At 26.3% G+C, this 68325-nt stretch overlaps 3 protein-coding genes and 2 non-coding genes across 5 annotated transcripts; all 5 read left to right on the forward strand.

Moving 5' to 3' along the window:
- Positions 1 to 1971: 1971 nt before the first annotated feature.
- Positions 1972 to 4623, forward strand: LOC145836682 (ficolin-1-like). Its single transcript, XM_082944465.1, has 5 exons — positions 1972 to 1998; positions 2482 to 2584; positions 3336 to 3432; positions 4141 to 4228; positions 4471 to 4623. Exons 1-5 carry the CDS (start codon positions 1972 to 1974, stop codon positions 4621 to 4623), a joined length of 468 nt encoding a protein of 155 aa, XP_082800591.1.
- Positions 4624 to 22833: 18210 nt separating this feature from the next.
- Positions 22834 to 23840, forward strand: LOC145835739 (cyanocobalamin reductase / alkylcobalamin dealkylase-like). The gene has a single exon (XM_082943447.1). The coding sequence runs from the start codon at positions 22841 to 22843 to the stop codon at positions 23561 to 23563; it is 723 nt and encodes a 240-aa protein (XP_082799573.1). The 5' UTR covers positions 22834 to 22840; the 3' UTR covers positions 23564 to 23840.
- Positions 23841 to 25163: 1323 nt separating this feature from the next.
- On the forward strand, positions 25164 to 51802 carry LOC145835737 (lon protease homolog, mitochondrial-like). The gene is made up of 19 exons (XM_082943446.1): positions 25164 to 25424; positions 25718 to 25863; positions 28873 to 29081; positions 30143 to 30284; positions 30366 to 30458; positions 31368 to 31472; positions 32937 to 33096; positions 34539 to 34683; positions 35400 to 35487; positions 36287 to 36463; positions 37369 to 37512; positions 38445 to 38567; positions 40797 to 40913; positions 43566 to 43706; positions 46884 to 47064; positions 47224 to 47314; positions 47380 to 47503; positions 51095 to 51259; positions 51343 to 51802. The coding sequence occupies exons 1-19, from the start codon at positions 25175 to 25177 to the stop codon at positions 51493 to 51495; spliced, it is 2754 nt and encodes a 917-aa protein (XP_082799572.1). The 5' UTR covers positions 25164 to 25174; the 3' UTR covers positions 51496 to 51802.
- On the forward strand, positions 39095 to 39258 carry LOC145837335 (U1 spliceosomal RNA). The gene has a single exon (XR_014369971.1). It is a non-coding gene; the product is annotated as a U1 spliceosomal RNA (small nuclear RNA).
- LOC145837364 (U1 spliceosomal RNA) lies at positions 39815 to 39979 on the forward strand. The gene has a single exon (XR_014369998.1). It is a non-coding gene; the product is annotated as a U1 spliceosomal RNA (small nuclear RNA).
- Positions 51803 to 68325: the final 16523 nt, after the last annotated feature.

The following is a 68325-nucleotide window of genomic DNA, read 5'->3' on the forward strand; positions in this document are numbered from 1 at the left end:
ATTTGTGATTAACTTACAAAACGAGACAAACGTCAAAGATTTTTACTGTTCAAAGTTTTTGAACGCGATTAATTAAACGGAATATTTAATTATGAAAATTTAACGCCTAAAAAAATAGCTATATCATAATAGATTTTTTTTTGTATCACTACTTAATCTTATTAATAAGTTGTGATATCTAAAAATCAAGACAAATAATTTAGGTATTTTTCTTTAAAATTAATCAAAAGCTATTTGGGGTTATTTCTGGAAAACTATACAAATATTGGATACTTTATCTCATCTTTGGTTGAAATTGTAAAAAAGCATTTGAAATCTACGAATATCTATTTGGAATATCTGTAAAACAGTTTAAGTATTTTTAATATAGATAGCTCAATATTATGTTATTTTAATCGAATGTATTTTTTTTACAAACTAAAACCTTGAATTTTAGTTAACTGATATCGGCTATATTATTTATAGTTTTAATTTTTTGTATTTTAGTTGTACTTATCAATAGTTTAAAAAAAAATTATGTTTTAGATTTTACAAAAAAAAAATGAAACACTTAAGTACAGTTTTAGCACTGGTTGCTTTTATACAAAGTAAGTTTATTTTAATAATTCTATGTTTAGTTTGTAACTAATTTTGATAACAAGATTTAGCAAAGTATTTTTAATTAATTTTGATTTGAAATATAAAATAAGACTGTTTTTTACAACTAAATAAACTTTTGGTTAATGTAAAACATTTTACATATATATTTTTTTTAATCTTAAGTTAAAGTAACCTTAACAATGCTAGCTTATATGTGATTTTAAAACAAAAAACAATATATGGCTTTCAACTTTTATTTAAGACTGTAATGATATTTATTCCTTTTAAAACTATACTAAACATATAAAGTATTTTAGTTCGTAAAAACAAAAAAAAAGTACTAAACTATTTTAAAAAATTGACTAAAACCACTGTTTTTAATAAGTTTATATTCAATTTTGGTAATTTATAAATTTATCTGATAAGAATGAAAAGCATGACAGTTTAAAAAAGTCTTAAATACGAAAATACTTTCTAGTAGAGTATAAAAAAAGTAAATAATGTTATTGAAACTGTATAAAAAAATTATAAAAATTTCACATCTAATACTTTTATTAAATAGACTTGTGTTTATCTAGTTTTTATTTTTACTAAAATAAAGCTTAATGTGTGACAGTATTAATAAAGAAATCTATTTATTAACATTACAATGGTAGGTTGTAGCCTATTGTTGTAGCTTTTATTGCAAAATTAAATTAACATATTTAAAAAAAAATATTTTGTACATCAAAAAAATTAAGTTTTTACACATAGATAAGAATCGAAAAAAAATTAAAACATAGACAAAGAAGTTTATCATATAGAATTAAAATATTAGTTTGTAAAAGTAAATACCATATTAGTTTTATTTCATTATAACCTCACAAAACATTATAAACTTAATATATTAACCTTATTATAACCTCTGGAATGGTTTGTGTCATGAAATGACAAAAAAAAATTTGAGTCAATATTTTAATAAAACATTTATGTTAGGAACACATTAATTAAAGAAAATTGAAAAATTAACACAAAAAAATTACTATTGACGCTTGAAAAAAAAGGTAAACTTAAACAGTCCATACTATGAACTTTGAGACATATCAACAAACAAAAACCAGGTTGAATTTTTTTTTAATCATTAACTTTTGAACTGTTTTACACAAATAGTAACCTTAAATCAAGCTCAGTTTAAGTTATGTACTAAAGAAAAATACCTACGACTTTTATGTTAGGCAGTAACGGAATTATTCAAATAGAAGTTATCTATTTTTCTCACCTAACAGCAATTGTATCCCTTCAAAAAGTTAAGAAGACTGCCTTTCAATAAAACAAGAAAATGCAAGCTCACAATCAGGTGTTTACGAAATTAATCCTGATTTTCAGCAATCTGGAGTGAAAGTAAGATGCAATATGGAAACGGAACAAGGCGGCTGGATTGTCAGTTGAAACTTTAATGTTTGATTCAACATTTATATACTAACTAATATTGAGCTTAGCAACATTTTAAATATTGTGTTAATTTATACTAAACTTTTTTATTTAAGCATTTTAAATGTAACAATATTTCGAAATTTCTCTTAGAATAGATTTGATTAATTACAGCAAAGTATTTTTTAATAACTCAATTATACACTAAAATGTTAACCTGCTTCCATTATATCTATAACTAACGATTAAATAAAAAACTAACTTTAAATTGTTTGTCAATATAAGATCTAATTAAAACTTAAACATTTTATTTAGTTATTATACTTGTATTGTCTGACGAAAAAAAAGTATCGTAATAATCACAACAATAGAAGGTAACAATAACAAAAAATGCTAGTTAAGTTTACTCATGTAAAAGTCTTAACAGTTAACTTGAAATAAATACTACGAACCTTAACTATACAAGTTTTTATTAAATTCTTTGATGTGTAGTTTCAGGTGATGCTCAAGAGATTTGACGGGTCGTTGGACTTCAAGAAAAACTGGGAGGCGTATGAGAGAGGGTTTGGAAATTTTGAATCTGAGTTTTGGTTGGGTTAGTACAAGAAAATTCAACATGTAAAATTAATTTGTTTTGAAATAACGTTTGGTTGTTACCATAATCGAACTGGCAAATACATTAGCTTTCAAGTAATTTTTATACCGTTAAAAACTTTTTTCAAAAATTAGTTTAGATTTAAAAATAGGATTTATAACAACTCTAAGTACAATTGTAAATTTTATAAATTTAAAAATATATTTAATAAAATATACCAATCAACTTATTAAGTGTTTTTGAATCATAAAAACATAAAAATTAAAATATAAGCATGTCATAAAACTAATTGCTTAATAATAAACATATCTAGCTTAAAATAACTATCAATTTAGTTATTGATTGACAATAAAATTTTAATATATAATTTGCCTTAAATTTAAAATATGTTTAAATTCTATTAACTTATAGTTCTTATTTTTAAATGTTTTCTATATCAATATATAATCAGGTTTTTTAAATTATTATTTGTTTTTATGTTATTACAAACTATACTTATTAACTTGATTTTTTATACTAATAAAATAAGTAAACTTATAGAAGATGTATAAATATACTGTATTGCGACTAAATCCTTATTTTTTAGCTGATACAATACTATTCTTTATTTTAAACAAAATAAATAACCTAAACAGTTATGAACTAAGTTAATTTATAAACTGCACATTAAATTAAAGAAAAAAAACAATGTAAACTTCAAATAACTTGTTAAATTAAATTATTATAAGTAAAAATATTTCGTTCTTCTCAGGATTACAGCTGGTTTATAACCTAACTAAAGAGGGATCATTTGAATTACGTTTTGATATGTCAGATTTTTCAGGCAATCAAGCGTTCATAACGTACAAGTTAGTATTTCAAATTAAGCCTTTAATTTATTAAGACATTACTAAAATATAGAACAGTTATAAAGGATTTTAATTCGTTTAGTATATTGAAAATATTAAAAAGTGTTTTATTATTCTAAAAATAGCGCTTGTAGCCAAAATCTTTAAAGATTGGAAAAAAAGATGTAAAATAAAATTGAAACTCTAGTTTTATTATAAAAACTTTGATGTTTACTTTATAACAATATTTGTCATGAACTAACGTATTTCTTACTTTAAAAACGTTTAAACAAAAAAATTAAGAACTTAATTATAAAATAAATCTTGTACTTACTACAAAATAAAAACGAATATTTTACCGTCATTTAATATTATTGTTCTTCAAAATGACTTAACTACAGTTTTATTCGATTTTCTACATTCAAACGTCTTCTGTAGATAATTTCATTTTTTTGCAGTAATTTTTTGATTAAACTTGTTTTTAGAACACTAAATTGTATCAAAATATCTACAGTAAAAATACATTTTCAAATACTCATTTTATAGTTTATAAATAGAAATTATTTGTGCAAGTTATTTTATTACGTTTTTTTTTTGTTTATAAAATTTAAATTTATATATCAGCAGATCATGCCTTTTTTATCTCATATATTTGATTTAATTTATTTAGAAATTTATGATTTTTGTTCTGTTATATTAAAACAATGAAACTGATTGATATAAACACAGAGAATTCAGCATTGGAAGTTCAGAAGAAAAGTATAAACTAAATTTTGCACGTGGATCAGGAACTGGTAATGCAGGTAAATTAATATATGTATATACTTTTTTTTTGATTATATAACCTAGAAACGGTCGTCTAAACTCTTACTATTGTTTTTATACATTCAAATAAGTATTCAGATCCAAATATATTTGTCGAGCACTATCAACCAGAGCTTTTCATAAAATCTTTAATACATATATATTTATATAGATTAATTTATACTTTAGTCTATAAATCAAAAACAAAGTAGTAACAATCAGAAATAGAAACTGTTTTAACTTCAAACGTAAAAGGCTATTGTTGAAAACACGTTAATTTGGGACTCTTTGAGTTCCAACAGAGGCATGAAATTTAGCACTTACGAGCAAGATAACGACAGCAGAAATGTTAATTGTGCAGTGAAGTTCGGCGGATCTGGTACAACACTTGCACTTCACAGACAATAACCGGGGTGTATAATAATGGAAATTTATTGCAACAAATGAAGTGGTGGACGTTTCGCCGGCACAACGCGATAAAATCAGTAAAAATGATGTTTCGCCGAACGTTAGGTAATAACTTTGAAATAAATACCACACTGATAAAAAAGAAAAACTAATTTGCTGTAGTATTATTTACATATGATTTTTAAAGAAAGTTTTTTCATTGAGTCTGATTTGTATACTGAGGTTACTTAATGTTAATAGTGTAGAACTTTTTTACGCCTTAAGCAGGAGTTGAAGTTATAATCTCAAATGTAAACAAAAATAGTAACATTTAAAACGTTTTTTTGCAGTACTTTTGTTGTTAGAATTAGAACTACATGAACATTTAAAATTTCGTTTAATAAGAGAATAATTTACCGAAGAAAAGTAACATATTAGTTTTAAAGCTTCAACAAATATTTTTTAAGAATCTGTTGAATTTGCTTAAACTACACAGAGGCAGTTACACCAAATTTGGATGAAATGCCCTTTTAAAACTAAGAAGAAAGTAGTCACATAAAGCTAATTGCTTCAACAAAAATAGATGCAATAGAAGTTTTTTCTGCCAATAACTCACTTTTTTAGGAAACAGAAACAGTTTAAATTAAGCATTGACTTATTAAACAATGAATTAATAAATTAGTTGCAAAACTTATTTTGTTGTTTTGTTTTACTTGACTATTTTAATTTTAAAATAAAGAGAAAGTAACTGACTTATGATTTATTATTTCTTTTTTTAATATTTTAAAAAGATATGGACAAACTAATCAAAAAATAAATTAACTTTTGACTACATTTTTGTAGACTACAATACAAGCAGACATGTAAAAAGTTCTACAAAAAGTAGGCAGTTCTGTAGTATAACTTTTAAACAAAAACAAATCATTAGTATAAAGAAAATTATTTAAACTTATTGCACATCTCAATTAAAAACTAAAACTTTTAGAAAAAGAAGAGATTATTAGAATTTTTAAATCAATAACGTGTATAAATGGGTGCTGAAAAATTTATGGTTTAAAAAATACAAATAAAAATATTTTTTTAAAGTATCAAAAAATACGTTGAGTCTTTTACTAAAAAACATTACTAAAATAAATTAATGAAGCTAATAAAATAAGGAAAAAAAAAGTATTAATTGTAAAATTTTCAATCAGTAAGTACCTAAAAACTAGCAAAACTTTAGTTATTTAAAAAAAACAACAGATTGTTTTTTTAATTAGCTGGAAAATTAACTAATAAAAAACAAAATTAACATTTTTTTTGCCGAAATTTGTAATGAATTTTCGTTTATCATATAATCAAAAAACATGTACATTTCAGCTAAAAAAAATTATGCTTTTAATAACAGTTTTAAAATCTTCTCATTAAAATTAAATTATAACAACAATTTTTCAAATAAAAATAATAAAAGTTTCATAAATAAACCAGTATACAAAATTTTTGGAATGATATTATATTATTTCAGTTATAAATTTAATCAAATTTGCTACAAAACTTGTAAATATTGTATTTGGTGAAAAAAATTGTTATGCATAAACTACTACAAAATTAACTTAAAATACAACTTTAATGCTTTTAATAATACAACACAGGGAATTACATAAAGATAATAAATACGAAACTGTTTGTACCTATTTCTCAGCTATACTACCAAAATCGATCCGCATTCAAAATCCATCTGATCAAAATCCACCCGATCAAAATCCACACGATCAAAATCAACCCGAGTCGAAGCAAACACCTCGCTTTATTTATTTCTTTTTGAATCAAATACCATTTAAAAAATTCTCCCCCCCCCTCCATAATTATCAATCTCATACAAACCTCATTTGTATGAACAAGTGGCACTTACTAATATCTTATTTTTCTCTCCTTTATAAAACGACTTTAAAATAAAGAATTGTACTACAGATTAAACTTATTGTGTGATGTTTTTAGAGTTGTTATTTAGTATTTTTGCTTGTTATATAGAAACTTTGACACACTTTTTCTTTTTTCTAGATAACTGAATAATTTTTTGAATAACTACAGCTGGCAAGCAGCTTTTAAAAAGAAGTTTAATTCTTAATATAAATATAACTACAAGAGCTAATGAAAATTAAACAACGTCAAGTTATTTAAAATTAAATTTTACTATCCAAATATGATTATGTTGATATTTTAAGTAACTAATGGATGTTCAATGAAAAATAGTTTTAAACGATCTCAATCACAGTAACACGACAATCAATTAAATCTTACTGTTTTTTAGCTATAAAAAACTTAGAATTTAGATTTTTTTTATAACTAATATTTAAATAAATATGTCAAACGATAAGATTTTTATATTAAATGTGTATTGATAGTGAAAGCTACTATTTCTACTACAATTTAATGCATTTAATCAAGGGGTCGGCAAACTGCGGCCCGCGGGCCAACTGCCACCCTCGAAGTGTAAATCTGCGGCCCGCTAGCATGTAAATGTGGCCCGCTAAACAAAAATATATTTTTAATTAACTCTTTCAAAAAAAAAAACAGTATTTATATTAGTTTTGTTTTTAAGCTTCTAGATATCATTTAAAAACGATTTATTATCTTCACTGCTTCAGCTTATATATGTGAAAAAAAGACAGATAGTAGTTGTAGCAGTTTTTCTTTAAAGTTTAGATTTTGCTTTTCATTTCAAACAACAACATCTTGGAAGGTATACAAAAGCTTACGTACTTGGATTGGAGTGTATCTTAGATTCAGTAAATCGACAATGCAATAAGTAGTTTTGCTTAGTATAAAGGTTTATATGTGTACAAACACTGTGCAAACATTACAGTGTTTTAATAACATGTAAATTCTTTATAATTTAGGTCTTTGGTTTGACATGTGATTATAAAAATTTTCATTTATAACTATTTTATCACTACATTGACATTTGCAAAGAAATATTTTTAAGAATTCAAAAATTATTTACTAAATCTGAAATGTTTTTTTTAATTTGTAAATTATTTTGTTTAAATAGCAAAGTTTTTCAATCTTGACTTTTTTTAATTTTTTTAACGTTTAAAAACACTGACTGGTTTGATGTAAGGAATTGTAACTTTTAGTAACTTTTAGTTTGATGTAAAGGAATAGTTACTTTTCTGTTTCAAAACGTTGCAACCAAGAAAACTTTAGATAAATTGTTAAAATATTTAAGGGTTTTAGAAGAAAAACTTGCGCTGTTTAAAATGTGAAATGAATTTTTAATCGTTAAATGATAAAGAGTAAATAATCAGTTTTAAAATTGGATATAACCTACTAATAAAATAATTTATCTAAGTTGATTCAGTCTAGTACAAAATTTTTATGAAAATAACTTATATTTAAAATTTAAACTCTGTAGTACACACTTTATTTAATCAACATACATACAAATAAGACTTTTTTTAAATTTATTGGAAAAGGTATACAGTTTTTTCTGTAGTATTTTCTTAAAAATAAAGTGTAATATCTAACAAAACTTAATTTATTTGTTTACTACTACTTTTTCTAGTTTAAGTCTAGTTACTAACTTTTTTAGGTGCAATTTACAAAATTTAGGAGCGAATTCAATGAGTTTAAGAGATGATGTTTTTTATGTAAAAGACTGTAGAATTGATAAGAAAATGTTAAGCTCTGAAATTTATACTGTTATTCAATTACTAGCGAATAAATTTATTTCTATGTGAAAAAAAAAACTTTTAATTTTAGTTGCTTTAGACAAAGTAATTTTCAGGTTTTCAAAAATAGATAAAATAAAAAAAAAGTAATATCTAAAATAAAAAAATAGCAGCAAAAAATAACTGTACAAACTTAATATATAACTAAAAAATCTTAAAAACCGAAATTGAGTAAAAAAATTTTAAGTTTGTTTTAATATAGTTATGAATTTTTAAGATATTTGTTATTTATATTTTCGGTAAAATAATTTTTGTATTTTTATATTTTATGTTTTGTTATTAAACATTATTATTTTAAGAACCGTCAAAAAGATTGCTAAATTATTATTATTAGGTGATAGTTTTTAAAGATTTATCATACAACTTTTTCTTAAACTCTATTTTCTTTTTATATTCTTTTAATTTTATTTTTATATTATAACGTTTTAATTTTTTATCATTCTTTTATCTATACTTTGATTTTCATAAACACTATTGGTTGAAATTTCTTTTATATTAAGATATAAGGAAATTGTAAGTAAAGCACAACCCCCATTAACATTGTTTATTGACAACAAATAAAAGCGCTCAAAATGTTTGGTTCTGAAACCTGGTGCACGAAAAAACCTTTTGGTTATTGAGTCGCACACCGCTTGGATATCTATTAAGGTCTTTCACACGAGTATTCTAACATGCAGATCTTTTTTCTTTTTTCATGAATAATACAAAAGTTGTTTAGAATTTTTTTTCGTAATAATTTACTTATTTTATAATTTGTCAGCGCTTGAGCTGAGTAATGTTAAACAAACTATGAGTATCAAAATAACAGCAAAATTTATTATTCTTAAAAGATTAAGGTAGCTTTGTTCTGATTAGCTTGAAAAAATACTGAGTTTAAAATCTACTCCCAGCAGCTTCTATTTTCTAACTATTAATGTGTTAATATGTATATGTTTAATAATGATTATTGCATAATTTTTTAACTACTTAAAATTAACTGTTCTTGTTGTTATATCTTATGGAAGACATCTGCGTCGTGACTTGAATGAGGAATTTATAAAAACTGAAACTTATAGTAATTAAATTTGTCATTGCGTATATACTGATATCTTTTTGGGTTTAATATTTCTAGGCTATAATTTTTTGAGACTATGTTAAACAAAGGTATAATTTATTGAACGATAAAATAAAATCGATTTAAATGTTTGGTTTAAGGATCTAATGTACAAAAGATAAAAGAACCTATCGATTATTGAGTCGTACACTACATAGTTTTGCAGTCTATTACGAGCTAATAAAAATCTGAAGTTTTAAACTTCTACAAATATAAGAAACAATAAAAAGAAAGATTAGAAAACTAAACGACAGTTAACTAGGCAATATATCTAGCTAGACAAGTAGTGTTCAAAATGTAATAAAAAACTTGTTTAATAATATACAAATAAGAATAGAGTTTAAGCTTAAAACTTTGAAAATTTAAAGTAGTAGTAAGTTTTTTACAATATTTACAATATGTTTGTTTAGTTATCCAATTATTTTATAAATTTTTGGTTTTTATCTTGGTAACATTATTTGTAACCCCAAGGAAAAATATTTATATTTTCAAACCAAAATATGCTTTCAAAGTTATACAAAACAATTTGAGTGTTGGTAAAATACCTTTTTTTATAATTTTTAGAGCCTAACCTTACCGTTGACAGTCATCCTTAGACGTTAAAGTTATTAACTAGCTAGTATGTAAACAACTAACGTATAACAAAAAAGATGTTTAATATATCTACACTAAACTATTAAATTTAAAACTTTGTTGTAAACATTAAATATGTTGAAAGTTATAAAAAACTACAGAATATATGACTATGAGTCTTATATTTTTTGAAAATAAACACGGAAAGCTATCATTTTGATTTAAATACATCTAAAAATATTTACAACAAAGTTTTAAGCCTACAGAAATTCAGTTTAAGTTAGAATTATGTTTTGAAAAATAATTTTAATAAGTTTAAAAACAAAAATCGCATAAAGATAGTATAATATAGTTTTAAATATGATCTCAACTGAAGTTGTGAAGTTTGAAAAAGCCAAATTAAAAATTTATATGCCTACAAAATTTTAAGTCTCAATCATGTAGTATTGCATAAGAATGTTTTAACTACTGTTGTAATTCCTTATCATAGTTGATATTTTCACTTTAAAATTGCAATAGAAAGTTCATGTGAGTTTTTTGCAAAATAAAGTTATTTCAATTTAGCTTTATACTTTTTGTTTATTGAATGAAAAAAAAAGCGCTCAAATATTTGGTCCAAGGACCTGGTGTACAAAAAAACCTTTGTTATAATAGAGTCATACAGCAGGATACAGTTTAAAGTCATGTCAAGGACTTATACCAGTTTACTTAAGGATAAAAAAAAACTGATAGAAATTATAATAAACATTTAAGGAAATTTTTTTTTATGGTTGTAAAATATCAGTCTTATTCTTTCCTCTACAATCATAAATGTTTTTTGTAAATCAAGCAAGCAAGTTGTCATCACTTGTAATTCCACCTGCTCTTTTAAAAGTAACATTAAACTAACAAAAAATTTGTTTTTCTATTTTTTTTTATGGTAGAAAAAAAAATCAACTTAATTGAAAAATATTTCAGACTGTTTTTTTTTTCGCTTTTGTTTTAAAGCTCTAACACGAGGCTGAAGTTTGATAGACATTTAAATATAAGATTTTTAACACATTCAAATTTTTTACTTACAGTCATTACGGCACATTAATACCGCTCGTACTTACATTAGAACAATGAAACTCTAGAACCTTGTTCCATGTGCGTAGAACTACGCCATCAAAAAAAAAAATTAACTTTCTACTATAAAAAATAAAATAGTTATGGTACGCCGAAAAATATCGAATTTATTATCAAAAAAATAGAAGAAGCTTAGTAAACATCGGTAAAACCGCTCATACTTACATTAGAACAATGAAACTCTAGAACCTTGGTCCATGTGCGTAGAACTACGTCATCAAAAAAAAATTAACTTTCTACTATAAAAACTAAAAAAGTTATGGTACGCCGAAAAATATCAAATTTATTATCAAAAAAAAGAAGAAGCTTAGTAAAAATTGTTTAAAACCGCTCATACTTACATTAGAACAATGAAACTCTAGAACCTTGTTCCATGTGCGTAGAACTACGTCATCAAAAAAAAAATTAACTTTCTACTACAAAAATTAAAATAGTTATGGTACGCCGAAAAATATCGAATTTATTAACAAAAAAATAGAAGAAGCTTAGTAAACATCGTTTAAAACCGCTCATACTTACATTAGAACAATGAAACTCTAGAACCTTGTTCCATGTGCGTAGAACTACGTCATCAAAAAAAAAATTAACTTTCTACTATAAAAAATAAAATAGTTATGGTACGCCGAAAAGTATCGAATTTATTAACAAAAAAATAGAAGAAGCTTAGTAAACATCGTTTAAAACCGCTCATAAAAACATTAGAACAATGAAACTCTAGAACCTTGTTCCATGTGCGTAGAACTACGCCATCAAAAAAAAAAAATAACTTTTTACTATAAAAAATAAAATAGTTATGGTACGCCGAAAAATATCCAATTTAATATTAAAAAAAAATAGAAGAAGCTTAGTAAACATCGTTTAAAACCGCTCATACTTACATTAGAACAATGAAACTCTAGAACCTTGTTCCATGTGCGTAGAACTACGTCATCAAAAAAAAATTAACTTTTTACTATAAAAAATAAAATAGTATGGTACGCCGAAAAATATCGAATTTATTAACAAAAAAATAGAAGAAGCTTAGTAAACATCGTTTAAAACCGCTCATACTTACATTAGAACAATGAAACTCTAGAACCTTGTTCCATGTGCGTAGAACTACGCCATCAAAAAAAAAATTAACTTTCTACTATAAAAAATAAAATAGTTATGGTACGCCGAAAAATATCGAATTTGTTATTAAAAAAAAATAGAAGAAGCTTAGTAAACATCGTTTAAAACCGCTCATACTTACATTAGAACAATGAAACTCTAGAACCTTGTTCCATGTGCGTAGAACTACACCATCAAAAAAAAATTAACTTTCTACTATAAAAAATAAAATAGTTATGGTACGCCGAAAAATATCGAATTTATTAACAAAAAAAATAGAAGAAGCTTAGTAAACATCGTTTAAAACCGCTCATACTTACATTAGAACAATGAAACTCTAGAACCTTGGTCCATGTGCGTAGAACTACGTCATCAAAAAAAAATTAACTTTCTACTATAAAAAATAAAAAAGTTATGGTACGCCGAAAAATATCGAATTTATTATTAAAAAAAAAGAAGAAGCTTAGTAAACATTGTTTAAAACCGCTCATACTTACATTAGAACAATGAAACTCTAGAACCTTGTTCCATGTGCGTAGAACTACGTCATCAAAAAAAAAAAACTAACTTTCTACTACAAAAATTAAAATAGTTATGGTACGCCGAAAAATATCGAATTTATTAACAAAAAAATAGAAGAAGCTTAGTAAACATCGTTTAAAACCGCTCATACTTACATTAGAACAATGAAACTCTAGAACCTTGTTCCATGTGCGTAGAACTACGCCATCAAAAAAAAATTAACTTTATACTATAAAAAATAAAATAGTTATGGTACGCCGAAAAATATCGAATTTATTAACAAAAAAAATAGAAGAAGCTTAGTAAACATCGTTTAAAACCGCTCATACTTACATTAGAACAATGAAACTCTAGAACCTTGTTCCATGTGCGTAGAACTACGTCATCAAAAAAAATTAACTTTCTACTATTAAAAACACTTGTACTTATAATATTTATTTTTTAAAGATTCGATGCGACATTTGCAGCATTTGGTTTCATGAATGTTGCCTACAAAAAACAAGAGCAGAATTTGGTATTTTAAAGAATAAAACCTACTACTGCGATTTGTGCGAATAAGTTCAAAGTCTTCATGACGATTCTTCATGTTGTTAACAGATAGATTAATTGTTTTTTTTTACAAGTTTAATTTTATGCACCGTTGCACATGGTTATTTCAAATCTTGTTGCAAAACCTATTGTTTTTGTTTTGGTTTATTTTGCATTAAAACATAATGCAAATATATATTTTCTTATTTCATTTTAAAGTTAATTTTATACAGAAAGTTGTTAAAAACATTATTTAAAACATATATTTTTATACTAATGCTTCTTCAGCGTAATCATACAGTTCTTTGTTCGTGTGAATTAATTTTAGTATTTTTTAAGTTCATTATGCCTTAATATTTGTTGCAAACATACATACATCTTCTTAATTTTTTTCAAAGTTAATTTTAAAGAGATGTTGTTAAACAACTTGATGCAAAATATTCAAATATATAATTTTGTACTAATGCTTCTTCAGCGTAATCATACAGTTCTTTGTTCGTGTACATTAATTTTAGTGTTTTTTAAGTTCATTATGCTTTAATATTTATTGCATACATATATGTTCTAACTTTTTTTCAAAGTTAATTTGATACTAAAAGTTGTTAAAAAACTTATTAAAAAAATTTTCAAACATACCCTTTTGTACTAATGCTGCTTCAGCGTAATCATACAGTTCTTTGTTCGTGTGCATTAATTTTAAAGTTCATTATGCTTTAATATTTATTGCTTACATATATGTTCTAACTTTTTTTCAAAGTTAATTTGATACTAAAAGTTGTTAAAAAACTTATTAAAAAAATCTTCAAACAAATACTTTTGTACTAATGCTGCTTCAGCGTAAACATACAGTTCTTTGTTCGTGTGCATTATTTTTAGTATTTTTCAAGTTCATTATGCGTTAATATTTATTGCATAAATATATACATTTTCTTACTTTTTTTCAAAGTTAATTTTAAAGAGATGTTGTTAAACAACTTGATGCAAAATATTCAAATATATAATTTTGTACTAATGCTGCTTAAGCGTAATCATACAGTTCTTTGTTCGTGTGCATTAATATTAGTGATTTTTAAGTTCATTATGCGTTAATATTTATCGCATATATATATGTTCTTTTTTTTTCCAAAGTTAAATTAAAACTAAAAGTTGTTAAAAACGTTATTGACCAAATCTTCAAATTTGTTTTTGTACCAATGCTTCTTTAGCGTAATCATACAGTTCTTTATTCGTGTACTTTAATTAAATAATATTTATTTACTTTGTTGTATGTGTATTAAAATAAATAGATTGTGACTTTAATTGGAATATTTAAGTGCTTTTAAAGGTACCGTAACTATTTTATATTTTATAGTAGAAAGTTATTTTTTTTTGATGACGTAGTTCTACGCACATGGAACAAGGTTCTAGAGTTTCATTGTTCTAATTTAAGTATGAGCGGTTTTAAACGATGTTTACTAAGCTTCTTCTATTTTTTTGTTAATAAATTCGATATTTTTCGGCGTACCATAACTATTTAATTTTTTATAGTAGAAAGTTAATTTTTTTTTTGATGACGTAGTTCTACGCACATGGAACAAGGTTCTAGAGTTTCATTGTTCTAATGTAAGTATGAGCGGTTTTAAACGATGTTTACTAAGCTTCTTCTATTTTTTTGTTAATAAATTCGATATTTTTCGGCGTACCATAACTATTTTATTTTTTATAGTAAAAAGTTAATTTTTTTTGATGGTGTAGTTCTACGCACATGGAACAAGGTTCTAGAGTTTCATTGTTCTAATGTAAGTATGAGCGGTTTTAAATGATGTTTACTAAGCTTCTTCTATTTTTTTTGTTAATAAATTCGATATTTTTTGGCGTACCATAACTATTTAATTTTTTATAGTAGAAAGTTAATTTTTTTTTAATGACGTAGTTCTACGCACATGGAACAAGGTTCTAGAGTTTCATTGTTCTAATGTAAGTATGAGCGGTTTTAAACGATGTTTACTAAGCTTCTTCTATTTTTTGTTAATAAATTCGATATTTTTCGGCGTACCATAACCATTTTATTTTTTATAGTAGAAAGTTAATTTTTTTTTGATGGCGTAGTTCTACGCACATGGAACAAGGTTCTAGAGTTTCATTGTTCTAATGTAAGTATGAGCGGTTTTAAACGATGTTTACTAAGCTTCTTCTATTTTTTTGTTAATAAATTCGATATTTTTCGGCGTACCATAACTATTTTATTTTTTATAGTAGAAAGTTAATTTTTTTTTGATGACGTAGTTCTACGCACATGGAACAAGGTTCTAGAGTTTCATTGTTCTAATGTAAGTATGAGCGGTTTTAAACGATGTTTACTAAGCTTCTTCTATTTTTTGTTAATAAATTCGATATTTTTCGGCGTACCATAACTATTTTATTTTTTATAGTAGAAAGTTAATTTTTTTTTGATGGCGTAGTTCTACGCACATGGAACAAGGTTCTAGAGTTTCATTGTTCTAATGTAAGTATGAGCGGTTTTAAACGATGTTTACTAAGCTTCTTCTATTTTTTTTGTTAATAAATTCGATATTTTTCGGCGTACCATAACTATTTTATTTTTAATAGTAGAAAGTTAATTTTTTTTTGATGGCGTAGTTCTACGCACATGGAACAAGGTTCTAGAGTTTCATTGTTCTAATGTAAGTATGAGCAGTATTAAAGTGCCGTAATGACTGTAAGTAAAAAATTTGAATGTGTTAAAAATCTTATATTTAAATGTCTATCAAACTTCAGCCTCGTAGCTCTAACTAACTTGAGATTTTAGAAATTACTTTAAGATGTTTCTGTCTTTAAATTTTTTATATATTAATTTAGTTTCTTCAACTTAAAAGTGAAGACTCATTTATATATGTTTGGACCTGGTGTGAGTAAAGACTGGGTTTATAATAAGTTTATTTGTCAAAATGACAGAACATGTTTCAACTGCTTGAAATTTTCTGAGTTGACAAAAAAAAAATTTAAGTTTTTTATATTTTTGTAAGATTATTAAACTCTTAAGTTACTTTAGTTTTTGTAGCTTTATTTTTTGTGAGGATGAATTACAAATAAAAATAAGTAACAGTTTTTTTTCATCTACTTATGTAAGATTATAAATCAGGTAGTTAATTAGTCTTTTCTCATTGTTTTTATTAACATTAATTAGTTTCAGTCAATTAATTTAGTTATAATTCATTCAGATTATTAATTAATTTGAGTCAGCAATTGAAAAGGGCCATATCTAAAAATAAATTATAATTAAAAAGAAAAGGTAAATTCTCATTATTGATATACTACTTTATTACAGCTAAACCAGGGGTGCTTGCACCCCTTGGGGGTGCAAGGCAGCATTCCAGGGGGGTGCGAGATGGCTTTTCATTTTTGTATGATAAATAAGGAGATTTTCAGTCTCTGATAAAGTTTATAAAATTAAAAAGTACATTTCGTTATAAAAATAAGTTGGCGCTAATTTTCTGAATAAATTGATTTTTTTAATAAGTCATAGAGCAAGAGCGCTTTTCTAGAAGTAAATTTATTTTACTAATTTTATTAAATAGCTGTTAGTTTAGAATTAACATTTCAGTAAAGTTTTCTTAGACATTTACACCTGTGAATTTTAATCATCTACTCTTTAAAAATTTTATAATCTTAACTGGCCATTAATTGTATAAAATAGTATATGAGCTAGCATCTATTTTAATTGAAATACTTGGATAACAATTAGTACCTTCAGCAGTTTTTTATTAGCTGTTTAGAACAGGTTCTGTTAAGTCTATTACATTTATAATGAATCTTTGATTAATCTTAGTTGTGCAGAAAGTGGTGCTTAAGGATTTACATCAGTAAATTGTAAAGTTCACATTAATTACTGTATGTTATACCATTTAAGAAAACTTGTTTTTAGCTTTAGTGTAACCAATTTTTATAGATCAGCAAAAGTATTCAATGCATCAACTTTATTTCTATTCATTCCTTTTTTGAACTTAAACGGTTTACCTTTTTCAATGTACTTTTTTCTATTTAGGTTGTAAGCATACAAACTTTTTTTGTATTTGCTTTTATACATATCTTTTTACATGATTAGTAATTGAGTTTTTCTTAAAATACATTTTATTTAATTAATATTCAATCATGTCAAAGATAAGGAAGTGGAATGATAGTTATGTTCAGTTTGGTTTTACTTGCACTAAAACAGTTGAAGGCCTGCAAAAACCGCAATGCATGTTATGTAACATTGTATTTTCGAACTCAAATTTGAAGCCATCTAAGTTGCAAGAACATTTTAACAAACGGAGCAGATATTTTAGCTCATGATTTTAAGTCGTTAAAATCTAAAAGGATTCGCTATGAATCACGAGGAACACTTTCAAAGTTCGGTTTCTATCTGCCGGCAAACCTCTTTTATTGGCTTCTTACCAGGTGGCGTATAACAAAGTCTCACACAATTGCTGAAGAGTTGATAAAGCCATGTGATTTACAAATGACAGAAGATGTTCTGGGAAAAGAAGCTTCAAAATAGCTTGAGTTAGTGCCGCTACCTAATTATATTATTCAAAATCGAATTAAAGATTTAAGTTCGGATGTTTTGGATCAAGTTATTGCTGAAATCAAAGCTAGTTCTTTAAAAATATAGTACACTATCATAAAAACTAAAATACAAACTATTAATTTATGAAATTAATGATTTTATAATCAAATTATTAATTAATAATTAAAGCATATAAGGTTAGGGGTGCGAGATCAAATTAAGAGACTTTAGGGGTGCGGGGCATCAAAAAGGTTGGGAACCACTGAGCTAAACTAATAAGCTATATGCAGGGTTGCCACACTGTCAAGAAAAGTCAAGAAATCAGGAAAAGTCAGGAAAAACTAAAAGAAAAGACAAAAGTCAGGAAAAAATGGGGGTTTTTGAAAAAAAGTCAGAAATAGTCAGGAAATTTGACCAAAATTATAAAAAGGTCAGATTTTGTAAGATTAATTTACAAGATTCCTTATTTTCCAAAGCCTTTAAATAGTAAAAAATTAATTAAAAATCCTTTAAAGTCAGACTAAAATTGCAAAATTTTCCTCAAAATTTATAAATAATTCAATTTCCAATGCCTTCATCTGGTATAAATTAATAAAATATCCTTTGTATAACTGCAAAATTTTTCTGTTAACATATTGAACAACTGCCCTTCTTGAAAAAGCAGTTTTTTTATGCTCTTTAGTATTGATGATCTGTGGCAAGAACACTTCCATAGTAAAACTGTAATATATACACAAACATTTTCTTGCTTTTCTTTAGTTATGTGATATCTCCTATGCAGCCTTTTTTGACATTGTACCAGAGTACCCAGCCTGTTGTTGCCTTATGCATGAGAACATTTTGTGCTTGGTAATTAAATTACTGTGAATCATTATGAAAGACGACGTGATAGTTACAAACCTCAGCTTAACCAGTTATTCAAGGTTGAATTAAATGATCAAGCTTCCCTCAAACCAGCCCTTGATCTTGATCTACAAATTTGTTGAAAAAAGACCTAGTTCAGGAACAAAAGGTCTTAAATTCAACAAAAAATATACATTATTTGTTATAAAAACGGTTGTATAGTTATTTGCCTTAACTAAAAAAGAATGCTCAATTTACTTGGATGTAAAGAGATTATTTAAATAGATTTATGCAAATTAAACAAAATTGCCACCAAAACCAGTCGCAAATAAAATATACAATTTGCATAAATCTATCTATTTATAAAAACGGTTGATAATCTCCGGAGCAGAATGGCTATTGGAGGTACATTTGTAAAAAATAAGTCATTACGCATAGCCTTAAAAAAATAGGAGTCACAATTGTTGTTAAGCGTTTTGCCAACATTTTGCACTTCTTAACATAATAAACAATGTGCTCCAACTCTGAAGGTGATACTAGCATTGAACAATTTAGAATTTTGGTAAATTGTCTAATGAATGCATTAAAGTTCAAGAGCCTCAACCAAAAGGAAGATAGTTTGTCCAGTTCTATTTTTAAACCTTAAAGTTTCTTGCCAAATCTTTTCTCGAAATACTGTTGCAACCATTATTTGTGTTGCACAACGACCAGGCTTAGGTCTAACTAGATTAAGTATTAACAAAGCTCTGCAGTTCGAAATGAGAAACTATTACATCCAGAAGAAGAGTTAAAGATTATATGTATGCATACAAACTAGAACTGTATCGAGTTAGAAAATACAAGTATTTTGCTGATAGAGCTGTTTATTGCAAATACATAATCATACACAGATGGTTCAAGTGATGTAATGGAAGTTAGATGATTGAATTCATCATAAAACTGTTGTTTTAACCTGTATAAAAATAAGATTGGAAGATTTATATAGTTTTAAGTTTTTGATTATGTATTTTAGAATAAGTTTAATTTAAGAGTTTATATTTAGAAAAGTCAGGAAAGTTTTAGTTAAAAGTCAGGAAAAGTCAGGAAATTTTTCTCAGCTTGATTTGTGGCAACCATGTATATGGTTTCATCTAGTAAGTAGTTATAATCTAGGAAATGAGGGAACTGTCAGTCTATATTAAGGCATGTCAGGCTAACATAGCTAAGTTTTGTGTATTAACTCTGTAAAGGTCTTTTAGTCATCAAACTACACACCAAACTTAGTATCTAACACGAGTGACAATGCCTGTTGATGTCATTGGGAGAACAGAATCTTTAAACCTTTAACACTAATTATCTTCTAGAGAGACAGAGGGAGGAGACTGTGTGGTGCCTATGGTATACTTATGGTTTCCATAGTCAATATTGGCAGAAATGGGTATATAAAAGATTGCATACCAGTTTTTTCTTTTTTAAAAGTAATTTTGTTTTGAGTTGATTTAAATAATAATACTTGAAAAAAAACTATTAATTAAGACCATAGGGGGTCCAACTTTTTTTTTTTTTACAAAAATTAACTTTGGCTTTTAAATAAATGCTTTAAATACAAACTACAAGCCTGTTTTTATAGAATTCAAAAATATCATTTAACTTTTGAGATATTTTATTTTTTGTAAAAAGTTTCCGATACAAACGTATGGACCGCAAATTTTTGGAGGTCAATTTTCTCAGAAATTTAAAAATTCACTAAAAATCTATCTCCTCCTTCATTTTTCAAGCAATCTTCTTCAAACTTTCAGGAAATGTTCCTTATATTAAAAGGAAAAAACGTTACTTTAGAATTTTAAAAATGTAAAAAAATAAAAATTTTATCAAAAAAATAAAAAAAAAAAGTGTTTTTTTTTCAAAAAAATTATATTTTTACAATTTTTTTATAAATTCCAAAGTAACGTTTTTTTGTTATTGTATAAAGATTAGACTGAAAGTTTGAAGATGATTGCTTGAAAAATGTAGGAGAAGATAGATTTTAAATGAAATAGTCTTTTTTCGCTGTTTTAATTTTCCCTTTCCATAGGCAACCTATTATGCAGCCCGACTTTGACTAGTCATATCTCAAAAAATAATTTGAATCTTTAAAACAATAAAAAACATCTTGAAGCTCAGAAAAAACTCTTTAAAATAAGATCAACCTGTAAAAAACATGTTTTACCCCCCCCCCCTAAGGCCTTAATGCTGATATTGATTTTTCATTGATTTTAACTTTCTTTTTTATTGTTTTAATTAAAACTGCTTAAAAGTGTTATAAAATGTATGGGGTGAAGCTTGATTGTCTTTCTCCACACCAATCCATTGACCATAGTTGTGAGCATTCACATCTTTCTTTCTTATATATTTAAATATATATTTTTGTTTTTTAGTGGGGTTTTACAAAATTTTTTGTTTTAGAATGATGCATCAGGACATATAAGTTTGTTTTAGTAAGGATTACACTTTTTGTATCCCCTATGACACCTTACTATGCATCACTTTGGCTGACACAACAATTAAAATTCTATGATATAGTATTTTATTGTTGAGTGTTCTTGTAATAGGGACTGTTCAGGTCTACAGGAAATATACAATGCTTATCTGCTGAACTTTGGTTTATTTTAAACTACTTAGTCTTTGTTACATTTTATATATGCATATGGAGTATTTTTTTTTGGAGGACAGTAGACTTCTTAATTTAAGTTAATTCATTAAGTAATTATGAGACCTTGACAAAAATTTGTTTTTCTCAAAGAACCTTGTTTTTTTTCAAATATATTTTATACATAGCTTTAAAAACTTTTCAAGGTACATTAAAGTCTTATTAAAACAGTCTCTAAGTTGAGCCAGTAGTTTTGACATCACTTTAAAACTTTTTTCAAAAGTAAGGGTAAAAACAAACTTCTATTATGATGTCATAAATTTTAAATAGGTCAACTATAAGTTATGAATTGTTATAAAATGGTCTCAATAGTATACAAATGAATTTTCATAACTATATATCTTCTAATCTTCAAAAAATAAGGTTCTAGTTTAGAACTGCGTTCTAACTATTTTCCAAAAAAAAAGTGGGTAATATATATGTATTGTAATGTTTTTGTAAAGATAGTATGTAATTTGACCATCTAAATGTCTCCACAGCAGTACGTTGGTCTTAGTTCTGAGTTTTTTTATACTATTTTAATTTCTTATTAAAATATAAAGTAAAATATAATAATTGTAATTAAAATTAATTACTTTTTCAAAAAAAAAAAAAAAACAATTCTATATAAATGTCAGAGTTATACTCAGCACAAATATTTAATAAAAATAAATGAAAATTAAAGATTTATAAATAGAAATTTAAGTAAGCAGGTATTCTAATAAAATAATTTAAGAATGTTCAACAATTAGTATTAAAAATAAAACAACATTAGCTCTCGTATCAAAAATTTAGGTATAAACTATAAGTAACTTTTTATAAAGTATAAAAATCTAAATGAACTTTTGTGAAAATGTAAATTTTGTAAAAGAAATTTAATAAAAATGTATAAATGTTTTTTTTTATTCTCAGTTTTTTCAGAAATTTAGAATAAATAAATATTTTTCTGCATTTTTGTTTTTTTTAAGCTAGACATCTCAAGTTTCCAAAAAATAGTCCTTGAATATTTTAAAGTTAAAAAATCAATAATATTAGAAAATAAAAAACTTTAAAAAAGTTTTGGTTTTTCAATATTATAATATTAAAAATTCTAGAGTTTTCTTTCAATGAATAAACAAAATACTGGGAAGTAATGTATTAACTGAATAATTAAAAAAAATGTGGTCAAAAAATGATAAAGATTTTAGAAAATAGTTATTTTTGTCGTACAACATAGCATATAACAATAATTATACTAAGCATTCTTTATATCCCAGAAATACTTTGTTCATGGGAAAAAGTGTCTTATGGTTAGTGATAAAACTCTCTAAAATAAGATAGACTTGTAAAAAAAGTGGACCCCTTATGGCCTTTTAAAACTTTAATATTATTTTTTAAAGCTTAAGATATTTATTTCATTCAAGCCATTTTTTTTTATAGTTTATAATATTTCAAGTTTTAATAATTTTAAAAAATAAAGTTTTAAAGTTAAACACAGTAAGTAATCTAAGAGTTAAATTTTTATAAAGAGTATTATCTAAAAAAATATAATAATCTCTTATTTAATAAGCTATATTAATTTGACTACTTTTCATTACAGGTAGATTTATTTAAATATGGATGATCTAAATTTTATATCTTCAACTTTAAATTCAAAACTAGAAAATCATGGAATAGAGGTTCACTTTTTGAAAATAGGATGGTATAATGAAAACGTTGACAACATTTTTAATTTAGATTACCCTAAAAACACACTATCATGTGTTATTTTAACAAAACCAGATTTTTTTGAAAATACTTTCATTCCTTATGTAAAGTCTAATAAAAGTTGCACTCTAAATAAAAAAGACTTAATAGACAATTGTATTAAAAGCCACATCAACAAAGCTTTGAACTACCTTCAAGCCTATGGACCAGTTTGCATGTACGACTACGAGCTGCTTCCCAACAGAAGACCTAAAGTTCTCGTGCAAACGGCAGCTCACGTTTCAGGCGCAGCTTTTTATTATCAGCAAAAGCACTTGAAAGCAGACTACCAAGGGAAGAAGTTGTTTGGCGTGTGTGTCCACCCGCGCTATGGTGGTTGGTTTGCCATAAGAAGTGTTGTTGTTTTTACCAAGCTGCAATGTCCCGAACTACCTTTCAAACCCCCAAAAGATTGTCTTCCCACAGACGAGCAAAGGTTGGATGTGCTGAAAAAGTTTAACACAAATTGGAAAGATGCTTCGTACAGGAACTGCATACCAGTGTCTACAAAATACAGCAATTTGCAAAGAAAGTACTTTGAAACGCCTCCAAAGGAAAGAGCTGCTTTGTTAGATGATATTTTTAACCTTTAAGTCTAGTCCTGTATTAAATTTTTGTTTTCAAGTGTAAAAAAATCTGTATAATTTATGTAAATAAATGCTAAAATTTTTGTTTTTAAGTTTTTATCTAATCACTTACACACCATGCTTTTATTTTCGATCAAGTAGAATACTTTTGCAAAACAGTTTGGATATATAAATGTTTTGATAAATTTGATAATGTGTTGATAAGTTAGCTATGTAAAATTAAAATTGTATAACCGTCTGTTTATATTAATACTCTTTATTCATATAGTTATATATATGAGGTTGTGCATGCAAAATTTTCTAAATCATACTCTGTGAGCCTATTTGAACTAATAGCACAATGAAAGTAATAATGCAATTACTTGAACTTGAAAAAGTTGAACATAAAACAAAATTAATATACTTGTTGTTATTTTGGGTTCTTATGTTTGTTAAACAATAAAAAGTTACCTAGTACATACAAACAAGTCTATATTTTTAGACAACATCATAAAATTTTAATCAAGTTTCACTATCAGTCAATCTGTTTGTGTTTGTTAAAAAAAGTTAGAAAACAAAAGCTTGAAAATAGTTTAAAATAGATGTTTCTATTAAAGTTTGCAATATATAGAGCTTAAAAGTTTTTAGTTTGATCAAACTAATACAGAAGTGGTATTTTTGTAATTATTTAATTTTCAATTAAAAATAAAAGTACTTATGTTGCATAACAGTAATGTTTTAGGCACTGTGTATTTGGGATTTTGATGTTGCAAGTTTATTCTTGTATTTTAATATGTAAGAGTGTATTGCACTTATAATTATGATATTTAGCTGTTTTTATAAGTACTTTATGTAAATCATAAAGTTGAAGTAAATCCGGAATTTTATTTGATGAAAAACTCCGTACTTAAATAGCTAAAAATATAATGATTTATCTATATTTTGAAGTAATTAAAAAAGAATTTTTTTGGTTGAACAATATAAAAGTACTAAAACTTTAGTTTGTGTTAAGTTTTTGGTTTTTTATCTATTGAAAATTTTGTGTTTTCAAATTATTATGTTTCAAAACTTATATAAGCTCTTTAGAGAAGTAGTTCAATTATAAATCTAATTTAACAAAAATTCAAAATATTTTTGGTCTCAATAATGTTTGTATGAAAATCATTAAAAAAACTGTGTTATTTGTAATAATTATACTTCATACAGACGTTAAATTGAATTTGAAATATAACTTTATCAATAAAGTTATAGTATTACTACAGCTAGTATTTAAGATTATGTTTTAATACTTTGTCCTAAAATATTTACATAATGTCTTGCAAAAAAACAAGCATGTTTTACATTTGAATTTCAATATTACAATTTATGTTTTTTGAATAATAATTGAACAAATTTATGAATTTTAACCTTTAATGTACCACATGCATACAAATCAAATAAGATCTATGAGCCTTTGACACCTATACTATAAAATACACTTGAAACTGATTAATTATTAAAAAATAGTTGAGACTTTTCATTACCAAATAAAACTAATTTTGGTTCCTAAGCATATAAAAAGAACCTAGTAATTTCATTAGGCAATTAACTATTACTTAGTCAATCAGTTAACTATTTTTGCAGCTCACATAAATAAAAATGCTGTCAAGATTCGTAAGAAGCAGCATCAAAAACTCCATTAAACTCAACCGTTCACTCACACTCCGCAACAATGTCAGGTGCGCTAGTTGCTGGACATTGCAGCGGAATTACCACATGAACAAACAAAACACACTTGTGAAAAGACACAGCTTCTTATCATCTACCAGGCTGTACTCTTCACAGTCATCAAGCAATGACGGTGGAGATGATGATGTGAAGAAGCCAGATGCTAATGACATTGACGAAGGTTGCCAATGTTTTGCTATAAAATAGTTTACTGCTTATTAAGATAGTTTTTATTCAATAAAGAGTATAAGAATTGTGTTGTATAAGCAGGTGTATAAGAATTTAAAAAAGTTTTGTTTACTCACTGATTTTTTAAAGCCAAAATGCTGAGTTTCTTTTTTTATATAAATAAAACTATCAAACTTTTTAAACTTTAGCTTGCCTTCAAATTTACATTTGCTTTGCTACAAAACTATCTTAAATTGTTTTCTTAAAATCAAACAACTTTTAATTCTTTGAACAAACTACAAACAGTGGACGCACAGCCGATACTGAAAGCAAATTTGCCACCTACTGGTGGCGCGTTGAGTGCAATGAGCGTGCCAGAAAATTTTCCCAACATTCCAATCATCGCTGTCAACAGAAATCCAGTTTATCCCAGATTTGTAAAAATGATAGAGGTTTGTACATTTTCACTACTGTTTGTACTTATGTGAAAAATGTTTACTTTCCAACTGATTCTTTTTTTATGAATAAAGTTAAAGGATGGCACAGTTTGATTATATTTTGTAGATATTTATTACTTACTATCACATACTTAGTCAAACTTGAAAAAGCTTATAGTATTTACTTTAAATACATAAATAACTAAAGTTCAAGAGTTAAAAAGGTTTCTAAAGAATATGCAAACTAAAAAAGCATAAATGTTTACTTATTTTAAAAAACTATTTTTTAATTTATTTGGCTTTTTAAATTAGTAGCATTTTTATGTTATTTTTAGCAACGCTGAAATAAATTAAGCAAAGCCATCATTTTATAGAGCAGCATATCAACAGTTTAAAACTTCTAAAAGTTTATAGTCATTTGAAAAAAAGTTAGATTATTTGTTAAATCTTAATTAAGATGTTTTTTAATATAGTCTTTATGAAATTATTTATCAATTATCAAATAATGTTAGTGTATATTCCTGAAAATTTGAGTTCCTTAGCTTAAAAAACGTAAGCAAAGATAAATTTTTAAGGAAGTTTTAAAGATCTCAAGAAAAGTTGTGTTAAAAGTAATTTGTTTCTTAAAGATAACAAACTTTCTAATAGATACTTTATCAATAATTTTTATTCTAAAATTTATAGCTTTTAAGTTATATTTGAGTTTTTAATATTAAAGTAAATATTAATTTTTCTATATAATAATTGAAGTTGACTTTATTGCATTAGGAATATTTGTTCTTAAAATCATTTTCATAGTTTTTTATATGTCTAGCTTTAAGCTTTTTTATTTAACAAAAATCGACTTATTATAGTTAGTCTTAATGGAAAACAAAAAACTTACACTTTAAAAATATTCGTTACTTCTATATACTTTACTAACTTGATGAATTAAATTGTTTTGTTTGATTATGTAATGTAAAGTTAAGTTCGACACCCTTAAATTATATTGTTTATTGTAAAAAAAAAGATTAACTTAGTTGGGCACAAGACTTATAACTAATTATTAAAAATATTTATTTGTAAACTTTAAAACTATTTTATTTAGTTTGTCTAAGAATATATTTTAAATATGTTAGAGTAAAGAACTTGTTTTTTATTTCTTTAACATTTTTGTTGTATAATGTGTGTATACGGTAGTTAAGAAAAACTTGTATATATTTTTAAGCAATTTGATTATTTTCAACAATTTTTATAATTTATTTTAATGTAAAGTTATATTTCTGTCTTAAAACTTAGCGTCACTGCATTGGTTCAACAAAAATATAAGCATGGTTTTTGAAGTTTGCGTGTAATTAACAACGTCACAACGTTTTGGCCATGCATTTTTATACAGTTTTATAAAACAGTATTTACGACAAGTCAAACACTTAAATACTTTTTCGCAATGAGTTTTGTTAAACTTAAAATGCAAAATAGTTGGCATTGCTTTTTTTGTCGTAAATTAATTCTAAGCTACTTAAGCGAAAATGGTAGACACAAATGATGTAAAATGTTAAATAGAAAATTTATAGACTGTAAGCAATTTACTTTTTTTTTAGTAACAGTCACCTCTCGAGAATCTACGCACATTGTGTCCACAGCAAAAGTGCGTAACTAAAAGAGTGAACGCTACTAAACGAGAAATAGCAAATACACCTATTATATTATATATTTTCTTATAATGTAATTGATTTAGTACAGTTTAGGGACTTTCTTACTTTTTTGCTTACAAAATATGAGAAAAGTTTTTAACTGATGTGAGCACAATTTTTTTTTTTGTTTCTTGCCCACCTAAAATTAAACTTATTTTCAAGGTTTAAAAAAAAAGTTTCTCAATTATTATGCAATACAAGTTTAATCTTAGGTGTGCAAAAAACAAATTATTTAAAAATAAGAGATTTACTGAGTTGCACCTTGTTTGATTTAATAGTATAAACAGGGCTAAGACACCTAAACTTTAAAAGCATAGCCATAAAGTTTGCTAGATCCCTTATGTAAAGCACAGACTAAAAATGCAAAAATCTTAATTTTAAAAATCTATCTTCTCCTTTACTTTTCAAAATAATTACTTTAATTTTATTATAATCATAGCAAAGCTCAAATATCTAACCCTTAAGTTAACTAAATATAAACAATATTTTTACAATAATAAAAAAAATTCAAATAGTTGTTTTGTATTTTTTGAGAATTCTGAAATGCGTAACTAAACGAGAGTTAGTTGCCAAACGAGTGCGTAGATTCGTGAGAGGTGACTTTAGTATTAAAATCGATAGTTGTATATGTTAAATAATTGAGCCGTCTTAAAAAAACATTATTTGATTTTTAACAGTTTTTAAAAAAGATTCTGTTTGGTTTTAACACATGGACAGAAGTAAAATTTATATGTCTTAAGCTGTTTATACGCATATGTTTTTATTTATAATCTCTAAACTAATCTTAAATTTTTGTCATGAATAAATCTATGTAATATTTTAAAGTTATTTTAAAGAATTTAAGTTGTTTTTATGAAATGAAATAATTTTAAAATTAGGATAGTTCTGAAAAACGTTTTTTTTTTTTGAAGTATTATTTTTAATTGTCGATTTTGTAAAATAGTATCAATTTTTTGTAATACAGACAGCTTTTTTGTCTGAAAAATCAAATCATTTAACACTTTTAAATCCATTAGTATTAACTACACTTAAAAAATTAAAAACATTTTTCCCAGGTGGGGAGTTTTCACCGAAACTGGTGGAGCAAATTGTTTTATATTAGTTAAAGATACTTTTGTAATTCATTTTTATTTAGTACACTTTACAAAAATATTTATAAAAACATTTTCACAGGTGAAAAACCTAAAACTGGTATTAACTTGTATAAAATACAGTTGTTAACTGTAAGTATAAAGTTGTTAAAATCAATTGTTGAAGAAGTAATATTTCATGCTAGTTAAACGTATACTTTGTAACCCAGGACAATTTACTTTAACTTGAAAAAATATAATTAAAACCACACATCTGTCAGGTGAAAGACCCGAAGTTGGTGGAGCTGCTGCGCAAGAAGACCTCCCTGTCCCTCCCGTACGCCGGGGTGTTCGTGAAGAGGGACGACAGCAACGAGGCTGAGACCGTGGAGGACCTGAGCGACCTGCACGGCATCGGCACCTTCGTGCAAATCCACGAGTTTCAGGACCTGGGCGACCGGCTCAGGATGGTCGTGATGGGCCACAGGAGGTTTGTTCAGTGTTTTGATTTCAAACTTGATATATTTTTTATTGTTCGTTGTGCAATGTTGAACTCCGCGGCATCAAGACCCGAGCCACTTAGTCAGGGCACAAAAAGAAAAGCGGAAATAAAATTAAATAAATTTTAAATTTGACAAAAAAAACATAAACATGGTTAATTAAGGGCATAGGGGGGTCCACCTTGATTTTTACAAATTGATCTTATTGTTTAGAGTTTTATCTGAGCTATCAGACATTTTTAAGCGCTTGAAAAAATTCAAAGTATTTTTTGAGATATGAGCAATCAAATTCGGTGACCTCAATAGGTTCCTAATGCAAGGCGCAAACTAAAAACGCGAAAAAAGACCATTTCTTTAAAAACCTATCTCCTCCTTTATTTTTTAAGCAATCTTCTTCAAATTTTCACAAAAAGTGTATTATTAAATTTTAAAAAGATTGAATGCAGGAATTTTTGAAATTTTGAAAACTAAAATTTTTGTTAAAATAACTACCTATTTTTTTTGTTTTTTTTTGTCTAAAATTTTTGTATTTTGATATTTTTTAAATTCCAACATTCAAAGTCTTTTAAACTATAAAAGGAACATTTCCTGAAAGTTTGAGGTCTCTAGCTCAAAAAATTAAGGAGAAGATAGGTTTTTAGTGATTTTTTAAATTTCCGAGAAAATTGACCCTGAAAAATTTGCGGTTCATACGTTTGTATCGGAAACTTTTTATAAAAATTACAATATCTCAAAAGTTAAGTAAGATTTATTAATTTTATAAAAACTGGCTTGTAGTTTGTACTTAAAGCTTTTATATAAGATCCAATGTTATTTTTAGTAAAAAAAAAAAAATGTCGGACCCCCCTATGCCCTTAAATGTTTTACTTTTAGACTCGTTTTCTTGCTTTTTTGAACGTTGAATGAGTTTTCGTAAGCGGATTTGTCTATTATTGATGTTAAAATGTTTGATAGAAACCTTCATATTTGCCAATTATTAGACTGTTGTGTAATTGAGTGAGTTTAAATATTGTAAAACTTATAAAGACTAACAAAACGAAATAATGTACAGAATAGAGCTGAAAGAGCAGCTGCACACCAACCAAGATCCGAAGATCAACGGGAAAGTGGCGGAAGAAGGCGCAGAAGACGACAGGGTGATGATGGGAAAAGTCGAAAACGTTCCCAGCGAAACGCTCCTGCAGAACGAGGATGTTAGATTTAAATATTGGAAACAAATTGAATTTTCACCACTTAATACAGTTAGAATAAATGATTTTAATTTTTTTATCTAGATAAAAGCACTGACAGCGGAAGTAGTGAAAACAATAAGGGACATTATTTCGATGAACCCCCTATACAGAGAATCTGTTGCTCAGATCGTTCAAGTTAGTATATATATATTTTTTATAATACACGGTATTAGTATAATACTTTGTGAATGCTAGTAACATAATAATAGTTCCTCACAACCTCCTAGTAATACTAGCCTACTTTTTTGTGTTTTGTGAACTTTTTTTTTTGGCACTTAAGTTAAATAGAAATATTATTTTAAAACCATCAAAAATAATATTTTGTTTGTCTGAAGATGAAAATAAGTTTTTATAACAAGGAAACCAATAGTTTCGCTAATTTTATTGATGTTTACAAGGTAATCTTGGTTTTGTATGTGTATAAACTTGAATACAATTTCAGTTTTAATTGAGTTTCTAATGTATTTATTTCAAAAATAAAGGATAAAAAAGTTATTTAATTAAACTTTTGTTTATTTGTTGTTATTTTTTTTTCTAGAATTCTTTTTACAAACAAACATTTGATGCACCTGGAGAAACATATATAGTTAAAGTTTTGAAACATTTTGATTTTATTTGAAATTAAGATCATTTTACTAAAAACTAGCTTTTAAATATCAATGAAAAACACTTAAGAATAAAAGAATTAACAGTTTTATGCATATAGTTTTTTTTCAATTAATACTTTTATACATTTTATGTTGTAAAACAAACAACTAACTTATCCTATCAAAAATAAATTGAGTTAATATAATATTGAAATTTAAAGTATTTTATTAAATAATATATACAACCTTTGAAAAACTAAAATATAAACATGTTTAAATCTAAGTTATTTAATTTTTTTTAAATCCTTTTGTATCTTCACAAAATGCGTTGGTTAAACTGAAGATATTCTTACGAGGAACACTTTCCGTTTTCACTTGAACGTTGTCAACTATATACATACAACAGTGTAGATAATTGTTATACGAGTAAAACTTGTGAATTATTTCAATTGTTTAGGCAGGACAGCGTGTAATGGACAACCCGGAATATTTGGCCGACATGGGCGCAGCTTTGAGCAACGCAGACACACCTGAACTGCAAGCTATACTGGAAGAAACAAATGTTCGTTTTATTTGATAAAGTGTTCGTTATTTAGTGAAATACCTTTAAAGTTTTTTATGTTTAATAGAAATAAACACTTTGATTGCTTTGTTATAAAAAAAAGTATTTTATTTTATTATATGTTTGTATAGAGATGTTTTAGAGTAAAAAAAAAAACAGATTTGTAAGCTTTATTAGAAGAAAAAAGTGTTTGTTCAAGTACCTTATATTCTTTTTTGATTTGCTTAAACAAAAAATTATTAAATGCTTTTATATATGTTTTACACCAGCAATTTTGATGACTTAAGCATTACAAATGTATTTTCTAGTAAACTTTCGCTTATTTTGGAGAAGGGTTTTAAGTAGTTTAAAAAACTGACTTTTTTTTGTTTGTTTAAATTCTTAAGCAATATGGTACATATTTGCATGACTTTTCTACTTGAACAAAACTTTATTAATAGTAACCCGTATAAAACTACCTTATGGCATACTTTTTAAAGTGGTAAATTTATAAATATATCATATTATAGTTAGCTGTTTAATGGTAATTTTATTTGTTTTTGTTTCAGTTGAAACTAAATGTTTGCGGTTATAGATTAAAAAACTAAGTCTTATATAGAAAATTGCTTTTTTTTATTAGATGTTTATGGTTTGTTGCTTACAGCACTTATTGTTTTGTTTTCTTGTGTAAAAGCTTTAGCCATCAAGTTGTGACTTTTAGTGGCTTATATTTTTAAATATTTAACTACCTTTTCAAAAAGATATTAAGAAACACTGAGCCCATGAAATAAAATAACTTTAAATAAATATGAAAATAGACCGAAAACTAATATGATTTTCTAAAGCAAAATCATCAAATTAATATCGACTAACTACCTGAAATTACTAAATTGACTTACACTTTTAAGGCCATATAATTATTTTTTTTTCAAATTTACATAGGCTCTTATTTGAAATCTTATGTATGTAAGTTATGACAGTTTTTATGGGATATAAAAAGACAATCAACTTTTGATATCTAGTCATTTTTGTAAAATTTTGAATTAAGGTTTTTTAAGATAAAAATATACATTAGCAGAAGTTTTTGAGTATAAGTAATGGAATAACTAAAAAACAATGATTAGTTGAAAAATTGAACATAAGAGGAATTTTGTAAATGAGTATTTTTGACCTTTTTAACTTTCGCCTTCAATTATGCACCTGAACAAAGTTTGCCTATTGTTAACAATTTTTACCCCGTTATTCTTGAAAATTTGTTTTAACTTTGTCAAGTGGTTAAAAGCGTCTGATAGCTATGATAAAACTTTATACAATAAAATTTACTTGTAAATAATCATTTCGCTTATACTGATAAAAGAGTTGTGCATACATTGTCATTTAGAAAACTTCAAACTTTTTGATTTTTAGATTAAAAGACTATTTATCTCTTATACAACAAAGTATTTATTTATTTAAGTTCTTGAAGTTACTTTATTTAAACAACAGGTTCGTGAACGTTTGTACATGTCGCTTTCCCTGCTGAAAAAAGAACTGGAACTCAGCAAACTGCAGCAAAGACTGGGCAAAGAAGTGGAAGATAAAATAAAGCACACTCACAGAAAATACCTGCTGAACGAACAGTTGAAAATCATCAAAAAAGAATTAGGTTTATTTTATTTTAAAATAAACACTAATAAAAAAACTTGTGTGCTATGTTACTTTTAAATTTGTTATTTAAAGCTAAAAATCACTGTTTAAAAGTACCATCATGTAGCAACTAGTTAATTTTTATATTTAAACGTTATCAGGGTTCGTGCGCGTCAGGCTAAATCAGGCTAAGTCAGTCTAAATCAGTTTTTTTGAAAAAAGTTAAAAAACGTCAGGCTAAATCAGTTTTTTATTTAAAAATTTGAGAATCTTAGTTTTTCTCAGGTCAAATGCTTGAAAATTTTTGATAAAAAAAAAATTAGATATCTCTTTAAGATCGATTTGAGATGTGAATTTGTTTCTAAATAAAGATTTAGTTTTTAAAGACAAAATCAGTCAGTATTTGTAGAAACAAATGTTTAAAACCTTTTGTCAAATCTCTAAAATTTTTTTAAGAATCTTCGTTATTTTGTTTTGAGTACATTGTTTACGTCATAATTATGAAAATTCATAAAAAAATACAGTTTGAACATTACAGTTTAGTTCAACAACTTAGCTGTTTGTTTGAATTTTAATACTTATTTTAGTAATACACGACTATGCACGTCGTTTTATTATAAATCTTCTGGTTATAATGTTTTTATAGTGCTTAATTAAATTGAACAATTGTTTTTAGTAATATGTATTAAAATTTTACACTAGTATTAAGATTAGATATAACCTTTATTTTAAAACTTATCACTGAATTTGTTAAATAAGGGGCATAAGGGGGGGGGGGGTGAATCACCTTTTTCACAATTTAGTCTTATTTTATTGAGTTGTAACTAAGCTATGAGTTGCTTTTTACATATTTTTAAAGCTCAAAATATTTTTGAGTTAAAGCTGGTTGAAGTCGGAGACCACAATAGTACTAATCAAGACCCCCTAATACCTAAAATGACTTCTAAAGGGGATTTTCCTTACTTTGAAAAATGTCAGGCTAAATTGGCCTCAGTCAGGCTAAATGAAAAAAATTTCGCGCACGAACTCTGCGTTATAACTGATTTAAAAACAATTAAATTCAACAACAAGCATTTTTTATTTTGATAGAATTCCTAATTAAAAGAGTCACCTAATTCATGCGCTTATTTTTTATAAAATTGAAATATAGTTAATTTAAGAGAATAAAAGTTGCCAGTTATTTCTTGCGAAAAGATAATACTATCGTTTAGTTATTTTGATGAGAATGTTATAACCACATGTATTAGGAACATTTACTCATATAACAGCTTTGCTTATAATTTTTCGATAAATTAAATGTTTGATTAAGAATTTATAATATAAAGAGCCTCTTTTTTCTTACCGAAAACTAATATTATCGTGCCTTTATTTTTTTCGACATTGTTCTTATTCACACTCAAAAATGTTTATACGACATTTCATCTATCTTTATTTATTGTTCACCTGAAGTTTGCAACAAAGGTTTGGAGAAGGACGACAAGGACGCGCTGCAGGAGAAGTTCAGGAAGCGGCTGGAGAAGTTGCAGGTTCCCACTCACGTGCAGTCGGTCATCGATGAAGAGCTCAGCAAGCTCGGATTCCTCGACGGACACTCGTCCGAATTCAAGTTCGACGTTTTATTATTTTGATAGTACATTAGTTTTTATACAAGCTCTTTCGACAGTTTGCCTGTTGGTGGTGATATTTTAGCGTTTTTTTAAATAAAATTTGTTAAGATGCGTATTGATCAATTATTAAATATTCCTCGATGGGCATAAGTTTGATGTTTTTGTTTGATAATTAACTATTATATTGTTATCTTATTTGAATAAAATCGCTGCCATGATCACATAGGAGGCAGTTGTTTAAAAGTTTTAAGTTTCTCGTTGATAAATAAAATGAGTAAATTTTGTATAATAATTAGCATTGCAGTAAAGACTGAATTGATATGTGAATGTTAACCATCTAGCTAATTTGGCTACGTTGTTTAATTATAATAAGTCATTGACGCTCCATTTAAAAAAAATACATTTAATAAGTTTTATTTAAGTTCGCTTAAGTACTAAAATTCAAAAGAACACTGCAGTACGTGAACGTTAAATTTCAGCATAGATATAAAAACTTAGCATAATATTTTTGCAAGTAGGTATTAAACTTAGAGTTGTAGCAACAAATCCAAAAATATTTTAATGTTTTCTTAAACACAACTCACTGTTTTAGGAGATTTGCTAACAAAAATTTGAACATTTCTTTAAATTTTAAGAAGTGACAGTTTACTCAAGAAGTCTAGTTAGTATAGACATGTATTTTAATCAATAATATTTAGTTTCAATAAATTTTCAGTGTCACACGAAATTACTTGGACTGGCTTACTTCTATTCCGTGGGGCAAATCTTGTCCGGAAATGTTGGAACTGCAAAGTGCTAAGCAGGTAATTTATTTCTAATTTATTTAATACTTTGCTTCTAACATTTCTATGAGTCGCCTGGTTGTAGTTCATGTATTTATAAACAAAAGTTTTGTTTCATATATCAGGGTTGCCATTTTACCTGTAAACCTGAAAAATCTGGAATTTTAGAAGTTTTGGAAAAAAAACCTGGAAACCTCTAGAATTTCGAACAAAAATCACCAAAAAGCCTGGAGTTTTAACAATTTTCTCATGTTTAGTAGTAAAATTTTGATTTGACTCAAGAAATCTATATTTTAAATAAAAATTTTTTGTCATCATCAAAAAAAAATTTATTAAAAAATATATTTAAAGTGGCTTATCAGTATCTTTTAATTGTTTTTATACTGTTTAACACAGTTTCTCACCTTAAACTTAACTTTAAACTTAAAGTAGACCCAAAAATGTGTATTTTGAAAACCTGGAAATTTTTTTGGATAAACGAGTGGCAACCCTGATATATGTTAAGTTTAGACAATAAAACTTTAATAAATATGTATATCATATTTGTTCGCTAAAACTTATCAGTATTGTGATAAGTTCATGTTGATCTCAGAGTATTTTTGTTTTAAAACGTGAGTTAAGTTTTATATGATACATCTTTATTGTAACTTGATTTATAATATTATAAAAGTAAGCCTCACCCTAACGTGTGTATATTATGTATACTGTTACTGTTTATTATTTTAATTGTTTTAGTAAAAAAATATTACTTTTGATACTGTTTAAACTTTACTTTAAAACACAAAAATTAAAGTTCGCACTCACTCATGTTCACTTGCAGATTTTGGATGAAGACCACTTCGGCATGGACGACGTCAAGAAGCGCATTCTGGAGTTCATAGCGGTTTCGAAACTGATGGAAGGAAAATCGACGGGAAAAATTTTGTGCTTTCACGGGCCGCCGGGGGTGGGAAAAACCTCCATCGCCAAGTCGATTGCGCGCGCCCTCGGAAGACAGGTGTTCTTTATTTTTTTTTAATAAGATATTGAAATTCTGTTACAAGATTAAGTTGTTTTATAAGTATTTATATAACTACAATATGTATTAATGATTTGGTAAGTGCTTTTTAAAGTTTAATAGTTTTATAAATTTTAAATATATTTTTTTCTTTTTGGTACTAACTTTAAATAAAAATTAAAGACAGAAATTCATTTTGCAATTTATATTTTGTTAACTTAAAATTTTTTGATCTATGCTTGTCAAAAGTTCATGTAGATAACTAAACATATTTGTGTAAAACAGTAAGTTTAATAAAGTTGTAAGATTATGCGTGATAATAGGTAAATAAGATTATTTGTACAATGCAATGCTAATATACAGTAATTTTAAATTATTAATAAAAACATTTAAGACACAAGACTAAATTATCAGATACTAAACAAATTATAAAGTTAGAACAATTTCTAAAAAAATCTATTATAATTTTAGGTTGATACCAGCTTTAAAATGGTTTTATACGGCGTAAAAATATGCTGAACATATATTTGGGCCGTGTTTCGTAGGGCTGACAAGTTTTGCTGTAGTCCTATTAATTGTTTTTTCAATAACTTCCAATTTTTTTTTTTAATATTTGGTACTTTTCTATCTTTTTAAGAAATATAGTTTTCTAACACAAATGAGTACTTGATATTTCAAACTTTTGTAAAATTTCCAAACTCCTACTTGTATACTTTCAGTAAAACTATCTTTTTAGTACATTTAATAAATATTTTCGAAATGCTTCTTTTTTTAATATTCTGATACAATTCTATATTTTTAATGATTTTCGTTACATAAACGCGTACTTGAGGTTTCAAACTTTTGAAACATTTAAAATCCGTAAATTCCCTTTTGTAAACTTTTAATATATATATTTTTTTCAGTACTTCAGGTTCTCGGTGGGAGGTATGCACGACGTGGCGGAGATAAAAGGGCACAGGAGGACCTATGTGGGCGCGATGCCGGGAAAAATAATACAGTGTCTGAAGAAGACCCAGTCGGAAAACCCGCTTGTTTTGATTGACGAGGTAAAACTGTGAGATGTAAAAGTTTTCTGAGTTTAAAGTAGTTTTTAGAAATTACAAATACGAATGATTTTTACAGGGTTGCCAAAAAACCTGGAATCTTATAAAAACCTGGAGCTTGACAATTGAGGCAAAAATAACCTGGAATTTAAGAAATTTTGAAAAAAAAAGAAGGAATTTGAACAAAAATAACCTTGAAAAACCTGGAATTTTAAACAATTTTTACATGAAAGTAACGAAATTTCGATTAGGTACGAAAAATCTATCATAAGGGTAAAAAATTATTGTTTTTTTTTTTTCATTAAAAATCACATTTAAAATAACTTTACAGTATATTTTCATTGTTGTTATGCTATAAAAGACATTTTTTAACTTAAGTTTTACTTTATACTTAAATTTGACAAAAAAAACTTGTTTTTAAAAACCCTGGACGAAATTTACAAAAAAAATCTATTTTTAGATTCAGCAGAATAAACTCAAATTTTACTGTTAAAAATCAATTAAATAACCCTTATTTTCAAGTTTTAAAATCGCCTCTTTTTGGTTGATGAGGATGAAGTTCTATAGTAGTGTTATAACTGGTTATCATTCAGCTTATTGTTCTTTTGTTTATATTTTGTAATAAATAAAATCGTTTTCAATTTTAGGTAGAAAAATAGGATAAATAATAATATATAGTACAAAATAGGTTGCACAATAAGTGCTATAAATAGTATATATTCAGTTTGTTATGTTTAGTTGTTGTAATAAGTGAAATAACTATTTATCCTAGGTAGAAAACATAGGAGGCGATTGTAAAATATGTATTATAAATCCCAAATATTCAGTTTATCATACTGATTTATTTAACTTTTCTAGGTAGACAAGATAGGACGCGGTTGTGTAATAAGTGTTATAAATGCTAAATACTAATTTTGTTTATTTTTCAATTCCAGGTAGACAAGATAGGACGGGGTTATCAGGGTGACCCTTCATCAGCCTTGCTGGAACTCCTCGATCCAGAACAAAACCACAACTTTCTCGATCACTACCTGGACGTCACAGTTGACCTTTCTAAAGTTTATTGCTTTTTTCATTGATAAATTTAAAGTAAATTTTGTGCTCCAGTTTACGTATTTATGGTTTACTTGATAATGCAAATTATATATGTTGTAACGATGAAACAACGCTGTAATTTGTTCCAACCACCACAAGAAATATTCAAAAAATTAGTATTTCAAGAAAAAAATACAAAGTTTATTTACTAAAATTCCTAACTCTTCATAAAAATTGATAATTCACAGACCCTAGTTTGCCTGCTTTGAGTGAACTTTTTTCATTCTAATTTAAAAATTAAACGTTGTATTTTTTTTTAAGTGAAGGTCTTACCATAAAATGCACTAGAAAAGTTATTGCAAAAGCAAAAAATTAAAGCTTACTTTTGAGTTTTAGTCAAAGTTAGTTTGCAAATTATTAAAATGAAATGAGCTTTTAATTTTCTCTTTCATTGTTATCTCATTCTCTTATATCGTGACGTCACAATACATTTGAAACAACTTATAATTGGATATGTATTGGTTGGGTAGAAGCTGATTGCAACAAAGTTAAACTTACCTGACGGGAGTCTTAACAGCGATCAGGCAGGCTGTTGACTCAGGGCGAGGTTTCATCATTGCACATTGGTGAGACTGACCTCTGCGATTGTTCCAAATGTGAACAACTCGGCCGTACAATTTCTCCCATGGGGAACTTGCGTTCGCGCAGTCCTCGCTAATAATTATAAGCTACTTACTTTCAGCAATTAAACTTAAAGCATTCTAAAATATTTTTTTTGGTGTATACAGTTTTGATAAGCTAATTAGAAATTGTTAGTTTATCAAAGTTAGTAAATAAAATACACAGTATTCCTCTTGAGTACACACTTAGATAACAACCCTAGCCTAAACTGTGTATCTAATATGTACCAGTTTAAATCAAAAACTGTATTATGAATAATAACTGCTTTTCGGCTTAAAACTACGTACTTGAGAGATTGTAGTTTATAAAAAGCATTTTCTAAGTAAAAGTTAAAATATTTTTCACCTAATGCTTTTACAAGCTATCTAAAATTATTACCACATGATGTTGTTATGTAAAAATGATAAGTTTTAAGCACTAAAATAGTGATTTATAAATAGCACTAAATAATTACTAACTGCCTTGATAAGTTCAAAAATTTATCTCTTCTCTCGTTTTGTATTTCTCTTATTATGACGTCACAATAGCGCACACAGAAACAGTATACTGCACTGTTTTGATTGGTATCAGACTGTTTAACTCTAACATTAAACTAACCTGACGGGGGTTTTAACAGCGATCCGGCAGGCTGTTGACCCAGGGTGAGGTTTCATCATTGCACACTGATGACAACTGACCTCTGCGATTACTCAAAATTGGGTAAGTCGGCCGTGTCATTTTTCACCTGGGGAAGATGCGTTCGCGCTCTCCCCTAACTATCAATGGAGACAAACAACAAGTTCAAAAAATGAAAATTTATATAATAACATTCATTCTTATTCAGTGTCAAAACCCTTTAAATTTAATCTTTAAAAAAATATTTGACTGAAGTATTAAGAGCTGTTATAATTTATCAAAAAAATTTCCAGATCCTTTTATTTTTTTCTATACGTAGCTATGATCAAAACGAATCCTAACAAGATTTTAAGATCAAAAGTAATGATTAAAAAATTTCGAAAATACTAGTTTAGAAACCTGTTATAGTATATATAATAATAACCAAATGCTGTATTGTAAATGAATAACTTTAGTATTAAAATTGTAAAAGCATTATTAAAGGAACTTTTTTACTTCTATTAAGCATAAAAAACTATAACTGTAAGATTCATGTTAAATTTTAAAAACAATGTGACAAACTATATATAAAATTTACAAAAAAATAATAATTTATGTATCAATTGACGTGTTTCTCTGTCTATTCTTAAACATGAAATTTATTGATTGATAATAAAGTGAAAGAGTTTGTGAGAAATGTTGAAATAAATCCGATGTTACAAAGTCATGTATTTATATGTGATGATAAAATTTAGAAGTAGTATACGTTGCGCAAAAATTACATGCTGTATTAAATTTTAGCAAAGTATAGGTATAATTTAAACTGGTTGCAGTTGTTTTTTGCGTATTTTAAATTAACAATTACATTTGTTACAAATGAAAATATTTAAAAACTTTAAGTTAAAGTAAGAAAATAAAATTGTTTTCGCCAAGCACATGCACTTGAATATTTTTTAATAACAATCTTAAAACTTTAGGTTCTCTTCATCTGCACCGCCAACGTAATTGACACGATTCCGGACGCGCTGAGAGACAGAATGGAGCTGATCCAAGTTTCCGGGTACGTGCAGCAGGAAAAAGTTGCCATTGCCCAAGTTTGTTGATTTTTTGCTGGAGTACTACAGGGTTCGTGCGCTCAGGCTGAATCAGTTTTTTTGAAAAAAGTTGAAAAACGTCATGCTAAATCAGTTTTTTTATTTAAAAATTTGAAATTATCAGTTTTTCTCTGTTCAAATGCTCAGAAATTTTTGATTAAAAAAAATTGAGAAATATTTTTAAGATCAAATTGAGATAAGAATTTATTTCTATATAAAGATTTATATATTTAAGACAAAATCAGTCAATTTTTGTAAAAATAAATGTTTAAAACCTTTTGTTGAATCTCTAATAAAATTTAAGAATCTTCCTTATTTTGTTTTGAGAAGGTTAATACGTCATGATTATGAAAATTCATAAAAAAATACAGTTTAAACATCACAGTTTAGTTCAACAACTTAGTTGTTTGTTTGAATTTGTTTACATCAGCTATGCTTTTCAGAGCTTAGTTGATAGAACTGTTTTAATTTCTTATTTAAAGACTTTATACCAATTACTTTTTAGATTAAAACTCTTAGCAGTTAATTTACTTATTTTATTGTTTGTTTAAATTTGTTAGAGATATTCACAACACTAAAGCTTAGCTTTAAGATATAAGTACTAAGTTTTGTGGAAGTACAAATTTTAGGTACAATAATTTTTTTTTACAAGAACAAAATAAAAAATAAAAAAAGAATACAGAATAAAAAAAAAAGGTTTGCTCTTAATTTAAGTGTAAGCTTTTTAAATCTGATATGACATCAACAATCACTGTATTTATTTAGAGTTTAGGATTTATAATTATATATCAATTTTAAGTATTAGTCAAAATACTATAATAAACATTTTTTACTTCTTTTTAATACTCGTGTAAGCGTTTTATTCTAAATTTTAATAAAACACAACAATGCACGTCGTTTTATTATAAATCTTCTGGTTATAATGTTTTTACTTAGTGCTTAATTAAATTGAACAATTGTGTTTAGTAATATATATTAAATTTTTACACTAGTAATAGATTAGATATAACACGTATTTAAAAATTTATCACTGAATTTTTATGTTAAGTGCATAGAGGGTTCAATCACCTATTTCACAATTTAGTCTTATTTTATTGAGTTGTAACTAAGCTATTAGTTGCTTTTTGCAGATTTTAAAGCTCAAAATATTTTTGAGATAAAGCTGGTTGAATTCGGAGACTACAATAGTACTAATTAAGACCCCCCAATATCTAAAATGACTTCTTAAGGGGATTTTCCTTACTTTGAAAAAATGTCAGGCTAAATTGGTCTCTGTCAGGCTAAATGAAAAAAAATTTCGCGCACGAACCCTGGTACTAGTTCCTTATCTTATTTTATACTTTTTTTTTGATTTATAAAAATTTAATTTACACTAGTTAAGTTTGATAAAAACGTTTAATATTTATATTTAATGTTTGCAAAGCTTAAGTAATATTTTGAATTCGGCTGATTGCTTAATTGAAAATTCAATATTTCTAACAAACCATTCTAAGAAGCAATATTTAATTCAAGTTGATTTTAAAACTAAATGAGTCTTTTTTTGATTTAAACATGCATCTTTTCCCCAACCCTTGCTACTAAGTCAAAAAAATCAGCAAAACTTAGGAAAAAATGGGAGTTTAAAAAAAATGTCAGTAAAGTTCAGGAAATTTAATTTATACATTCTATTAATAAAAAAGTTTATCATCACTATAAACTGCATTTTGCTAATGTTATTTTCAAAAAATTTTTTGCTTTTGCCAGGGTTGCCACACACTTAGGGAAATTTAGGGAATTTTTAAATTATAGAAAATTTTAAGGAAACTCCAAAAATTCTGATTATTATCTTTTTGAAACTCAGGGTAGTTTTGATTATTTCTAAAAACTTCAAAAAAGTTTCAAAATTTAAAAAATCTCAGGGAAAATTTTTTCTAGATGTAGAATGAGATTTAGTTAATCCACTTTCGATATTTCTGTTCAAAAAAAATAGTTCATTTATTTTTTAGAGCTTATTTATAAATTTTTTAGCCTTGCAACTAGTTCTTCAAGGATTTGAAAAAAACTTAGGGAAACTCGGAGGTTTCTGGTCACTCAGAGAAGATTTTTTGACTGAAAGAGTGGCAACCCTATTTTGCAATTCTTTTTTGTTTCAGGGTCTAATTGAATTTTTGGAACAAATTAAAATCTTCTATGATCCCATTTGTGTATTTACTATGTGTTAGAGATACAAGTATTTTGCTTATAGAGCTGTTTATTGCAAATGCATGGATCATGTTCAAATGGTGCAGTAGAAGTTATATGATTCAAACCTAGCAAAAGAACTCATGTTTGAACTTGTATAAAATTAATATTGAAAACTTAACATAGTTTCAAGTCTTTGTTCATGTATTTTTATGAATCTATTTTAATTAAGAATTCGATCAAAAAGTCAGGATTTTTTTCCAGCTCAATCTGTGGCAATCCTGCCTATGATTTGAGTCAACAAAAAATATTTCTCAGGACTACTTGATTTTAAGTGAACATAAGAATTTTACTGTATTTCTTCTAATTTTAATATTTAACCATTTTAAAGTTAAATTTAGTTTCCTTTTTTTAGTAAAACTCCATGTACTATTTTATGCACACTGATACATGCATTTTTTCCATATAAATCAGCTTGAAATATTTTTTTAGAACTACCTCATACCGCTCGCGCAGAACCACAGCGGAGTGAGCAGTGAAAAAGCGCTGATCGAAGAGCAGGCCATCAACGCATTGATCAAGAACTACTGCAGGGAAAGCGGAGTCAGGAACTTGCTCAAGCACATCGAAAAAGTAATTTAGCATAAAGTTTACAAAAAGTTTATCAACACCCTTTTTTTAAGGTTTAGTGAAAAAAAGCACCTGGTGCTTAAATAAATATTTTGAACTTTTTAAATATGTTAAAGGGAAAATAAGTAGAGTGCATAAACTGTTTTATTTATTTTTTCTTGTAACGAAACATTACAAAGGGACGTAGCTAGCTCTAATCAACACTAAAAATCAACAATAATGTGTGATGACGTCATAACGGGAATAGAGTAGTTTTAACTACCTTTAATTTTATATGAAAGTGTGCAGTTTTGTTAAAAGTTTAAAAGTAAATATTATGTTGAAGTATAATGAATAACTTAATAAAAGGCAAGTTGTACTGCTCTTAACCCCTATAATTCTTTATGTGTTGAAACTTTTATGAGCCTATAAAACCTTTCATATAAAATAAAAATAATAATTAAGAATTTAACTTTAAATAGTATTACTGATAGGCCTAAAATATATAACTTTGAAAACAGTTTACCCACTTCAGGAAATATTTGCAAAAATTTTTGCTTTTATTGAAATAAAAATCGTAAGTTTTAGGAGTTGAATAAAAAAAAAAGGATATAAATTAAAAAAGTTCACAACATTAGATAAAATTCAGATGTACAATTACTTTATTTTGTCAAAAATAATTCATAAAGAAAGGAAGAGTACACTTCTTTGTAAATTTTATTACTAGCTTTGGTAGCATAAAGATTTCAGCTGTAAATAAGAATAAAACATTTTCTTATTAAAAAAAATGTTAAATAAAAGCTGTAAAACAGAATCAAACTTTTTTTTACAAAACAAACTAGTTAAGTAAAACAACTTAGTTAAATCACAACAAACCTTGAATTATAAACATTAATATTTTTCAGAAACAATGTGAAACATATAAATAAACTCAAACATAAAGATTTTTAAACATAAAATATATTATTTTTTTTAACTTGTTATTAATTTATAATACAACTATACATTTGTTAAAATAAATAGTACTAACTTATTCTTTTTAAACTTAGATTGAATAAGTTATATAAAACTTATTTTAAAACTTTTTATCATTTATCAAGCATAGATTAAAGAATTAATCTCATATATTTTTTAAAATTAGTAAACCACTCTAAAATTTATAAACTTATTTTAAAACAACAGATAAAATCCATAACTTGATACATATAAAGAAAATATAAAATACAAAAATCTTCATATGATAAACAACAATGCTTGTAGAAAAATAAAATTTACAGTAATATTTAAAAACAAGTTGAAACAAACTTTATATTTTACATAGTTGTCTAAAAACATCATTCAAAGAGCTTTTTCTTAAAATACTTATCTAGAACTCATTGTAACAAACTGAACTTCAGATTGATTGACTTTGTTAATAGCTTTGAGTGTCAATGATATCAAAAGGTTGGTTTTACTTTCAAATGATATTTGCATAATTTTATTCTTAGAAAACTTAACTTTTAAACTTAGTTTTAAAAATCTGTAAAACAACTAAATTTGTTTAAATCCACACATAGTGTACCAAGTTTACAGTAGTAATACAAATAAAACTCAAAAACAATTTTCAAAATGTAAAGCTAACTAGAAAAAATAAATGTACTAACTTAATTTTTTGTAATTTTGTAAAAAATTAAAAAATTGAAACAGAGATAATGAAAAACCTTTGAAAGTTGGGAAAAAAACCAAAAACTCAGAAAAATCTTCATATAATAAAACAATATGCATAGAAAACAAACTCATTGTAAACAAATAATATAACAATACAAGTAAAATATGTATTAACAACAGCTCTACCCTATGACCAACACCAATTCTAGGATTTTATTTTTGAATTTTTCTTCTTATTTTTTGAAATGAGACTAACTTTTCAAATTTATCAATGTTTTTTTTTTAATTGGTAATAAAATAAAAATTTATTAAAACTAGCTAGCAAAATCTCATTCAAATCTAGAAAAACATCTGTTATGACATTATTAACAAACCTAAAATGTCTTTAGTTTTTCATAGATAAAAAAAACTATACTGAGTCAGCCTGAGTTCAAAAATAAAACTCTAAATATCCTATAGTTATCTAGAATACTTTGAGTGTGTGGCTAAAATGTACAATTTAAATCTTTTAACTTTGCTAAAAAATGCAATAAAAACTTTAACTAAGGTAAGCATTTATAAAATGCTTAAAACCAGTTTTAATTAAAAAATAAAGTTCTAAAATACAATAAAAAAAACATAATTTGTTTATATTAATCTTGAAAAATAAAAACTTTAACTTACTAAGCATTTAAAAACTCTTTAAAACAAGTTTTAATTAAAAAATAATAATTTGTTTATATTTTTCTTAAAAAATGTTTATATTATTGAGTTTTAAAATTTTTCTTTTTGTTGCAAGCTATTTGTCTTATTGTGTTATTTTTTCTGATTTAATAGATTCCAATCTTCTTGATAAAACTTCAGGAAATCATGATATTATCACTGTTTCAAAAGTTTTTCATTTTTTTATATTTGTCAACCACAGGGATTTAATCTTAAAACATTCAACTCAAATAGTCAATTTGAATTAAAACAAAAGTTAATTCTTCATGTTACTTTACTTTGAAGTTCATCTATTCTAAAATTTATCTTTTTATATATCTTCTATCTGTATTTAATCTTTTGTAAGACAAAAATAATTTTAATGTAAGTTTGTAAATTTTAACACAATTACTTATTTTTTTCTCTCACATCATTTAAACCAAATAAATCTACAGCCTCGAAATGGATTATTTTACAATAGTTTGCTATGTGATAATAGATTTTTAAACCAAGCTATTTGTATACAATTTAGATGTATTCAATTTGTTTAATATTTACAACACTAAAAGCGCTAGAGAACCCGTAAAAATAAAGTTATTTCTCAGGAGTGCAAAACTAAGTATAAACGATTACTTAAAGCTAAAGCAACAAGGTCTTACAAGCTGAATAATCGAAAGAAAAGAGAGTTTTTTCGCACAAATATTTACGTTTCTGTAGATTTGCAGAAACAAGAACAACTTTTAGTCAAGCATTGCATTTACAAGGACTTCATTTGCAATTTTTCCTATTAGTATAATCGACATTCATTTTCACTCAGCGTACTGCACTTAACTCAACAATTTGATTTTATCTTATTGATTGAATTTTCCGCAGATCTACCGCAAAGCGGCTTACAAGATCGTGTCTGGGGAAAGCCCTGAGGAGGAACTACCGATCAAGGTCAACCAGGGCAACATCGAGGAGTTTGTGGGGAAACCCCTGTTCAAATCTGAAAGGATGTACGGCTCGGTGACGCCACCTGGTGTTGTGATGGGACTCGCCTGGACTGCCATGGGTTGGTGTGATGGTTGCATTTTTTATTTAATAAGTTTTAAGTACTTAGTAAAGAGAATAACGTTTGATCTCTAACCATGTATTAAAATGTTCAGCTGATTTACAGATATTGATTGTAAAATAAATACCAAGTAATATTTCATCGTGAAAATAAAAATAGGAGGAACACCTCTGTACGTTGAGTGCGTTGAAAAAACGCCGAGAAATAAAAACGACAAAAATCAAGAAGTCCAGTTGGAGCTCACTGGAAGGTTTTATTGAAACTATAATATATTTAAACAAAAGATTATTTTTTATTATTAATTCTAATTAAAAGATTGGGAGACACAATGAAGGAGTCTGCTAGGATAGCGGCAACTGTGGCTCGCCAGAAACTGAAGCAAGTGGATCCTAAAAATCAGTTCTTCAACGGAGGAAACCTACATCTTCACGTGCCAGAAGTTTGTTTTTTTTTTTTAATTTTATCAGAACTTTTTCTTTTACTAAAATTATGTTTTTTGAATTTATATTTGAACTAAAATGTTGATATTTAAGCAAATAAAAGGATTTTCTAATTTAGTTTTCTATTGGTTTCTTTGACTGATAGTTATGTATTTTATTTTTATCTTTATAAAACATTTTATTGTGTCAGAAGCTTATATAATCAATATTTATCATCCAGAAGTTTATTAGTTATTTTATTGATAATCTATTCATTTTATAGAAAGAATATCTAATCTTTCTTATGTTTTTTTTTCATATACTCAATGAACTGAACATTGACCATGTATATGGGATTTTTAAAGACCTTAGTTCATAACTTATTACTAAGATAAGATCAAAAAAAGTGCGCTAAAACATTTTATGGGCATATATGGACGGTATTGCTTTTTAAACGTTTAGTTCAAAATTCTTAAGAAAAGCTAAAAAAAGGTACAATAATACATTCGCACAGCATCCAGAATTCAATTTAGAATAATATACTGCATCCTTTAAATCAGTGGTTCCCAACCTTTGTGGTGCCCCGCACCCCTAAAGTCTCTTAATTTGATCTCGCACCCCTAACACTATATGCTATAATTATTTATTAACAATTTGATTATAAAATCATTAATTTTATTAATTAACGATTTGTATTTTAATTTTTATGATACTGTACTATATTAACAAAAATAAAATATTTGGAAATTTAAAAACATAACAAACACATTCGAACAAGTTTTATCTATTTTTTATAAGGTAAAAAACATCAGAACTCACTCTTCCCTCTGCAACGATAAACGTTTTCTGAAAGTCAAGCAAGTGAGTTTGGAGCTCATCACTTGTAAATCTACCTGCTCATTTTTAAACTAACTTTTAACTAATTACTTTTCAATTTAACGAAAAAAAAAAAACAAATCTATCTTATATATTTAATAAAAAAAATCTTAAATGACACGTCATGATATTCACAAGGTATTTAACAAATTATTAAAACTCTATTCATGCAATATTATTTTGAAAAGATTAAGAACTTAATTTTTAATCTACTCTAAAGTTAATGACTTTTTTGTTCCTGTTTATTGCACAAAACTTCGTCATTTAGTTTTTTAAGATTTGAAAAAATATTATAAGTGAGGAAAAAGCACTAGAAAAGTAATAAATATTAGGCTTAAACTAAAAACTAAACTTTTTATACATTTTGTTATTAATATATTTACTTCAAAAATAAAAATCAGCTGTTCTAAGTAATGTAATGTTTATTTTCAAAACTATTAGCAGCTAGGAGGTTTCAAAATAATAAAGGTTTGAGTTAAGATTTTTGAAAGTTAAAAGATATTTAGTCTTAAATTGTCAAAAGATATGTATAAAACATAACAAAGTTTGTATGCTTACAACATAAATAGAAAAAAGTAGATTGAAAAATGTAAATGGTTTAAGTTCAAAAAAGGAATGAATAGAAATAAAGTTGATGCATTGAATACTTTTGCTGATCTATAAAAATTGGTTTCACCAAAGCTTAAAACAAGTTTTTTTAAATGGTATAACATACTGTAATTGCTAAGAACTTTACAATTTACTGATGTTAAATCTTTAAGCACCACTTTCTGCACAACTAAGCTTAATAAAAGATTACATTATAAATGTACTAGACTTAACAGAACCTGTTCTTAACAGCTAATAAAAAACCTGCTAAAGATACTAATTTTTATCCAAGTATTTCAATTAAAATAGATTTTAGCTCATAAACTGTTTTAAACAATTAATGGCCAGTTAAGAAAATACAACATACAAAGAATAGATGATTAAAAATCACAGGTGTAAAACTCTAAGAAAGCTTTACTGAAAGGTTAATTCTAAACTAACAGCTATTAAATGAAATTAGTAAAATTAATTTACTTCTAGAAAAGCGCTCTTGCTCTATGACGTATTAAAAAAATTAATTTTTTCAGAAAATTAGCACCAACTTCTTTTTATTACAAAATGTACTTTTTAACTTTATAAACTTTATCAAAGAGTGAAAATCTCCTTATTTATCATACAAAAATGAAAAGCCATCTCGCAACCCCTGAAATGCTGCCTCGCACCCCCAAGGGGCACCCGTGGTTGGGAACCCCTGCGTTAAAGCATTCTGCTTTACTCATAAACTCTCGCTTATGACTTCTCTTCTCTTTTTATAATTTTTTTACGTTCTATTTTTTGATGACGTCACGAAGCTGACACACAAACCGTAGCTTTCATAGTATAAACCATATTCAAAAGCAAACCTATTAAAGTAGATCCTTCTACAAGGTGAACGGACATGAAGACGGTTTGAACACATAATTTGATGTGTGAAACGTGTCTTGCCGAAATTCTTGTTACGCAAAAAGACACGGAGCATAATCTGATTCGTCCCCAAGAAGGATCTCACCTGGTGCCAGCATCAGATTTATAAAAATTATTTGCAAATAGCCACCAGCAACTTGCTATCTATAACGTGCAGGGCTTCCCAGAGTTTGCGATACCACCCCTTACTTTAGGAACTGCTGTTATAGTGTATTTAAATGTCACAGTAGTCTTGTTTTATGGTTAAGTTTTTATTAAAACGTATACTTTAACTATTTGACGTGTTGACTATGTTTTGAGTACAACGTAAAGTTTCAATGTTATCAATAAACTTACTTTTATTAAACCTTTTCAAACTAGTTAATGCAAAGACAAATTGAACACATATGATTAGTTTTAAGAAGCACATTAAAATATTTCGTTGGTTTGCATTTATAAAAAAGCTATATTAGAACTCACCATTTTTGTAGAGGTTTATTTACTTTGAAATGAGAAATAGCAGGTATATATTTTTCATGAAATTCCTCTGAAAAATTAGAAGGTAAAAATGATAGATATGCAAAAGGAGAACGCAAACCATTTTCAACAAGGTGTCTTTTAGCAAGGTTGCCGAACTACCTTAAATTATAAAATTCAAACAAAAAAAACCTTGAATTTTCTACAAAAATCACTCAGAAACCTGCAGTTTTAAACTTTTTTTGAAAAATTCCGAATTTTATTATAAGACACATTTAAAATAGCATTACAGTATGTTCTCTATATTTTTATACCATTTAAGTCCTTGAATTTAATTTTATACTAAAATGAGTAAAAAACTTGTACTTTGAAACACCTGGATAAAATTTAAAAAAAACCTTTTGCAACCCTGCTTAGAATTAAAGCTATAAAAACTAGATAATAAATAGTTTTAAGTCACTATAAAAATTTTTTTTAAACATTCGTCGCAACAATTTAAAAACACTATTACATACTATATAACATTTTAAGTTAACATTTCGAGAAACAGTTTTGATCTTAAAGTTTTTTTTACTGAAAGCCCACACAACAGGGAGCCATACCGAACTTGACAATAAATAAAAATTAGTAAAAAATTAAGACTCAATATATTTTAAATCACCACAAAACTTTTTATTACTATTTGTTGCAACTGTGTAGATAGATGCTTTCTAAAGTTGTTGTTCTTCATTAATGTTTTAACAACCGTTTAAATCTTCAAAAACTGTTTTTATACCATTTTTCAACAGGGAGCCACCCCGAAGGACGGACCATCTGCGGGCTGCACCATCATCACCGCCCTCCTCTCGATTGCCATGAACCGGCCCGTGAAGAGCAATTTCGCCCTCACCGGCGAAGTTTCGCTCACGGGGAAAGTCCTGCCCGTCGGCGGCATCAAAGAAAAAACAATTGCCGTGAGTTTGTGTGTTGAAAGGCAAAAACTATAAATGAACGAAAACTCTTAGGGGTAGGATGAAACTTATATTTGTTTTTACAGGCAAAAAGGGGTGGTGTGAAGACACTGGTGCTACCCGAAGACAACCAGAAAGATTTCAACGATCTGGCCGACTACATCAAAGAAGATTTGGACGTGCACTTCGTGTCTGACTACGACCAGCTGTTTGATATTGCTTTTCCTCAGCACTCATAAAAAAAGTTAAATTAATCTTCGAAAGCTGAGCGAAATAGATTTAATGGCAGCTGATTAAGTTTATGTTTTTCTAACTTAGTTGCAGATGTATGATAGTCAATATGTTAACTTGTAACCTTGATTGCTAAAAATACTGATTATAGTTGTTTAAATTAGTTAATTATTTAAAAAAACTCTGTAGTTAAAACCTTGTGATTGTGTTTTTCTTCTTAATATTATTTTTCTATTTTTGTACAAAATTCTTCATTTTGTATTCTAGTCAATTTTTACTTGGTGCGTTATGCTTGATAGCTTAATAAACTTGATTTATAAATTATTTTTAGTTATGCTTGTTTGTAATTAAGTAGAAGGTCAACCAATTTCGTTTAACTCCGAACCCCTTATGCTTTCCAATTTTTTCCCAAAGTGTTCGCCTTAAAAGTGCAACGTAACTAATTTATTTATTGAGTTACAACCGACGTAAAATTATCAATCTGTTTCATAAATATTAACTTATTTTAATTGTAAAAAAAAATAGTTTGCCGATTTATCAAAGTTTAGCTTTATCAATTTTAAGTTGTAAATTTTAAGTACATCTAAATATTGTAAGAATTTCTCTTTGAATAGTTTTTAATCCTAACGCGTTTTTCGAGATAAGCTTTTTAATTCTTTGTCTGAAAACTTAAAATGCAGATCTTAAGTTACAAAGAATTGTTAAATGTTCTAAGCATTCTTTCATAAATCATAAGCTGAATATTATTAATTATATTTTATTCAAAAAGAAAAAAAGGTGTGTAAGTAAAAACTTAAACGACTTTTTTAATGAGGTTAAATATATATAAATTTCTTCTGGTGTGCATAGATTTTTTACAAGTTCTTAACTGTGAAAAACTATTTTTTTACTGTATTTAACTTTATGTCAATTTAAATGTGGTTTTTATCTAGTTTTATAGGTAGTTTTAGTTATTTCAAACCTAAATCGTCAGGAAATTTTTTTCATCAAATTTAGTTTATTTTAAACAGCAATAATTTCTGGTTTGTCTAATTTAGGTTTATAATTAACGGTAAGCTTTTATCACAATTTAACTAATGCTTTTCTGATAGCTAGTAATGATGCAAGTATTTGTAATACTGTTTTAGTACATTTTTAGAAAATTTTATCAACAAAGTAGCAGGGATGCCACAAGCTCAGGAAAAAGTTACAAAAGTCAGGAAACAATGGGGGTTTTTGAAAAATTCAATATCAGTTCAAGTTTACAATATTCCTTATTTTCCAAAGCCTTCAAATGGTAAAAATCAATTCAAAATACTTTTGACAGACTAAAATTACTTAATTTCTGATGCCTTCATCTGGTATATATTTATAAATATTCTTTATAAAACTCAAAAACTTTCCTATTAAATTATCAAACAACTATCCTACTTGAACAAGCAGTTTTTGTATGCTTTTTAGTATTGAAGATCTATGGCAAAGAAACTTCCATAGTGAGACTGATATATACACAAAAACTTACCTTGCAGAATTTTAGAATCGAAGTGTATTTGTTTAAGTAAGTAGTTAAATTTTTTACAATTAATCGCTAAGTTATGTATTTTATGTAACAAGTTTATGTGTATACCAGGGGCGTCGCGTGGGGTGTTGCACTGCCGCAACTGCACCACTTTGAAATTTTGTAAGAAAAAAAAAGTATCTATAACGTTTTCGTTACTTTTTAGAACGAAATCTCTTATAAAACTCCAATTTTGAAAACGACCATTTTGCCCACTTCACTGCCGCAAACTCTTAGCTGACTGCCGCAAATGAACTCAAAAAAGCAAAATTTCTTCAAGAATTACCGAAAAATCAATATCTTGCGGTAAGTAAGTTAAGTTGAAAATTCCCTAAAACAGGACTTGCTTAAGTATCATCTACAAGCTATTGTAAACATAAATTAAAAACAAAGCTAACCTACTGCAAAGGATTAAACTTAAGTTTATGTACCCACATGAATTTTTAAATTTAAGAGATCACTTCTATTAAAACGAAACAATAAAAGAACAAAACTTGTCATAAATTACATATTTTGAAAAGATAGATCAAAAACCTAAATCACCAAAGTCTTAAAAATTTGATTTTTTATTTCAATCTGCATACATAAACTTAACTATAACTGATTATTGTTATCATAAGGTTAATAAAACATTCAATTAAATTATATTTAAATGTAAAATTTGAGTTCTGAAAAAATGTTAAGAAGTTTATTATAAACTTTGAGTTTACTCTTACAGAAAAATAATTTAGATTTATATTGAATAAAAATTAGTATTATTGAAACAGTCACATATTTAAATAAAGTAAATAGCCTTAACTTAGAAACTTTGATTACTTAGAGTAGTTTAACATTTTAGGAAAATTTAGTCTACTTTATATGACTTTTGGTTGAATTTTTTCATAAACAAAGCAAAAGTTATAGATAAAATTGTTGAAACATGGTTGCCTTGCCTTATAATCAGGATAACTTAGAAACTAAAAAAAAAACTCAAGATGACCCAAGATAAATTAAAACAGGCCAAATTAGAAAAATATTCAGGCCGACTAAAGCAGCTTTAGTTTTTTACTCTGAAAATAACAAGCTTATTTAAAATTAAAAAATAAGTGTTTTACCCCTATGGCCACATAAAAACTAACTAACCATTTTTTTTATTGCTATAATGGTTACATATTTATAATTTATCTTTAAATTTATTGAAAAGTCAACAGCCTCACCAACCAAACTTAAAAAAATTGATCTCCTGAGAAAAATACTGTCATCAAAATGAAAAACAGATTCAATTTAAATAAAGAAAACATACCCTTAAAGAACTATTAAATTTTTAACCTCCAACAAAAAAACATTAAATTTAGAAAAAAAGTTAATAAAAATCTTAATGTTTGTAAAAAAAAAAGTGCAATATAGTGAGGGGTAAGGGGGGGGGGGTGTATAGGCTCTTTTTTTTCTGTTGTTCTTATTTTAACTTTATCAGAAAGCTAATAGTTACTCTTTAATAAACTTGAAATTTCCAATTAAACTTTTAGATACAACCAGTCAAAGCCAGAGAGTACAATGATTTATTATACAAGGAGCAAACCAAAACAGCAAAAAAATACAATTTTACTGAAAACCTATATTCTCCATAATTTTTAAAGAAATTTTTATCAAACTTTTCCATCCTACTTTTTATAAAATTTTATACTTTTGTTGAAGAGATGTTTTAAATTTTTAAGTATCAATATATATTTTTATATAAACAAAAAATAATTACTTTTTTAATAACTTTTTTTTTCTTAGTGTTTTAAATATCTATTTTAGCAAATTGTTTTGTCTTATAAAAGAAACATCTAAAGATTTTGAGACCAACATATAAAAAAAATATATGATTATAGTGATTTGATTTATTTGTTGTTTGAGTTTATATTATACTAATAAGGATTCTTTTGTACCTCTGACTGTGAATTACCATATCTTAAAAATTAATATGAATTTTTTATATTGATAAAAGATGACTTGTAGTTAAATTAAAACTGTATAAAATAATTTTATTAAAATAATTCTAAAGTAGATGTTAAGGGCTTAAAAGGGGGGATGGGTTAAAACACTTTTTTTTTAACCCTGTTTTAGTTTGTGCCTCCCATAAGGAACCTTTTGTTGCCTTCGACTTTGACCAGCTAAATCTAAAAATATGTTTTAAATTTTTAAAATCCGTAAAAAGCATCTTGTAGCTTAGTAAAAATACATAAAATAAGATCAAATTGTGAAAAAAGTGTTTCATCCCGACTCAAGGTCACTCAGGACAGTTTTTTGATTCAAAGAGTGGCAACCTTGCTTTTATTTTTTTTAATATTGAAACTGTTTATTAGTTTACTCTGTATAGCTAAAGCAATTTTTTGTTGAACAAGGTAATTGCTATTTTTATAGATTTTATAACTAGGAAAATGCAGAAAAATACTAGTCAAGTAAATTGGACAGTTTCTAAGCTTAAATCATGCCAGTTATCAGAGTTAACAGAGGAAATTATGCCTGCAGTTGAAGTTTTGTATAACATCATGCAATGCACAGACTTAACTGTTCAAAAAGTAAAACAACATTTGGAAACATTTCAAGCTGCAGTCAACAGTATAAGAAATTCAAGTAGTACAGAGAATGTTAAAAAAAGCCTTTCTTCTTCAGCAAAAGAAGTCTGTGATAGTGTCAGCTTCAACGTCACTGAAAGGTTCAAGTTTTATGGCCATTTTAGAATTTCGCAGTTATTTTTGGAAAAATATTTTACTGTTTATAAATCTTGTTTTCCTTCAAAGCTTATAGAAACAGTGAAGAAGTGTTATCCTGTAGTTGAATGTAAACAGTTAGAAAGAGAACTGAAAACATTTTATTCACGTACAGAAATGCATCAGGATGCTCTAGTGAAAATATTGTTATATCTTGAAGAATATAACCTGACTAAAATATTTAATGAGACTGCAAAGCTTCTTAGAATTTTGATAACTATTCCCATGACTAGTGTAGAAGCTGAAAGAACATTTTCATCTTTAAAAAGGATCAAAAAATTTTTGAGAAACACCATGGATCAGTCAAGCTTAAATTCTTTAAGTGTAATTTCAATTGGTAGGAACTTACTTAAAAACTGTACTAGTTTCAAGGAAGAGGTGATGGAGAAGTTTATCAACCAAAAGTAGAGAAGAATGAATTTTAGTTACAAAGGTGAAAAGTAAGAGTTTAAGTATTTATGTTTGCAAAGTTAGAATTTCAGATTTATTTTTTAGGTATACATTCAGTAGTAACCATTTTCTGTACTAAGAAAGTTTAGTTTTTCTTTAAAAAGTTGTTATTTGTACATAAGATTTTCTTTGTTTGTAGACTTTTTAATTTACTTGCCAAGCTTCATTATGCATTCCTTTTTTGTTTAGTTAAAAATAAGTAAAAATATTATTTTTAGTTTGGTATTTAATTCAATATTTTTCAAGTAAAGTTGAAGCTAAAATGAAATATTATTATACTTGCTGTGTTTTCTATTAAAATATAAGTTTGTTATATCTAAACTGTAAGCTACTTTAAGTTTTAACTTTAGTGCCTTTGTAAAACTTAATGTTATTTAGTTTGCATGTTTTACTTTTGAGTTTTTTACTTAGTCAAACTTTTTTTTTATTTTAATTGTATTTTAAAATTCTTTAAAATTTCTTTACTGAGTAATGTAAGTTATTCTTTAAAAAAAAATCAACTTGTACACAACATTTTATTTGTTTGTAGACTTTTTAATTTACTTGCCAAGTATAAATAGATTTTTTTTAAATTAAATATTAGTAAAATAATTATAAATAGTTTGATGTTTAATTAATCCAATATTTTTTAACTAAAGTTGATGCTAAAAGAAATATTATTTCATTTGCTGTATTTTCTTATTATAATATTAGTCTGTTTAATATAAATTGTAAGTTAGAGACTTCGTAAAATTTTATATTTATGAGCTTGCTTATTTTACTTTTGTGTTTTCAACTTAGTAGTCAAGCTGTTTTTTTTTTTCAAACATCAACAGTTTTAATTAGTTATAAGTTGATACTCGTTTATTTTTTTCAATATTTAGCAGTAAATAAGCAATTATTTTCTACTAAGTAAAATAAATTTTACTTAAAGTAAACTTGCAGTTTATACAAAACCTTTTTTTGTTTTGTTTGTAGACTTTTTAATTTTCTTGCCAAGTCTAATAAGACATTTAATATTTTGTTGAGTTAAACATTAGTAAAATAACCATTCTTAGTATGATGTTTAATCAAATGTTTTTAAATAAAGTTGAGGCAAAAAGAAGAACTAATAAAGTTGCTGTATTTTTCAATATAATAAAAATTTGTTTTGTCTAAATTTTTTCTACTGTTAGTTTAAACTTTAAAGCCTTCTTAAAAATTAATACTCATAAGTAAGCTAACATTTTTTGAGTCTTTTAAATTACTTAGTTTTTTTTTCTATTACTATATTTACTTTAATTTTCAAAGTATTTACCTTTTTTTTTTTAAGTTATTTTCTTAAATAATTTTTTTTTTTGAAAAAATAAATGTTTTATTTTTTAACAAAATTTCCCAAATTACATTAGCAATTTAATGTAATTGTTATAGAAAAAAGTCTTTATTTAAGATGAAAAAGAGTTTTAAAGTAGGGGATTTTTTTTTTAATTCTGCACCACCTAAAAAAAATACCACGCGACGCCACTGGTGTATACTATACCTATTTATAATTTTTTTAAATTGTATAAACTTTAATAATAAGTTGTAAGAGAGGTATATTCCATGGTAAGTTAACTTATTTGTAATTTTTTGTAGAATAATTTAAGTTTTTTAAATAAATAAGAGCAGATTTGTTTGTTACGAACTTTGTACTAAATGATAAAAGGAAATACTTGGTATTACAGATATAAAGTTTACTGTTTTATTTATTTTGTTACAGTTACTTAAGTTTATTCTTTTTTAATTGATTTTTAATATAAAGACTTTATTTTAAATGGTTTTAGTAGTATTAATTAAACTAAGTGAATAATTTATATAAGTGTTAAATATTTTAGATTAGTATTATTAGATATTATTACCTTCTCGGTTATGTTACAACTTTTATGCTAATCTAACTATATTTTGCTGATAAAGTTCTTTATTGCAAATACATCAGTCATACACAGATGGTTCAAGTGATGTAATGGAAGTTAGATGATTGAATTTCGCAAAAAACTGTTGTATAACCTGAGTAAAAATAGGACTGAAAGCTTTGATAATTTCAAGTGTTTAATTATGTATTTTAGGACTAGTTTAAATAAAGAGTTTGATTTAGGAAAGTTTCAGTAAAAAGTCAGTAATTTTTTCTCAGCTTGATCTGTGGCTGTAGTGCTTTCTACATTGTTGTGTTTCTACTTTCTGTGTTGCTTTCTTTGACAGAAAATTACAATGCTCTTAATTTTTAAAGAATATATTTTTCAAATAAAAAGCGTTTATATGCTTTGAGTAAATAATATTTTTGTTGGTTACAGGATTTCAACAAAACCTGGAATTTTAGAAACAAAAAAAAACCTGTAACTTAAATAAAAATTGTTTTTTTAACGATTTTTATATAATAATTGTTAGTTATAGCATTTTTAGACTTAAAAAAAGTGTATTACAAGTTTTTTATTACTTATTGTTAAATTATGAGTTAAATTTTAACCGACTCAAATTTAAATAATAATGTTTAAACAATGTTTCACTCGTTTGAAATAATTGAAACGAGATCATCAGTTGAATAATTAAAATCTTATAATTAAACTGAGAATCTCGTTTGAAAAATTTAAACTAGTGAAATATTGTTTTGACTGATAATTTAAAAAGTTGAGTAGATTATTCTCCTTATTAAGTCGGAAACTTTTATTGTGATCTCCAAAGTAAACACGTTAATTTATTACTGGAAAAAATTTACTGCTTTTTTTACATTTATTTTCATTGTTTCCAATGTCAAGTATGTAGAGTCAGTCAACAAGAAACTGTTTTTGATCTAACTTAAATATTGTTTAGGTTAAAAGAAAATTTACATCAAGAGAAAATCAAAAACATCTGATGCAGTGTTTTATGCCCAATGTATAGTTATAATATATACTCATCAGAACTAGAGAAAAAGATTCGAGGTAAAACTTTTTATAAGCAGACAGTTCTAGTGTGGTTATTTAGTTCCAGTAGTTCAAAGATTTTGTTTTCATAGTTCATTGTAAAACTCTTTTTTTAGTGTTTTTTGGTATGAATTCAATTAGGTAGTACTAATTTTAGTTAAAACATTTCTAAAAACAACAGTCTCTTAGATAGTTTATTTACAACAAAACAAGTTGTTAATTCGAGTCATTTAACTTTTTTGCAATTGTCTAAAAATCTGGTTTAGTACTTATGATAGACATGTGAAAATAGCTTTTTAATTTCTAAAGTTTTAGTTTTATTTTTTTACTTATTTCAGAAGTTTTTGTAAAATATATTTTATTGATAAATCATGTTTGTATTTCAAACATAAAGTTTAAAAAATTGTACATATAAGATAAGGCAATATTTCTTTTGCTGTTTTCGTAAAATTTCATTGCATTTTACAAAATATAAGTAAGTTTTCCTTCGATAGAATTTTAGTCTGCACTAAAAAAACCATTGTAAAAAATCTTTAAAAAGAAAAAAATAAAATTTAGGTCAGACTCATATCAGAGACAAAGAATCAAAGATTCGAAAACTTAAATAATACAAACTAATGTTAAAAAAAAAGAAACGGTAAAATAGAATTACTTTTAAAATAATCATGCCAGGGACAAAAACTTGAAGTTATTTCAAAAAATATACATAAGACTCAAATTTCAGAACAATATATATTTCATGCTTATTTCATCAGTTGTATACTGAGCAATAAAATAAAGTTTCAAATCTAGCTTTTATAGTGAAAATGTAATCAATGTAATAGTAATAATAAAGCAAAGGGTAATTAACAATACATAAGTACTTCCAATTACAATGCAACTAAAAAATAAAAAAAACATACGTAACAACTTATAAAACAATTCATGAAAACAACGAAACAGTATAATCAAAGTCTTTATGTTTACACAATTAAGGTTTTCTCAACAAAGTACAAATAGCATCAAGTTTAATTAAATTAAAAATGTGAAAATAATTTTGGATAGTTTTAAATCTTTTCAAGTTATAATTTCTTGCACAATCAATCACAACCTAGGTTATATACTAGGTGTTCTGCAATAGCAGATCTTTTTGTAGCATTTACTACTCTGATGGATTTACTTTCCTTAATACTCATTTTACAAAATTCATCAATACTTTTTGGAATATGCTCCTTTATCCTTTTGCCAAATTGCCTTAAAGTCATTCCGACATAACTATCTTCAAAAAAGCAGTTAAACTGGTAAATTGCCATACTTTTTTTTTAAATACTGATGTCGGATCTTTGCCCCCAGGTCTAATCATTGGTTTAGATAAGAAAATAACGATCGGCTTTGCCGAGTGATAAGTCCCACTTGCCAATTGACAGATATTTCTCTCTACAATTCTTGAGTTTTTATTGACATGAAGGTAGTACTGAAGGAATTAAACATTTCTCCGGCCCTGCTGGCTTTATTTTGTTTAAACGTTTAAGTTTAAATTAAATATTTTATTAAAAAGTTCTTATGGATAGCAATTTTTATTTAATATCAATTATTTTTGTTTTATTTCATCAGTAAATAATTCTCTTGAACAGATTTTATGTGCTCGATGGCAGAGCGTTCTTATCAAATTTGTCTTTCTCTTCATACTACAAAATGAATGAAAGTTTATATGGTTCCCAGTAAAATTTTTCTCACTATAAACAGATGTCAAAAATTGGTTCTTTTGTCCTTTAATTGAAACGTCTACAAAAGCCAATTCATTGTTATTTACTTTTTCTGATGTAAATGTTATTGATGAATATGTTTTGCTTAACACACTAAAAAGTTCACCAATCTCTTCCTCATCTTTTCCTAACACAAAACAATCGTCAACATATATGAAATAAGTCACCTTTTACTTAGAGATCACTTTTCTATTTCTTTCTATAAAGCCCATGAATATATTTGACAAAGTTGGCCCTAATGGGGAGCCCATGGCTATAATATCATGTTGGGAATACATTTTTGAGTTAAATGTAAATTGTACACCACTAGTTGATAACTATACTGGGTGTCCCAAGTCTGTACAGTGTGTTGACACATGTGTCTAATACTTCAACTAGTGGTACGTTTGTGAATAAACTGTTGACATCAAAGGAAGTTATAAATGTATTATTTGAATTAATACTTTTTATTTGGCCAGTAAAAGAAAATGAGTCTTTTAAAATGTAAGATGAGAAGTGTTCTAATACAGGATTGGTCATTAAGAAATTTCGCCAATTTATGTTGAGCAGAGTTAAGCATGGACAAGATTGGTCTCAAAGGAGCATCTCTCTTATGTATCTTTGGTAAGCCTAACATTCTTGGAGTAATGGAGCCAACAGGTTTGCTGATGAAATAAGCATGAAATATATATTGTTCTGAAGTTTGAATTTTATGTATATTTTTTGAAATAATTTATTAAAGTGTCAAAAAATGTTTAATTTTCTAAAAACTTTAAAATTAAAATGTGAATGTTTGTTTAAAAACTAAAATAGTTAAAGTGTAAGTAAGTTTTTCAAAATTATATTGATTTGCTATTTACTAATTAAATAATATGCTTTTTATACGTTTAAGTTCTTTTGAATTAAAAAAGATAATAACTAAATAAACAAGAAAAATAAAACAAAATTAAGAAAACTAGATTGTATAGCTAAAATCAAAACTAGTTTTAAAAATGTTAAATAAAACACTACTATTAATTAGAAAATGACTAGAAAATAAATATCTTTTGAAAAAGAGACTTTAAAGCTAAGTAGTGCTCCATTTATAACTGTACTAACAAGTACTTTAGGGCTTGCACTTGACACTAGCACTAATATTGTTTTAAATAAACAATACTTACATGTTAATAAGTAACTTGATTAGTTAACAAAAATCTGTTAAGAAATATTCCTAATTTTAACAAACTATTCTTAAGTTTAGAAATTTAAAAACAAAATATTTAATAATATTGAATTAATTTTCAAAATTAAGTTTTAATTAAAAATTCAAAAGTGTCGCCGTGCAAAAAAATTGCCAAGAAAATTTAAAGCCGTGCAAAAATGTCACCATGCAAATGTAATGTCGTGTAAAAGTAACCCTGCCAGAAAAATTGACGCTCTTGCAAAATAGTCGCCGAGAAAAGTTGTCCATTCGTGCATAAATGATATCCACATCGTTTTAGTAGTTTAAATTTAAAAAATAACATTTTTTAAAATTAAAACTAACTTTCTACTAAAAACGGTCAAAAACGATGAACTTTCAAAAACCTGGAAGAAATTTAGAAAACCTAGATAAATTTGCAAAAAAAAAATGTGGCAACTCTGTAGTTATAGGCTTCTGTTTGCAGTTATAAAAGTTGCTAAATTAGTATTGTAAAATCATGTTAAGGAAATATAGGTAAATATTTCAAAATAGTAGTACAAACTTTATAAAAGTAATGATTTTAATTGTTAGTATAACTACTTTCAGCAACAATATAACTTGTTTAGCAACAGTAACTGTCAAGAAAACTCTAATGATTGTCAAGTAAAATAATAAAATGCTTTAAATAATACGATTTTTTTGTATTATGGTGTTGAATTTTTTCTCTTAATTAGAACTTAGTTAAAAATTGTAAATATTTTTTTAGTTGTGCATCATAAGAAAAACAAGTAAATTGTTGAAAACTATTCAAGCAGCAGTGATTGTTTTGGTTTCAAAAGTTTGCCTAGTTACCAAGGAGTTGTGTGAAATAACATATTATGGGTTAAGGGTACGCAATTCATTTTTAGCTTACAAACAACTTATGAAAAAATAAGAAATTTTCCCTACTTTATATAACATTTTTCCCGATTACAACTAGTTTGATTCTCAGAACACATCAGTGTTTATTAAGTGATCATTGCAATACATTTGCTTTTCTGCTAAAAAAGCTTGTTTTAACTTTTATAGTATATTTTGCTATAATCATTCAGCTTTCAAGGGTTGATTTAGAAACACCAAGCCCGGAAATAACTTTTTTAGTAAGTCTGGTCTACCGGCTAGAAGACTTGTCTGACTCTATAAACATGCACAAAAAGAAATCTATAGTTAAAAGTGTTGTTTTGTACTTAAAAAGTAAGTTACAATATAAAAATCGATAAACAAAACCATAAAAAGTAAATTTTAAAAACTTACAGTTCATTAATATTTTTTTTTTTTAACTACAAATTATAGAAAGTGATACAAAATGTTATTTTTACTTTAAGTCCAACTACTTATTTTTGCTTAATATAGTTACAAAACTACAAAAAAACAATTTACTCATGATTCAATCAGTAAAATCTATTTGTATTTATATGTACTGTTATAGATATAATTATCTTTAATATAATGATAATAATGGGTCTGCGAGAAGTCCGAGAAGTCTTTTCGCGCCTTCGGGTCCTTGAAACATTTTTTTAACAACTTTTTGTTTGTTCAATAAACTTAATAGTAATTCCAGTTAAATATTAATTGGTAATATGACTTTTAAGGTCAAACGAAAAGAGATTTGAACTTTTTTTGCACAAAAAACTTATGCAGAACAATTTAATACTTTATAGACATTCAAAAATACACTTGCCACTAAACACACCATCAAATTAGTAAAGTAGGGACATTGAGTAGGTACGCACCTTCAACCCAGGAAATGCTGGGTTCCATAATGTGTAGTGAATAATTGAGATATACTTTGCATTTAAATTGTACCTAATGTCTGTTTATTTTTTAAAAAATTAGGACACTCTCTAGCTTAAAAACTCAGTCATAATAATTAAATATATAGTATTTTTTAAACTTTATTCTTGGTAGTTTGATTAAAATTTGTATCGATTTTGTTTGAAACCTTGATTTGTTAACTTTTTTAATTAATGTAGTTTTAAATTACCTAAAATTTATACTTTTTTAGTACCACAGATGTTCTTGTGTTAAAAATTTTATTTTAACTTTTTGTAGACAATTTTATAATTTTATGTTTTTGTCCCAAACTTTTTTTTAAAACCATAAAGTTCGTTTATAATTACTACCTACATAAACACTATACATAATTATACATGCTTTTTCTGCTTTTTTTCTAATATATGTTAATATTTTATAGACTCCGTAGATCTGTTCTTAAATTTTTTTGAGAGCAGTGAAACGCCGTTAGTCGGAATAAAGTTTTAACACAAGAACATCTGTGGTATATATTCCGATAAGCTTAGCTTATCAGGATCTCCAGGATTTAATGCCTTTTAACGTTACATCTTATACTTTTTTAGTACATTTTTTACAAGTTTCTTCAAGAGTGTTTTCGTTAAAGTAGTTATTTTGTAAGTAGTTTGTAAGCAATGTTAAGCTATGTACTTGATTTTATAAGCTTTAAAAATAATTTGTATATCTAATTTAGTCTTGGTGACTACTTTTATGTGTGTTTTGATTTCTAGAACTTAAATATAATTGAAGATCGTTATTAGAGTGAAAGTTTTTAAAACAGAAATTTTTTAAACACAACGTTTTTATCGTTTTATCACTTAACACAACTTTTTTATCAAAAAATTAACCAAAAAAAAATTAAAAATTAAGTGGAATTGTCACAAAAACTGAGAACAGCTGTGGTAGCATTTGCTAAACCAGTGACAATCCGAAACTGCTCCAATAATGTAAAATAAGGGTTAAAGATAGAAATGTTTTTTGAATTGCATGAACAAAATCAATAGTATCAACACAATGTGATAAAATCATGTCAAGAAAACTCCTAGTTCTAGTTTTAAGTACACTTTAATTGAACAGTTTTAAAAAATATGTTGTTTTGTTTTTCATTTTATCAATTAAAGATAACTTTTGTGTCGGTTTAAGTCCATTTGTTTAATAATATCAATGTTTCATAAAAAATGTTTTAATCCCACTCATTTTCGAGTTATAGTGCGTATTAAAAAGCGTACCTTATCGGCGTCTCTACTTTATTTATGCTACATAGTTTTAAGTATCTAAAAAACATGGTGTTTTATTATCAAAATTAAAACAACAAGGCTCGAATCTATATTTTTTAAAGTAAAAGCTCTCAAATGCAATTGAAAAAAACTAAACATTTTTTATTAAAAAAAAAGTTAAAATCTTTTTATTATAATCGTTTCGCTCTGAAAAACTATTTAGTAGCTGTTTGTGCATATAATAAAATAAATTTTTCAGACACTCTTGAGTGCTGGTAAAACAAGTACTGTCTCCAAGAAATTTTAATATAAAAATATCATTTAAACTTTATTCTGTTTATTATTTAAAAATAGTAACTATAAGTTTAAATTAAGTGTAGTTTTATTAAAATCAAAAATTAATCTAACTGTTAAAAAGAGGTATAAAGACTCAAAGCAAATTTGGAAATTAAGAAAAAAAAACTAGAAATATTTCTAAAGCTAAACTTCTTCGAGCAAAAAATAACTTTAACATAACTACTTATTTTTATGCAACTCAATTTTTAAAGTATTATTAAAGAAAAAAAAACGGTATATATCTTCTCTAAAACAGGATTTACCAAACATTATTTCATTACGCCCCTTAGGTTCTTTGTCATATCAGACACTGCGATCAAAAAGACCCAAGAATTTAATTTGTCGCAAAAATGCCAATATTTATAATTGAGGGATTTAAATTACACAATTATCCAGAAATACCTTTTCTGGAATCAAGAAAAGAGTTCAAAAAATCAGTCATCAATTCAGAAATTTATCTTGTTGACGGATTTTATATATCTTACAGTGGCTACTTATATCACATAGAAGTTTACTTTAACAAGACTAAAAACTAGAGAACTTCTGCTAAATAGCCTAGCTAAATGTTTGGCTTCTGTCTTACACCTTTTAGACGTAAATTGTTTGTTATTGGTGAAAGAAATGTTTGTAACCCAAACTTAACCATGGCTTGTTAAAAAATCTTATTAAAAAAGGATAAGTGGAGCTACATAGCAAGTATGAATGTTAAAGACTTGCAGGAGCCTGTACATTCTTTAAAGGCAAAATTATTTTCTGGTGGCATTTGTGATCACAGAATATTAGAATCAGAAAAAGTTCATGTTTATTAAAAAAATAAAAGGAACAGTTTACCAGATATACTATAACAAAAAAAAAACACCATTTTTTTAAAAAGTACTTGCAATAAGATTTTGTTATGAGCAATAACCTCCGCAATGCGAAATATTTGATAGTGTTTCTCGAAAGTTTATTCTCATTAAACTTTCTTCAGTTTCAAAACTTTTGTACTTTGATGAACATGATGTTTACTATTTTGATATTAGTGCTGTTTTTATTTGTTAAAATAGTAACTCATTTGTTGTTTACAACCTTAAAAACAATGGCTGGGCTTTGAGACCTGTTTTATCAAGTTACATTAAGACAGCTTAATGTAAGAAGAACATATTTTTTAAGAAACGTATAAGTAACTTTTTTACTGTTTTTGTGGTTATTTTTTTGTTTTTCTACATGTTTTTAAGAAAACAAACTGATGATAACAAATTAAGAACTGTCATAATGTTTTAAGAATATTATAGTTTTAATTTCGAGACTATCGAATTTTTTAGAGAAAACATTAACCACAAAAATACCAAACATCAGATAAAATTAATTTTGGTTAAAGCTTGTTCAACATATTTAACATATGAACTGTGTCCGATATATATAGATTAGAACCGTAGAATTGTTATTTATTAGAGATAGCTTCATGTAAAATTAAGAGTAGGCAACTTTTTTGATTCCATGCCAGTTATAAACAAAAAAAAGTATAAATAACCATAAAATTAATAAAAAAATAGTAGTCTTATGGCAATGAAAAAACCATACAAGAGTCACTAATTTGTAAAAAATATTGCAGAGGTAGAACATTTTAAGATGTTTGTAATCAAATGCCAACTTAATTTGCTCTCCACAACTTATTTTTACCATAAGATTAAGCAGAGGACCATAGATTTTAGTTTGCAAGCCATACGTTGGCAAACATATTACAAAGATTTACAATTGTATTAGTAGCAACTTAGCCATTTCAAAAGTATTTTCAGTCACATTTTAGTAAATTAGAAAAATAACATATAAAGCACATATTGATATTTTACTAAATGTTAGAATTGCGAGTTGAAATATAGAAACACTTACAAAAGAAGTTTTGTTTGACACTTTTACATAATATTGCTTGTTAGACGACAAAAAATTATGTCTAAGAAGCTGGCGTACGAAAAGACTTTCGATTGTCGATTCACTCTCTATGGATGTAGTACTTGCCTATAATTTTTTTAAACTTTATCACATAACAATAGTTAATTTTTACTTAACTCTTACAACCTTTTCTCTTAAAAAATATTGCCCATAATAGCCTTTGTAATAAACGTTTATAAAAAACGCATGAATTTTAAAAAAGTCTATCATAAAACTTTCAAAAAAGTAGCTTACTTGCACTTTATTATTTATATAAATTTTTTAAGTAGTCAGCCGCTTAAACATCCACTTTTAAGCAAAGTATGTGGTGTTAAAAATACGTAACAAAATAAATGTTAAAAACAAAAGTTTTTACCAAAATTGATTAATACGTACTGTAGATAAATAAAAAGTATTAAGAATCATTTAAAAAATAATCAACGCACAAAATTTAATATATTAAAAACTTTAGTACAAATAAGAGATATTTCCACATTGAATACTCCATAATTTCACGTAGATAATCTATGATTCATACATTAATATGAGAAACCACATTAAAAATAAATTATATCACGAACGCTTATACCATAATTTGCTTAGAAAAGTATCCAAATTGTATATTTTTTTAATTATTGCTTATAGTTATAGCAGTTATTGTGTAATATTTATATAGATTGATTACTCTTCAAGTTTTTCGGTTGTGACTGACGAGTACTAATAAGGACGAAACCGGTCTCAGTCTATCGAAGGCTTGTGGTCTGGTGATCGAGTTGGTATGATCAAAGCTTATATTAACTCGAGCTTGTCTCACGGCATACGAAAGCTCAGGCTCTGTAGACTTTCGCCAATATTTTCGTTGATTTTATAGCAATTACTGCCTTTTTTTTTAATTTGTTATACATTTCAAAATCAGATGTAATAACAGTATGGCTTTTTTTTTAATTAGTTAAATCTTTAGGGCGATTTTGGATACTAAAGGACGTTAATTAGTATATTGGCGATAAATAGGTAATTAACTAGAGTTCTTGGGGCAACT

Source organism: Thalia democratica, chromosome 5 (genome assembly GCF_965202585.1).
Source record: "Thalia democratica chromosome 5, ktThaDemo2.hap1.1, whole genome shotgun sequence".
Lineage (NCBI taxonomy): Eukaryota > Metazoa > Chordata > Thaliacea > Salpida > Salpidae > Thalia > Thalia democratica.

What these genes read in the sequence shown, in the direction of transcription:
- LOC145835737 (XM_082943446.1), top strand. Translation starts at nt 25,175, where the DNA reads ATGCTGTCAAGATTCGTAAGAAGCAGCATCAAAAACTCCATTAAACTC. An exon ending in GATTTGTAAAAATGATAGAG is followed by an intron (nt 25,864 to 28,872) that starts GTTTGTACATTT and finishes CACATCTGTCAG; the next exon opens with GTGAAAGACCCGAAGTTGGT. An exon ending in TCAAAGAAAAAACAATTGCC is followed by an intron (nt 51,260 to 51,342) that starts GTGAGTTTGTGT and finishes TTGTTTTTACAG; the next exon opens with GCAAAAAGGGGTGGTGTGAA.
- LOC145836682 (XM_082944465.1), top strand. Translation starts at nt 1,972, where the DNA reads ATGGAAACGGAACAAGGCGGCTGGATT. An exon ending in TGAATCTGAGTTTTGGTTGG is followed by an intron (nt 2,585 to 3,335) that starts GTTAGTACAAGA and finishes CGTTCTTCTCAG; the next exon opens with GATTACAGCTGGTTTATAAC. An exon ending in CAAGCGTTCATAACGTACAA is followed by an intron (nt 3,433 to 4,140) that starts GTTAGTATTTCA and finishes ATATAAACACAG; the next exon opens with AGAATTCAGCATTGGAAGTT.
- LOC145835739 (XM_082943447.1), top strand. Translation starts at nt 22,841, where the DNA reads ATGGATGATCTAAATTTTATATCTTCAACTTTAAATTCAAAACTAGAA.